Source organism: Cryptomeria japonica, chromosome 10 (assembly GCF_030272615.1).
Source record: "Cryptomeria japonica chromosome 10, Sugi_1.0, whole genome shotgun sequence".
Lineage (NCBI taxonomy): Eukaryota > Viridiplantae > Streptophyta > Pinopsida > Cupressales > Cupressaceae > Cryptomeria > Cryptomeria japonica.
This window is the reverse complement of record NC_081414.1, coordinates 509,139,091-509,211,179: the sequence shown is the minus strand read 5'-3', so window position 1 is coordinate 509,211,179 and position 72,089 is coordinate 509,139,091. Positions and strand designations below refer to the sequence as shown.

Genomic DNA, 72,089 nt, shown 5'->3' with positions numbered 1-72,089 from the left:
ATAGCATGCACCTCAAACGGTTTTATATATAAGCTATACAGAGCATCAGGCTCCCATGCATCCAAATAGTGAACAACCACTCCGGTGGCACCTTGGGTAAGTGTGATGGTGAAAACCTGGCAAACAGGTGCCACTCGTAACAGCTATGGCTCCATTGTCTTTCAGACTTGTTGCAATCACATTCATTGCATCCACTCATCCATGATTCAAACCATGGCTTGTTATTGATCTTCAATCAAGGATAGTACTTCATGCGTCTTGCATCCCGCTTTTTCATAGTCATGTCTAAACTGGGGGCAATGCCCTTAACCTATTGATGGACGTGGATTTCTGCATTACTTGTGGTTCATTGAGTTCTTCATTTCAAAATTGTCGCACAAAATCCAAAAACATCATAAAACATCAAAAATCAATCAAAACATGACAACGCATTAAAAACACATTGTACATTTTTGAGTTACTCAAACGACGACCACTTATCAAATCAACCAAACGATCAACAACAGGTATGCACAACTGTCTTAAGAAGGATGCATCCTTCCTTACCTAAAACAAAGACATGATAACATTTTCTTTGACAAGAAAATTTTGTTTAAGCTATCAAGTACTTGGTCAGTTTGATACATTCTTTATTCATTTATATCAGGTTCCTACGCTACTCTTGGATATCCACAAGTGATTAGAGTAGCTAGGATGGTTCCTAAGCATTGTTTGTGTATCTTCTGTGAATTATTCCAATGAAGTTGTGGGGCATGTACTAATGGTGTCTACGTGGGAAGTTCACTAAGCTACGTGATCTTATGCAAAATACAGTCATGGATCACTATGGATTGCTGACTACAACATATACCTTGACCATATGAGCATGAACCATTATGGAGGGTCCATATTCTTTATTTATGATGTTTGCTTGTAGGTACAATGCTCCAAACTTGGTTCCTACTGCCTCGTCCAAGATTGATACTACCATGCTCAATGATGAAAAATAAAGCACTATGGATCGTCATTTCATCTCATCTGTTTATATTGCATTGTGTTGCATATCAACCATCCAATTGATCATTCATTACTCATATTTATGGTTTTTTATGCAAGTATGAACAAGTTTAAATATGAGAAATTATTTAAAAATGAATTGGTCTTGGATACAATCACGGCGGAGTTCTCTGATACATCATCAGTGCATCATGCACATTCTCACCAACCTTGCATTCATCTATCATGAACACATGGCATCATCATTTCATTACATTAGTTGCATTTTACCTATATCTAGTGCATTATCATTTTGCTTACATATAGGTTCATTACGTTTATTTTTCATTTTTCATTAAAGTGCATTTCATATCATTTAGGTGCATTCATTATCATGTACTTCGATTCGCATCATTAAAATCATTCATCATCATTTATCATCATTTAAAGTTTGCTTGCAATACATTCATATATAAATTCCTTTAAGTCACATGCATTTATTTTATCCATTAGTTAAGTGCATTCATTTATCCATCTAGTATATTCTTATACTCATTCATTTTATCTTAACAAAAGCTTTCATTTAGGATTCATTAAGATGCATTCATTATTCTTTTCATTGCATTATCATTATATTATCATTTCACTTTCGAATCATAACATAAAACATTTGTCTCCACATTTGTTCATGCATTTTACCCATGCATTCATTTAGAAATCATCTCATAAACATTTGTACTTTACATCTGTTTATCCATCTTACATTTAACCATATAAGTACATTTACATATACCATTAGATTCATTGCATTTCATCATATTAAACACAACTACATATCATCATTGCATCAACATAAACACCAAGTGCTATCTATTTCATAATTAGCATCATTTCATTTTGCATACATCGTCATCATGGTATTACATACATAAAGCATTGCAACTAGCAAATCATACATATATTAACCTGCATCCAAATGTTAGCATCATATTCATAAAAGCATGCATATAGACATCATAAAATCATCATCATCAAATACATATAGAAATCATATCATCAACATATACATCTAAGCAAGTAAAACATCTATGTAAGCTAAATCATAGATCATCATCCTGCATAAATCCATACATATCATCAACATGCATATCATCACAAAATATGGGATCTCCTCATATATCACATCATGTATATCATCTCGCAAAAACATACATGTATCAGAGTACAATGATGTCCAAAAATATTGGCTACCAAGAGCCATCCAAGTCACAGTCCAAAATGACAATGTAATAAAATACATACAACTCTCTCAAATGGCACTCTGACCAGATGCTACACCACCATCACAACCTGCTCCCCCACTACCACCTGCACTACCTCACCGTGGAGGACCCATCACACCACCACTGCTGTGTATCCTCTGAGACCGCTCTAATCTCTCCCGACGCATCTATGAATAGCTCAGTGCCCGCTGATTGGCTGACACCGCCTGCTCATATAACCCCTGCCAATACTCCATCTCTGCTTGAGCTCGCCATATCTCCTTCATCACCTCCCCAGTAGGACCCTATGCTCCTACCCCAACTCGTACTCTCTCCTACAGCTCTGTCAATCTCTCCACCGCATCATCTCTCTCCTGCAGTACTACAGTCAACTCTGACTCTTGAGCAAACAGCTAAACATCTCTAGTTGCAACCTCTGCCTCCATATCCTCCAACCAAGTTTGCAAAAATAATATCATCTGATCTGAAGATCTCCTCCTCCTCCAGTGGCTCCCTCTCCCTATCCATAGGTACCTCTCCCTCCCCCATATCCCTGCCACCTAATCTGACTTCTCCCTGCATCAACGACCCCTATGATAGTCGCAATGACTACTCGCTTGTCCCTCTCTTCTTTAATCATCCACCTCCACCTCTAAATCCACCACCACCTCCAATTCCCCCACCCCCACCTCCTCCATCCCCTCCTCTGTCACCTCTCCCTCATCCGCCTACTACAAGTCCTCGCCCTCCTCTCCTCCTCCATCTCTATCTCCTATCCTCCTCAAAAGCTGGAATTGGCTCTGTCGGATCTGATATGCGTGGAATAGGATGTGCTGTAATATACTGTGTATACTCATCTGACACCCCTGCATCTACAATCCCTGACCTCATATGCCATGGTATCGTCTATAAAGTCCGAAACTCTGCTAAAGCCTGATCATATGGTAGCACTAGCCCCCACTAGAACCTCTCTCGTACCACCTGTGCATACTCTCCTGACCCACTCAGCAATCCCTGCCTCTGTTTGAACTACCTTAGCACTCTGCTAGGTACCTGTCTCTCCACATTGTAGGTTGTCCTACCAATCAAGTACTGTGTCATAAATACATAAGGCAAGGCCTTAACATCATCATCCCAGGGCTCACACTCAATATAGGACCTTTAGATCACTGCATCCAAATCATCTAATGCCCGCTGCCACCACTCTAACTTCCCCAGGTGGGGCCGACTCATCATACCGCCATACATGTATACATAGGGTTGATCCACTGCCCTAAATCTCAGACTAACTGGTTGTGTCACAGGTAGGTGCTCCCATGCCCAGATATGCAGTAGAGTGATCCCCACTCCTAGAGAACTCGTCTCTCGGTACACCACCTCATGCAGCTCCCGATATAGGTGCGACAGAACGCACGGTCCCCTTGCTAAGTGCATCCCCTCAGTCGTTATCTGCTCTATAACCTGGCTCCAACCCACGACTAGGCCATGTGATCATCGATCCGGGCATAGCAAGCCCCCAACAATCCCTGATAGTACAACTGGTAGTGTCTCATATAATGCGGCTATATCCTCCCACGCTACTGAGCCATCGTGAATGAACACATCCTCATCAAAAAGTCGTTGCACAACTGCTATACCCCAGGCTCGGTCATAGGTCATCAGATCCCCTCGAATAGGGATGTGTAAGATCCGCCACACATCCTCTAGTGTCACAGTCATCTCTCCCATAGCCAAGTGGAACATGTAGGTCTCGCTGTGCCACCACTTTGCTAATGCTGCCATCAGGCCGCGATTCGTCCAAATCACTAGCATATACATCACATCATACAGGCCTGTCACTGCAATGCAATCAATCTCGGCCTTTGTCAGTTGATCTCTCAACTGCTGTGTGGCTGGATGCCTCTCCCGCATCTATAAGATGGGAAGATCCTCCTACACATGCACATCAACCATCATCATTAGTTGTTTTGTTTCAAACTTTCTTAAATTTAAATCTAGACTATCAACAAATGCTTTGATCAAGTATCTTTGGGTCTCAAACAGGTAAGCAATCATGACACACCTAGACTACAACAGACATTTATCCTAATGGCCTAGTCTCATCGGGGCTGCTATGATTCAAAACAACTAAAACCCATCCATCCACCCAACATCGACATCAAGAGATTCTTTTTCTAAAAACACTGGGGCATCTATTTTTCAAACAATAGCGCTACTCTGCTAACAATCGCGCTACAACAACTACACACTAGTGCTAAAAAACCAATAGCGCTAGAACAACTACACAATAACACCATTTAAAAGCAACAGCGCTACAAGAAGGACTCGATCATGCTAAAACAACTACTCAATTGCGCTACAACTTACAAAAGCGCTAAAACCACTATGCAATAGCTCTATAGCAGCACAATAGCGCTAATTAAACTAACAACAATGCCAAAACACAGTTTTTAGCGCTATTGTCCTGACTCAACTTGGACGCTTGAAAAAAGACATCAAAAATGCGTGAAAAACAAAATTTCAAATTTGCGTACCGCTGGTCCGTAGTCATCTAACTGCTGGAATCAACGAACCCGCTCTAGCTGATGATCTGCTATTGGTACTGGCATCCTGACTGCTGCTCGCTCTTTCAAAAAAGTCACTATTAGAGCTCTGGATCACTGTGGAGATGAATGCAAATGACCATGTGTTTACCCCTTCACCCCCATATGTACCCTTTGCCCTAACCCTAATTTTACCCCGCTCACCGTCGTGGTCCCTGTGAACTTCCAGCGCCTCCCATTTCTCCGTTTTATCTCCAATTTCTTCTATTCTTTCACTGTTATTGCTACATTCTTCTCTTCTATCTCCCTGCTAATTCTCGTTCTTTTTCGAGAGATCGCCCGATTTTTTGAAATTTTTTGGCCCATCTCTCGAGCGGGCATACCACCCATTATATTAATATTTATGGGGCATTTTTCTTCACACCTATTTTTCTTTCTTTGAAACGACGTAATAAACTGCACCGTCTCAAAGAGGGGCAAATGTAGTCACATAAATCTGTCTATTTAATTAAATGAATATTTGCTATTTATTTGATTAAAAACCCACTAGTCATCAGTTAATTAAATTAACATTTAATTAATTCATCTTCAAACATTCTCCTATTAATTAAATAAATTATTCAATTTATTTTAATTAATTCATTAAACCAAATCCACAATCAATTAAATAAATAAATCCTATTTATTTAATTAATCCCATTTCCTCTTTTAAATAAATAAATAAAATATTTATTTAAAATCATTAAATCTCCCCCCACTTGCATTCTCCTACAAATGCAAGTTGCAACCACAAATTGAAATAAATTTATTTTATTTTAAATTTAAAATCCTATTTTCCCTCACCCACCAAATCCACTTGCAATCCTAAATCCCCTTCTAGACCCTCCTAACCACTTTCTAATCATTCCTAATTAGCCTATTCCATCCCCTAAATATTGTCACATTTCTAAGCAACTTGGAGTCACTTCTCAAAGTCTTCAAAGTCTTTGAAAAGCATTTAATGCTTTATGTGTCCAACAAACTAACCTCTAAAGTCTTCCAAATCACTAATGGCTCTTACATGACCATTAATAGCTCTTACATAACCATTTATGGTTAAATCCACTTGCACCCATGGTTAGGGACTTTGACCTCTAACTCAACCCTCATGTATCCCATGTGTCTTCTCAAGCATTTATTGCTTTGACCATGGTTATCCTCACTAACTCTTGCACAAGAGTTTATCCATTGGATAAAGACATTATTTATTGGATAATAACTTTATTCTTTCAAACTCAACATTAACCTTACCTCCCAAGTTAACCTTCCAGTCATGTCAAACATTTAATGCTTATTCCCTCTCCTCTCAACCCATCTCTTGTTGACATTTGTCATTCTAGGATTGGGTTGAAAGCCCTCACATGGATCTTAAGCCCTTGAATCCTGACCCTTGTTGAGATTACTCAATCGCAACCATCCATTGCTCTATTTTACCTATAAATAGAGCTCACATTTCTCATTTTCAAATCCTCAAGTATCCTCAAGCACATCTATAATCCTGAAAACTTGTATGCATTTAACTTATAGCCAATTTTAGAGAAGAGCATTTAGCATAAATCACTAATATATTGTCATTTTGGACTAAAATAAACATTAGTTCATTCCATAGTATATCATAATTAGTTTGTTTTACACTTGCATAAGCATAGTTTAAAGCATTTCAATCTTAAATCTCCATAAGACATCCATAGTGCAAAAAGCTGTTGAGAGCTACACTCATTTGGAAACTTGGAGAGGAGAGGAACAAGGGAGGAAGAGCTACAAGCATGGTGGAAGGCATTTGGAGATGCCTTGTTGCATTTTCTTTTATTGTTAAATGTTTTATTGTGCTTATAATGTCTCTCTTGATATGCATGTTTAGAATAATCTTTGGTTGATTAACACTAACTTCTTGTTTCTTGTGTGTGTGTGTTTGTTGGCATTATGTGAACCGGTATGAGGACATAATGACATTGTATGTTGTCATTGATGTCAATATGCTGAAGAGGTGAGAACCGACATAACACTGTGAACCGACATTCGTGCCAAAGTGAAGCGGTGTGCTTGTTCAAGGTGAACCGACATATGGTTGGGAACTAGCACATGGAAGCGTTGTATGACTACCGGTTGGTAGTCTCAACTTCAGGGTTTCTGGTTTAAGTGCTTCAAGCCTGTGTGGCTCAACCGGTGATATTGTGTGATGAGTTAGCATTGTAATGAAGAACAAATCATGTTGCCACGTCAACCTTGTGTGTGTGAAGGATCTTGCATGAAGGAGATTGTTCCTATCTACCTTGAGAATGTGTGAAGTCTGTAAAACGGTGATAACGTGTGATGGGTTATCAGCCGCCATGAAATCGGTGAAAATGGATGATGGAGAATGTCTTGAGATTGGATCAAGACTGTTGCAATTAATGGAGTGTTCTCAACAGTCAGGATTGAACCATTTGAATTCCTTAACCTAACAAGTTTAGGGTTTAGGGTTTATGCTACCGACCTATCTGTTTTCCTATAAGGTCGATGTTGTGTCTCTTTCTGAGGTTGTTGGCAGAAGTTGTGTGTGTGTGTCCAAGAGAAGGGATACGTGATTCTTGCCAGACCAAAAAGGAAAGAAGTGATACCTGCAGAGTGTAAGTGCAGAAGGTGAAGAGGAGCTTAAGCGGATCTGCATTGGCATTGAGTGCTGTTACCAGATCGTTGTAATACCTATTGATCTCTAACCACCTCAACAGTTGGAAAATCCCTTAACAGGGTAGCCTTAACCGATTTGCTGTAAATTCTTTAACAGGGTAATTCAAAGCTATTGAGTTCGAAATCCTTTAGCTATTGAGTTCTTGAAATCCTCTAACAAGGTAACCTTTAACAGGGTTTAACCCTTAACCGGGTATTGTAGCCATCCCTTAACCGAGTGATCTTTAACAAGATCGGTTCCTAGCAAAACCTTTTGTAATGTCTCTAACCAAACAAGGCTCCTAACAGAGTGAACTTCTAAAGAGTTCAAAAACATCTTGTGGGTATTCATCCCCACCACGTGAAAAATATGCATGTCATGTGTGATGCTTTGCTATTGTCTGTCAAGCATATAATGGTTCTGTGTTTTATGCCTGCCAATAAAACATGTTGAACTAGTTGTTATTATGATCTGATGGTAGATTACCTGTTTATGCATAAGGGAGAAAAGGTAAGGTAGTTTTGAGTTGAGTGAAAAGCTAAGTGAGTAACCGGTTAATGCTTGTCTCAGACAGTCTTAGCTTTACTGGTTGCACTCTATTTCAAACCGGTGTCACTGTTTGCCAATCATTTGAAGTGTCTGCTGTCAAACCGGTTTAGGACTGTATTTTTGTCTGTATTGATTCACCCCCCCCTCTCAGCACTGGGTTAGTACTATTAGTTCATCATTGAAGTTATCAGTGTTGTCATACCATAGGTTTTTCTAACATCCTTCATTAGCAGAGCATCACACACAAATCAATGCAATCTCTCATAAAGTCGAGAAAGAGAGAAAAACCCAATGGGAAAAAGGCCTCCCCCAAAAGAGAGATGAAAACTATACAAGAGAACTCTCAAGGAAGTATGTGAAGGACAAAACCCCATGTGAGGAAAAATCCCCCCCCCCCCTAAGAGAGAAGAAGAGAGACCAAGTAGCCACCCCTCAATGTAAATTGGAACCAATGGTAGGAGCTCGAAGCTGAATGTAGAATCTCCTCCACGATCATCGAACAACGTTCTCCCCTTGGGAAGAAACAAAACCAAAGGTGTATCCATGAAGTCTCCCTAATCATGAAGGGAAGATTTAGGAAAAAAACTCATGATGTATGGAATCTCTGAAAACTGCTCAAGTGTCCTCATGTCAATGCTGGAAGTTACCCCCTCCAAAGGTGGTGTACTGATCCACATTGCTGAAAAAGGCACTCCAAGATCTAGTGGAGATGAATGTAGAAAAATATCCAAAGACTCACATGTCTCCTCTAAGGATAAAGATGCCTCCTCCAAGTGTTGTACATAAGAATCCACAATCATATCAACCTCAAAAGAATGATCATGTAGAGAATGATGAAGAGGGTCAGAGTGTTCCCTCACAACAATCGAAGAAGGATCATCTTCATCATAGAGAAGATGAATATCATCAATAATGTCTCCAAATTGACAATGTAGGATTCCATAGACAAACCTGCATTGTCTGTCAAGTAGTCATCCCAATGAATTGAAGCTAGAAGACATGGAATATCTTGATGCACTGAATCACAAGAAGGCAAAATTGTCGCATCATCTGCATCATTAGGTGCAATAGGTGATGTGATATCAAGAGGAGGAGATGAAATGCAAGGCTCAAGAACGGAGTCACATATGAGAATCCCCAAGTTCAAGTACCCAAAGTTCTCCTCAAAATCTGAAACATCATAAGAAGTGTGATCATCTTGTGAAGAATCATCATCATCATCATCAAAAGGACCAAAATGTAAAAAAGAATACAACCAAGATGCATGATCCACCACCCCAGTTGTAAGGATAGCTCTACTCTCCAAGTCTCTAATGATAACTAAATTAGGTGTGAACTCCATAATTCTCCTTGTTGCCCCATTAGTGATCTAATAGATGGAAAGGAGATTATTTGTCAAATGAGGTACACACAACACATCATTGAAGGAGTTATCCCCAATGACAATAGATCCTTTCCCAATAACATTCATGTAAGTATGATTGCCCATCAAAATCAGTGGTATATGGCAGTGCTCAAATGAAGAGAACATAGATTGCGAAGATGCCATATGATGAGAAGCCCCTGAATATAGAAGCCATCTCCCTGAATCATGACTTGTAGTAACACAAAAAGCTTGTCCTTTAGTGTGTTTATTTCCCTTATCAATTTCCTTTTCTTTGGAGGATGAAGGAGAAGCTGAAGTAGACATTCTAGAAGGTAAACTGATTTTGTTCTTCTCAAGAAGATGTTTCAACTCATCAATATCCTTCTTGTAACAATAGTGTTCTTCATGTCCCGACTTCTTGCAATATGCACAAAAATACTTCTCCTTAGATGATTTCCCCTTAGATGAGGATGAGGATGTAGAATCACTTTGTTGTGGAGAGGGTGGTTGTGTTTTCTCTTGTTGTGGCTTTGGCTTAGAGTGCTTTTGCTTCTTGTTGGATCCCTTTCCTTGATTCTCTTGATTAGCCACCAAAGCCATGGACTTTGAAGACTTGAGAATCCCCATTTGTCACAACAAGTATCCTTCTCAAGAATCAACAATTCTATCAATGTAGCAAAAAATGGTGGCTGGTATGTACTACTTATCAATCTTTGAGTATGGAAGCTTGAGACAAAGGCTGCATATTCGGATGGAAGCTTGTGCACCAAATTGAAAACCAATCACTAGTAGAAATATGGCCAATAAATGACCAGGTGACTAAAATGTTTATCACGATAAGTAAAAATGACCAAATTTTAGTCATTTTTTGCAACACAATTATAAATGACTAATTTGGTCATTGGGTAAGAAAACACAACTATAAATGACTAAATAAATGACTAATCTGGTCATCGGGTAAGAAAACACAACTATAAATGACTAATCTGGTCATCGGGTAAGAAAACACAACTATAAATGACTAATTTGGTCATTAGGTAAGAAACACAACTAAATGATTAGTCACATAAATAAACATGACTAAATAAATGACTACTACTCCTCTGTACTATTAGTCATCAGGTATCCCTCATTTGATAACACGTTATACAAAAGTTGGACATTAAATCAACAAGTGTGGGGCATTAAATCAACAATTTCTATCACAATAATTGGAACGCACTCAACTACTAGGTACTTTCCCCTATTTAGCTTTTAATTGAAAATGAAACAACATTGCTTTCAAACTAGGTACTTTATATTCTATGTGCATATATACATACATACATACATACATACATACATACATACATGCATACCTACCTACATACACATACATGTATGTATGTATGTTATATTTATGCGCGCGCGCACACACACACACACATATATGCCTTAGTTGCATTTAATTTCATTCAAGTGTCATTAAAAAAACTTTGTTTTCTTATTTGAATTCTCAAATAGTTTTTAATATGTCAAAGGGGAGGGTTTTTCAAATTAAAAAATCTTTTCTCCAATTAAAGAGTAACAGGAAAACGACGCAGTCCTAGAGAGTCAAACGAGGGAATTTTTTAATTTCATTATTCAAAAGCTTTTGATTCATACCTTAACCCATGGATGAAGGAGAAGGTAAGATCTGAAGCTTAGTTTCACATTTTGTTCCTTATGGCCACGAAGAATGAAGACTTTCAGCAAATGATTGAAGAGGAAACAATGAGATTGAGGGAAGATATCTCATGAGAACAACAGTTAGAGGAACGTGGAGGCATCAAATCTATCAATGGGGTAGTTTTTTTGGAGTCTACAAGCAGTTATCAAGGAGTGAGTAGAGGTAGAACTCCAAGTACCTCATGACCTCGTTGTTATGTTTTATTCCTCTACTCATTGTTTGATTTATTGTCCATGAGTTTTTTTACCATGGTTTAGAAAGATCTAAGTGCTATTACAAAAGACTTGGTTATTTCGTGTATTTGGATTCATTGAATACTAGTAAATGTTTTGAGAGTTTAATGAAATTCTTAGTAGTTCATCCAGATCTTGAGGAGTTTATTTCATTTTTGAAGTGGCTTGTTTCGAAGGATACATTCACAAGTCATAGTGGATTGTGGGTCTTTGTGATTTGTAGTCATTTTGTACATAGTTCACAGACCATAAAGCCGAACAAAGCATTCAAGGAGGTATTTGGTCATAGAAGGGACAAATATTATAGCACCGCCAAAGGGTTCTAGGGTTCTACTAGCAATCACAACAAGCACAGTCTCCATAAAAAATAAAATTAGAATGCAGTCTACATGTCTTAAAAGATAGTCCTCAGACATAGAAAGTATTAAAATAATCATGAAGGGAATAAGAAAATACTTAAAAGGTCTGAATAAATAGAGCCCAATCAGCCTTTAATAACCAACATGACAGTCATGATCATCTCAAAATGTAGCAAAATAGTGAAGCATCAAAGGTAATGCACTCATTTTAATTAGTAAAAGAGACCAGTCTTCATTTGCAAAGAGAAACTCATTGTGAGCAACATTCACATCATGAAGAAAGCAATGATTATTTCAGTCCAAAAAGAGGGACTGTCAATATGAGTTGAAGGTCTAAGGTACAAAAGAGTATCACTGTCAAAGTAAAGGAAACATAGTGAAGATATTTGTCTTTGTCATTAACAAGATTCAGTGATTTCATAGTGAGCAGATACAAGGGTTAAGAAGCCTATGGTATAAATTCCCAATATGACATAGTCAAGACTAAGCAAATGCATCAGAAGACAGTTATAGCCACAAGACACTAGTAGAAATATGGAAAATAAATGCCCAGGTGACTAAAAATTTTAGTCACGACAAGTAAAATGACCAAATTCTAGTCATTTTTTGCAACACAACTATAAATGACTAATTTGGTCACCAAGTAAGAAAACACAACTAGATAGTTAGTCACACAAATAAAAATGACTAAATAAATGACTAATTTGATCATCGGATAAAATACACAACTAAACATCAGATTTATGCTTGAACAACAATTATGTATGTGTGTGTGTGAATATATATATATTATATGTATATATACACATATATGTATATGTATATATGTATACATATATGTATGTGTGTATATATATATATATGTGTACATGTATATATATATATGTATGTACATGTATATATATATATATATATGTATGTACATGTATATATATATATATATATATATATATATATATATATATATATATATATATATATATATGTACATGTATATATATATATGTATGTACATGTATATATATATATATACATGTATACATGTATATATACATGTATACATGTATATATACATGTATACATGTATATATACATGTATACATGTATATATACATGTATATATATATGTATATATATATATGTATACGTATATGTGTATGTATATATGTATACATATATGTATATATGTATATGTATATATGTATATATATATATATACATATATACATATATACATATACATATATACATATATGTATATATGTATATGTATATATGTATATATATATATGTATATATGTATATATGTATATGTATATATGTATATATGTATATATATATATATACATATATACATATACATATATACATATATGTATATATGTATATGTATATATGTATATATGTATATATATATATATACATATATACATATACATATATACATATATGTATACATATATACATACACATATACGTATACATATATATGTATACGTATATGTGTATGTATATATGTATATGTATATATATATATATATACACATATACATATACATATATATATCTATACATATATACATATATACATACATATATACATATATACATATACATATATACATATATATGTATCTATATATGTATACACATACACGCATATATGTATATGTATACATAAATATATATTTATATATTTAAATATAAAAATACACACACACACACACACACACACATATATATATATGTCTGTATGTATGTATGTATATATATGTATGTATGTATGTATATATATATATATACATACATATACATACATACATACATACATACATATATATACATACATATATATATGTATATGTACATATATATATATATACATACATATATATATGTATATGTACATACATACATAGATATATATATGTATGTATGTATATATACATACATACATATATATATGTATGTATGTATGTATGTATGTATATATGTACACATACATACATATATATATATATGTATGTATGTATGTATGTATGTATGTATGTATGTATGTATGTATGTGTATGTATGTATGTATATATACATACATACATACATACATACACATATGTATGTATGTATGTATGTATGTATGTATATATACATACATACATACACATACATACATACATACATACATACATACATACATACATACATACATATGTATGTACGTATATATACATACATACATACATACATATATATATGTGTGTGTGTGTGTGTGTGTGAGAGAGAGAGAGAGAGAGAGAGAGAGAGAGAGAGAGAGAGATGGATGTATTTTATCTCTTTCATGTTAAAATAGCCTAAATAGCCTTGGTCTAGCATAAAGGGTTTAGGAAGTGTTTAAAATTATAGTGGTAGATTGCCAAAATAAAAAGATTTTTTTTTCAAAATACCTTTTTCATTATTAGTTAAGGTAAGCAATCAGGGCAATCATTTTACTTTTATTTAAAATAAATCCTTTCAATAATTAGTTTCAACGTTGAAATAGGGATTAAGTCTTTTAGTTTGATATTTTGGAGGGAGTCGAATTCTTTAAAATTAAGTCTAAGTTGGCCTTCCTATGCATGATGCTATATTATGAATCCTTCTTCATGTAGCATTGAGTTTATTTAGGGTCTTTGGGTGAAAACTTAGGGTTGCTATGCCAAGTATCACTGCTAATTGTCTCCTCGCCCATTTATGCAGATCTGAAATGGTGACCATGACAGCAAGAGGAATTAACAAAAAACTCAAGATCTCTGTAAAAGAGTGAAGGTATGTTGTATGAAAAATCTTCTAAACTAGAAGCTTGACACTTTCTCAAGGATATTTAGTCCAATATGTTTCTCCTTGATGATAGAGATCTTATCAAATCTGATCATGAATGGCATTTATGTTGTTTCGTTTTCATGTTATTTTGATAATAATCTCATGATACACGAGTCATTACTTGAAAAGCATAACTTTGACTGTAAATGTCTCTAAATATTGTATTTGTGGCTCCTTCTTTTGTAAATGATCAAGGGTATCATGAGTCATAAGGTAAAAGCTTTAAGCAACAATAATAGAACCCTTTAACCAGTCAATATAGGAGCAATACAATGTTCTTGAAAAGGACTCAAGAGAAACTATTGAAGCAGAGTGCAGTTAGTTTATTCACATCAAAACTAATAGCCAAAGACAAATATGCAAATGTAATCTTTCAAAGATTGAAAATAGTGATTGGTCCTTTGTCAGAAGCAGGAGGCAATGATCTTCAAGGACTAGAAGAGCTAGATTTTAATCACTGAGCATATAGTAGTCAAGCGTCTCAGGCCACTCAAGAGATCAAACATTTGAGAGAAAGTGTAGTCATCCAAAGTTTTAATCTAAGAACAATTCTCAGCCATGAAGACAGGTTCATCAAAGACACAAATGTAGTCCACCATAACAAGCTATCAGAGGTTTCAATAGCAGATCCAAAGATTTCTTGATGACTAAAACTTTTAGTCACGACAACTAAAAATGACTAAATTCTACTATTTTTTTGCAACATAGCTTTAAATGACTAATTTGGTGATCGAGTAAAAAACACAACTAAATAATTAGTCACATAAATACAAATGACTAAATAAATGACCATTACTCCTCTATACTATTAGTCACAAACATAAAAATGAATAAATAAATGACTATTACTCCTATTGTTATTTTCTAGTTACACTTATATATTTTAATATACACATATGAGTAAATGAATATCTCTAACAAATCAGAATATGCAAGAATATGAAAAAATAATAAGATATAAACAATAACATTAAGTGTTCAATAATAATAGATAATAACAATTAATATCATCTAAAATATTCTCAAGCATCAACTAATCTTATTGAACTTACATTCTATTTATTCTATTGATAATCCTTGCATTTATAGCAAATATAGATATTACAGAATTTAACACGGGTAATGAATTTTTTTTTCGGACTTACTAAAACAACAAATAATATAATTCTACATATTAAATGAAATTCTAAATATTTATTTTTGTATTTTTATGTTTTATTCAAGTTTAATAATATACTTATTTCTACATTTTACTTTTATCGTATTTAATAAATTATTCCTATCACGAATAAATTTACTACCAATCACTACTACATAGAGGAGGTTTTAAGATATATTTTTTATGCATAATTAATATTTTATCTTAAAGACTAAAATTATTATTCTAATTAGCTTAAATTAAAAATCAAGCCAAAGAAAAAAGATACATGCATTTTACAATTCACGTGTGGGAAGTAAATTTGGCATCTTTTAATGGTTATTTAATTTTTTATTAGCGATCAACTGAAAGCTAGGGTTTTTGTTCTCCAAGCTCTGCCATTATTTCTTATTAGCAACACTGAAGCATGGCCAAACGATTTGAGTAAGTCTTTGTTCTAGCATTTCTCTTTTTGTTCTGGTCCTTAATAAATTTATTTATAAATATATTCATGTGTTCCCAAATCTATACAGAACCATGCGCAGGCTCCACCAAGTATTCTGCCAATCCTAAACTTTCACCAGTCTTGTTTATCACGACCTTTCCTCTAGTGTGAATACAAAAATGCTCACAAGCCCGACAAAAAGAAGAAATAGTTGGAATTGAGGGGGTCCGAAAGGGAGGATTTGACAAAGAAAGACATAAAGGACTTTTTTTGGGGAACCATAAGCAGGGGGATGAGAAGTAGTTGATCCCTCCCCTCTATTCGTTTTTGGAGCCGATACAAGCCCACTGGAAATGTGTCTGGAGATGTAAGTGTTTGGGCCTCATTCTTGTTATAAATTTTTCTTTGCTGCAATAAATGAAAAATTCCTCATTCTTTGTTATTGTTTAGAATCATTCTTTTTTCAACATTGAATTGTAGTGAAGATAGATATATCACCTGAATGCTCTATTGAGATTCTAGTGACTTGTAAATTTTAGTCTTTTTAATTTTCCTAAATGATTGAATTAAAAGTTACAGACACTACAATGAAAGAATGGAGTGACCAAGTTATATTTGCTGCAAATTTAAAGCCTTTAGACATGATGCATGACAGAACATAGATCCAGGTCTCCCTGCCCTTGATATACATTGTACTTGTCATCTTGCCAGTGCAGTTTCTTCTGGGAGCATCCTTTCTCAAAGAGAGGTGAATTACTTGACCATCTTTGAAAACATAATAGTTGTTTCTGACCTTTTGTCTTACACATCTTTTGTCTAGTCTATAGGCTATGATTTGTGATAACCTATTAAATGAAAATGGTAAAGACAATATCAGGTATATAAAATTGAACATTGAATAGTATGACGGTTACAACTATGATATATTGTTTATTGATATTTCACAACCATTCGAATACCAAATTTAATTTTTTTATTGATTAAGAATCATAAGTTGCATAATTTTTCTGGTTCAGGTATGTGTCAGATTGCTTAATAATTTTGGGGGCTCTAGGAGTCAGTCAGTTTGCCAGGAATCTTTTCTGTATTTGTGGACTTATTGATGTCAAAAGGCTTGAAAATATTGGGGCTAGTAAACTTCCCCTTCAATTCTGTGCTATGTAGTCATCCTGTCATTGATGATGCATTGTGCATCGACTGTTAATGTCTTTCCTTTTCAAGCTCCTATCACCATTTTAGGCAGGGATCGTTTGAATTTATGATTGTTTGGTGTTGATTCCCATCACCTCAATCCATTCACAACTTGGTTTCACTCCCCCATCTGCTGTATAGTGGTAGTCATGCTTTTTGTGTTGCACTAGAAATTTGTCGATACGCATATAATACAGTGTTCACCCCTATGAGCAATGGGTGACCCCAAAAATAGTAATAATTGGGGGTTTGTTGTTTGCATGAAAGCACTCTCCACAAAAAGGCATGCGATGCTCACATTGGTACCTTCGGGGCCCTAGACCCGCCTTCTAATGGTGAGTAACACACCCAACCCACCAACTCCTCATTGTAGATTCCTTGGCAGCCCAAATCTTATGAAAGCCTTACTATTACTTAAGGAGATGAGAAAGTCGGTGTGGTTAATCTACTTGGCTCAACAACATCAATTCATGTTGAAAGACAATTTTATTGAATGGCTTATGTTCCATAGAAAAATATGCAACAATGTTTCAATGAGACTAGCAAGTTTTACTAAACTAAGCTATTGCCCACCTTCAACTTTTGTATCTGTTCAAGCAACAAGAAAAGTTTAGAATGCTTCAGGATCCTTTATAACCTTTCACAAAGAATTTGAACAAAGGAGAAATCATGAAATAAAGATAAATTCAAGAAACAATCACCTAAATTTCTGCATAGATGTACAACTACAAGGCTATACTCAAATTCTTGAGATTGAACATAACATAAAAAGTCAAAACAAAAAAAATTGTTTGAAATCTAAAAGGAGTTGATGTCTCCAATTTAAATGTGAACGATAATAGAATTCAATTGTTGAAAAATGAAGACATGTTAGGCACTTTTCATATCGAGGGAATGAGTATACCTTTCTTAATTGAAAGGAAAATAGTGCTTCTAAACACAACCAACACTATCATTATAAAAATAAATATTATAATATACAAAATTGGCTGAAAGTCTATTATCCCTGGTGAATTATGGACTAATAGATAATTTCTTAATTCCTCCTACTTGTTAAACTTAAGATGTACTTGATATCACTTAGCAAGGGTTCCAACAAAATCAAAATCAATAATACTTGGAGTCCATTTGGCTCACCTCTTTTTGATAACATTGTATAGTCTACCAAAACTATGATTTTGTAGTCAACTTATTGAGTCTCATTATGATTCTCAATACTTCATCTTGTTTTACTACATCTTAATATCACTTAGCAAGGGTTCCAGCAAGATCAAAATCAACAATACTTGGAGTCCATTTGGCTCACCTCTTTTTGATAGCATTGTATAGTCTACCAAAACTATGATTTTGTAGTCAACTTATTGAGTCTCATTATGATTCACAATACTTCAGCTAGTTTTACTAAACTCTCTTACTTTTAAAGTTTGTGATCATGAGTTCACCATGTGAATTGACCAAAACTATGACACTTAAACAAAAGAACCTTATGCTCATTATTTGATGGTTTTATTTTCTTTTAATTCTCCTATGCTATTCGAAGTTGCCAACAAGGTTCCAACTATGATCTAGCCAAGTTCCAAGCCTATTAGAATAAGTGGGTTAAAAAATTATGGATTTTCAACTTCAAAATTATGGGTCTTGATGTTGTAGTGGACGTAGCATGTTATATTTTAACAATATTGCCTTAATCATAATCATTTGTATCGTCCTAGTTTGAATCTACATTTCTGAAGAAGATTTAAGTGGTTTTCAAGTGTTTTTATTTGCAAAAGAAAGGGTCTTTCTACTGATCAGATTTTTAGGTTACCTTACACAATCAACTTAAAAAGAGCGCCAAGAAATTTATTTGAATTGTTTTCTTCTCTACTTCATTTTGGAGAAAGTGCCAAAAAACAACGGAGCAAATTTGGTTTGGGAAAATCTCAATGATTGGTCCCATTGCAAAAATTGAAAAATGTCAAACCAGCACAAATGTCTCATTGTATATTCAATCCCTAAAATTGGTGAAAGAAGCTTTGTTCGGACACATTCCAAAAATTATGAACAAATCCCTCACAAATATGTCAAAACATGCATAAATGTCATAGACTCTTCATGTTGGTCACGTTCCAAAGATTGGGCACAAATCATTGGCAAAGATGTCAAAATATGCATAAATATAAAATTTATGTGTGTACCCCGAAGGCCAAGTCAATACAAACTTAGTATGCATTGACTGCAGATGCTAAATAAGAAAAGCTAAGAACTGAGGTTGGACAGTAATTTATGGTTCTAATTATTGAAAACTATGAAGGCTCTACTAGAGTTTTCCCTCCCAAAGTCTCCACCCGTACCACTCATACCTAGCCCAATTCTCAAGATTAGCTAGCCATGGAAAGTAGTAGATAAATAAAAAAGTCAACTTACAAACAATCCAACCAAACAACTAAGTAGATAAGTGGAAGGGGTAACTCAAGATCCAAGATAATTAATTGGGAAAGTCAATAGATTTTTTTAACTCATCCTAATGATGCATCATGAAGTCCTATCTGAAATGTCAATGATGAAAATTGTGTATCCTGTTTTCTAAAAATTGTTGAACTTGTCCCCATCCCATTTTTCCTGGTAACTATGGTATTTGAAGAGAAATCTTGAATGTGCCTCAAGTCTTTGAAGAAAATGACAATTTTGAATTTTCAACAGTTTTTAAAATTGGTGTACTCATCCCAATCCCATTTTCTTGTGAAACTATGGTATTTGGAGAGTAGTCTTGAGCATGCCTCATGTCTTTGGAAAAAAACAAACAAAGAAACACTTCACTTAAAGACATGAAATTTCCACAAGTATAATGTTAGCTTACAGACTTCTGTAGACTATATGATCATTATCTTCATCAATGTTTTGGATCCCACTCCATGATCCATCATTAGGATGAGTAAGCAAGATAAGAGAATTGAGAGATGAGAAGCAAATCAGATGGCTAAATAGATAGGGGGAAGGGGTGACTCAAGAATCAAGACTATTAATTGGGAAGGTCAACTATATTTTAAGAACAATTTTATTTTATTGACCTTCCCAATAAATTGTCTTAGTTCTTGAGTCACCCCTTCCAGCTATCTATTTAACTATCCGGTCAGCTATTCATTCTATTGATCGATTATGGAGTGTGATCCAAAATGGCAATGAAGAAAAATGATCACATAGTCTAATCTAAAAATCTACAAGCTATAATACTGCACTTCTAATTATTGGAAAGTTGGAAATCTTAACAAAAACTAATGATCCTTTGATATGAGCAGGCTAGAAAGTGATTACTGGACTTACGAAAACAAAATAAGGGAAAATAGCATCTATATTTGTGATATTAGGAGAATTATCTTATATAGAAAAAAAAATCACGTGCCAAGAAAACCTCATAAACCCATTTCTGTAAAGTTCTTCCAGCCTTTGAACTTGCAAGAATTCAGATATGAGATTAGAATATATCTTTTGCCTACAAAATTTTCTCAAAGTCTCTCTTATGTAGAAAATCAACCCTTTACAAAGATATAGAATTGTGACCACTTTTGAGATATTAGCCCTTCAACATGCACCCTTGTAGTAATAAATTGATCAAAACATGGGGAGCTTAAGTCCATATGCTCTTATACTATGTGAGATTTAGAAACAACCACATAATCTAATAATTAAGTAACTCCATAAGTATAAGAACACTAAAATGTGGCAATGTCAAGATACACAAAAGAGGAATATCAATATTTAATAAAATGATACAAAATAAATCAAGTGATGTGATTGAAAAGGGTAGGCATTGTCTTTATTTAAATGCTTCTCAACAAGTTACAACAGGGCAGGCCGGTCCATTAAAGCACAAATCTAAAGTCGATAATAAGTGCAATTTGTACATGCTTGGCATACTTACATATGCAAGTTACACCTAAAGCTACACACAACCTAATGATAAATTACAAGCATTGGTTAGTCAAAGGGAACCAACAAGATAGGCTTTCCACACTACTGACAAACCATATTGTTATAGGTTATTTTCTCTCTTGGCTTCATAATTATTGAATATTATTTGGATCTTGACTCTATCTACTTGTTGTTGGGGTAATTTATGTGTCTGATTACTTGATAACTTTTGAGGGCTTTATCTTTCATGTTAAGATGCTTCTTCCCTCAGTGTGTTAATGTCTCTTTCTCATTAAAAACTTTAATAGTAGTAAAGTGTCCTTTTTGTGTAAATTTTTACATATTCAAGCTTCAAATAGTGATGGATGAAATATGTGATGCATGCAAGTTTCAATGTCATTAAGTGTATGATGTGCGAGATGTTGCACTATGAGATCAATTGAGACATAAAAGTAACTTTACAGATAGAGAAGTGTTTCACTATAAGACTGTGATTTTATTTGCATACAGATGCAAAAAATGATACTTCCTTTAAATTAATGAAAGGTTCTTGGTACGTGGGTTGTAAGCAACAATTTTACATCTCATCATTAGCATCCAGATCACATTAGTGCCCTTTGACAATAAATCTTCTAGATGTACATTTGTAATACTATTGTGAAGAGTCAAGATGATGTAAGCCTCTTTGATTACCAATACAAACTTGTTACCACCACATCATCCATTGTGCTTTGGGCTGCATTGTGGGATAATAATTGTTCTGTGTTAGTTGTTTAGACTCGTAAAATTCCCATGGATATTCTGATAATTTAGGTGAAGAAGGTATGTCATCGAGTTGTAGCAGATCAAAATTCTTCATCTTTGGAGAATCACTCATTTGGTGAATATTGAACATTCATGAACATATTTCTCCCATCGATAAATTATTGTGAAGCTTATGGTGTATCTCACGACTTGTGATGTGACTTTCAAAGGATATTGTTGTGGGTAATTTTTTTTGCTTGTTGAACACTTACATGGTCTAAAAAAATATGGATTTACCACTAGATTTGAAAGCATAAAAAATAGATAGCTAAACAAGAAAACAAGTTTAATGTTTTAGTTAGTTGGTAACTTGGTATTATCTGCTGAAAACTAGTTGCCAACAAAAAATGAATTTTGAGTTGAAATTTCAAACTTAGTTATTCTCTACGTGTAGCAGTTATTTGGTGCAGATTTCTACTTATTTATTTTATTACTTTCCTTAACCCATTCCCTATAATTATCTTATTCTCAACTGTTTTGTCCTTTAATTTTGTAGCTTCGAGAATCTTAATGATTGTTATCTTAAATGTTTGATTGGTCAAACACTTGCATATTTTCATTTATTAATAATTAAAACAACATATATCAATAATATAATCCATGGTTGGCCCGTGCAGAAGTAGCCATGTGCTGCAATTTAGATATGTTATATAAACAATAACAAAGGTGTTCTTTTTTCTAGCACTGTTACTGTCATTTGGTGGAGATGTGTTGGGGACACATGTATTTCAGAGAGTGTTGGCATCTATGCAGAGCATGATGACATGATGATATTGTATGTTGTCATTGATGTCAATATGTTGAAGTATGAACCGATATGTTGTAGTAAGAGAACTGGCAAGAGAATCGGTATAATGATGTAAACCGGTATTTGTGAAAAAGTGAAGTGGTATGTTTGTTCAAGGTGAACCGATATGTTGGAATAAGAACCGGTAAATGGAAGGTTAGTAGTAGGGTTTCATTTGGCATGACTACCGGTTGGTAGTCTCAGCTTCAAGGTTTCCGGTTGATGCATTCCAAGCTTGTGTGATTCAACCGATGACATCTTGTGATGAGTTAGCATTGTATGAAGACGAGATAAGTGTTGCCACTTTAGCCTTTTGCGCGTGAAGGATTTCCTTGAGGATCTTGCATGGAGTTTGATCCTATCTACCTCGAGAATGTGCGAAGTCTCTGTAAACGGTGGAGAGTGCGTGATGAGTTATCAGCTTCTTGAAGCGGCAAAGAATGAACGTTGGAGAACGTCTTGAGATCTGTTCAAGACTATTGTATTCAATGCAGTGTGATTAACGGTCAGGATTGAACCGACTGGATTGTAAAACCTAAATGTTTAGGGTTTAGGGTTTATGCTACTAACCTATCTGTTCCTATAAGGTCGATGATGTTTTCCATGTTGAATTTGTTGGCAAATGGTATGTGTGTATCCCAGTAAGTGATACTTGATTCTTGCCAGACCGGAGAAGTGTGTTGATACTTGCAGAGTGTGATTGCAGAAGAAAAGGAGCTAAATTGGATCTGCCTTGGCATTGAGTGTTGTTATCAGATCAGTGTAGTACCTGTTGACTTCTAACCATTTCAGCAGTTGGAAAATCCCTTAACCGGGTAGCTTTAATAGGATTTTGTGTAAATCCTTTAACAAGGTGACTCAATTCAATGAATTCTTCAAATCCTCTTGTGAGGTAACCTTTAATAGGGTTCCAACCTTTAACTGGGTATTTAGCCATCCCTTAACCGGGTGATCCCTAGCAAGATCAGTTCCAAGCAGAACCTATTGTAAAAGTCTCTAACCAGACTAGGCTCCTAACAGAGCGGACTTCAAAAGAGTTCAAGAACAACTTGTGGGTATTCATCCCCACCGTGGTTTTTCCCAGTTGGATTTCCACGTGAAAAATCAGTGTGTCATGTGTGATGCCTTTCATGTGATGGTTTAGTGTTTTATGTCAAACTGGTAAAATATGTTGAACTAGCAGTCATTATATTTCTGATGATAGATTACTTGTTTATGCATAAGGGTGAAGTGGAAATCAGGTATTAGATTGTATGGAAAGCTAAGGGTTACCGGTTTATGTCTTTGACATTCTTGCTGTGTTTTACCGGTAGTAATCTGGTATAGACTGGTGTTAGTGCTTGTCAGTCAAAGTGCAGTGTTTGCAGTCAAACTTGTTCAAGAAAAGTGTTTTTGCCTGTACTGATTCACCCCCCCCTCTCAGTACCGGTTTGGTACTAACTGTTCATCATTTATTCATCAATTGGTATCAAAGCATCCTCCAGGTCCTCTGTGTTGTATGCTTAACCGCTTGAGGAAAAGATCCTACTCTAATGATGAAGAGGGAAGGTCCAAAGTTAAAGACAACTTTAAAATATGGATCACCGATGATCAAAAGAGAGAGATTCAAGAGAACCGGCAAGTCATGGAAGCCCTAATCAGTAGTCTATCCGACATTGAGTTTATTGATGTTCAGGATAAAGACAATCCCAAAGAAGTATGGGATGCTCTTGAGAATATCTATGGCGGTGATGAGCATGTGAGACAAGCTAAGGAAGAGAGCCTTAGGGGAAAGTTTGAAGACATGCAGATGGTTGAAGGAGAAACCATTCAACAATATGGAACAAGAATCAAAATTGTTGTTGGAGACATCAAGAGTGCAGGCGGTATAATAGATGATTCCACTGTTGTTAGCAAAGTCTTGAGATCCTTATTATCAGTCTATGCAATAAGGGTTGCTGCTATTCAGGAGCTGAGGTCTATAAACAAGACAAAGGTATCCCTAGACTCCATCATTGCTAAGTTGACAACTTATGAGCTAAATAATTATGATGGCAGTATTTAGAAGACTGAATCAACCTTTAGAGCATTTGTTGCACCATCTAGAAAGGGCAAAGAAGCTAGTACCAGTTGTGAACCAAGACAAAGCAGAGAAATGGATGATGAGGAGATCCTGATGGAATTTGAAGCTCTTCTTGCCAAGAGACTTCATAAGGGAACCGGTAAATACAAAGGTAAACTCCCTTTGAAATGCTTTTCTTGCAATAGGATAGGACACATTGCTGTAAACTGTCCTAATGGTGATAACAAGGACAAACCAAAGAGGTTCAAGAAGTTCAAAGGAGGAAACAAGAGAAACTGTTTTGTAGCAGTTGATGAAGGTGTCACTGATGAGGAATCAGAAGATGAAGATAGTGAAGACATTGTGTTTGTAGCAGTTAAGGAAGATGTGTCAGACAAGAAGGCTCTTGTCTCCCACTTTGATAATTCCAATGAGTGGATTATTGACAGTGGCTGCTCTCACCATATGACTGGTGACCAGAGTAAGTTTCTATCTCTGGAAGAGTATGATGGTGGTGTGGTTCATTTTGGTAATGATGCACCATGTATGGTAAAAGGCAGAGGGTCCATCTCTCTGAATGGAAAAAGCAGTGCTGACAATGTGTATTGGGTAGAAGGTCTCAGACACAACCTTTTGAGTGTTGCCCAACTGAATGATAATGGACTCACTCTAAAATTCAGAGATGGAGTGTGTAAAATAAAAGTTAAGAGTGGTGAACTAATGGCCACCGGTATCCAGACCAAAGGTAACCTATTTCAACTGAATGCAAATATCAGTACATGTCTAATGGCTAAGTTTGATGATAGCTGGATATGGCATAGGAGACTCTGTCATGTAAACTTTGATAATATTGTGAAGGCCAGTAAGATCAAGGCAGTTAGAAGATTGCCTTTGCTGAGAAAACCAGAAAATCTTTTGTGCAGAGAGTGTCAAATGGGGAAAATGTCTTCCTCAACCTTCAAAGGTAAATCTTTCACTGCAGACAATTTACTTGATCTTGTGCATACTGATTTGTGTGGTCCTATGAAAACTAGGAGTGTGCAGGGAGATAGGTATTTTATGATTCTTACTGATGATTGCTCAAGAATGATGTGGGTCACATTCTTGAAGGACAAGTTTGAAGCCTTTGGAAAGTTCAAAGCCTTCAGAGCACTGGTTGAAAAAGAAAGCGGTAAGAGGATCAAGTGCCTAAGAACTGATCAAGGAGGAGAATTCACTTCCGGTGAATTCAACAAGTACTGTGAAGAGAACAACATCAAGAGGTGCCTGTCTGCCCCCCGGACTCCACAACAGAATGGCCTAGCAGAGAGAAATAACCGAACTATAGTTGAAGTAGCCAGAACTATGCTAATCCAAGGAAAAGTTGCTCACACTTTTTGGAGAGAAGCGGTGAGCACTGCAGTCTACACAATGAACCGGGTACTCATCAAGAAAGGTAAGGATAAAACACCTTATGAGTAGTGGACTGGTAAGACACCAGTGGTAAGCTACTTTAGAGTGTTTGGTAGCAAATGTTATATCAAGAGGAGTGAACATCAGAGCAAGTTTGATGCTAAATGTGATGAGGGAATATTCCTAGGGTATTCCACAAAGAGCAAAGCTGTCAAATGTTTCAACAATAGGACTCAGAGAATTGTTGAAAGCATCAATGTTAGAGTTGATGAAACCTTTGAGAAACCTGAGGAAACCGACAGTGAGCAAGTAGGAGAATTCACTTCCGGTGAATTCAACAAGTACTGTGAAGAGAACAACATCAAGAGGTGCTTGTTTGCCCCCCGGACTCCACAACAGAATGGCCTAGCAGGATCAAGTGCCTAAGAACTGATCAAGGAGGAAAATTCACTTCCGGTGAATTCAACAAGTACTGTGAAGAGAACAACATCAAGAGGTGCCTGTCTGCCCCCCGGACTCCACAACAGAATGGCCTAGCAGAGAGAAATAACCGAACTATAGTTGAAGTAGCCAGAACTATGCTAATCCAAAGAAAAGTTGCTCACACTTTTTGGAAAGAAGCGGTGAGCACTGCAGTCTACACAATGAACCGGGTACTCATCAAGAAAGGTAAGGATAAAACACCTTATGAGTATTGGACCGGTAAGACACCAGTGGTAAGCTACTTTAGAGTGTTTGGTAGCAAATGTTATATCAAGAGGAGTGAACATCAGAGCAAGTTTGATGCTAAATGTGATGAGGGAATATTCCTAGGGTATTCCACAAAGAGCAAAGCTGTCAAATGTTTCAACAATAGGACTCAGAGAATTGTTGAAAGCATCAATGTTAGAGTTGATGAAACTTTTGAGAAACCTGAGGAAACCGACAGTGAGCAAGTAGGAGATGAACCGGTAGTAACCTTCTAGGAACCGGTTGCAAAATAGCCTAGCACTAGTAACAGTGCTCCTACATTGGTAGATGCTGATGCTGATAAAGAAGAAAAGCAAGAGGAAACAACTAAGATAATTCCTAGGTATGTAAAGCTGAATCATGATCCAAAGCAGATCATAGGAGACAAGGATGCAAGAATTCTTACAAGAAGAAAGGTCAGAGAAAACTCTTGCATGATCTCTGAATTTGAGCCTAAAACATTCAAAGAGGCACATAAAGATGACTGGATCAAGGCAATGGAAGAGGAACTTGACCAGATATAAAAGAATGGTACATGGTCTTTGGTACCCAGACCTGAGCATAAAAATGTCATAGGCACCAAATGGGTTTTCAGAAATAAGCTGAATGAAGATGGCACAGTGGTAAGAAACAAAGCCAGACTGGTGTTCAAAGGATATGCTCAAGAAGAAGGAGAAGAGTATGGAGAAACCTTTGCTCCAGTAGCCAGATTGGAAGGAGTTTGTATGCTTCTTGCATATGCAGCCTTCAAGGGATTTAAAGTATATCAAATGGATGTAAAATCTACATTCGTGAATGGAATACTAGAAGAGGAGGTGTATATAGAGCAATCAGATGGGTTTGCCCTATCAGAAGATAGTGACATGGTGTGTAGGCTACATAAAGCCTTGTATGGACTAAAGCAGACACCTAGAGCATTGTATGAACGCTTGCACTCCCATCTTGTGAAGATTGGATTTGAGAGAACAAGTGAAGATAGCAATATCTATCTGAAGTCAGAAGGAGATCATATTCTAATCTGTGAGGTATTTGTTGATGACATAATTTTTGGAGGAGATGACAAGATGAATCATGATTTTGCAGATGAGATGAAAAAGGAATTTGAGATGTCACTTATAGGGGAGATTAAGTTTTTCATTAGACTACAGATTCAACAAATGAAAGATATAATCTTTATCACTCAGTCCACGTATGTCAAAGAGGTGTTGAAGACCTTTGGCATGGAAGACAGTAAACCGGTTGGTACACCGATGGTGACCGGTTGTAAATTATCAAAAGAGGATGACTCAGTGTTGGTAAATGAGAAAGAATACCGATCAATGATTGGTAAATTACACTATGTAGTACAAGCAGACCAGACATTGCACATGCAGTGGGCATTACTGCACGGTTCCAGAAAGCCCAAGAGAATCCCACTTGGTAGCAGTCAAGCATATTCTTAGATATTTGAAGGGAACTATTGACTATGGATTATGGTATCCATACAGTAATGATTTCAACCTGAAAGTGTTTACAGATGTCGATTGGGCTGGTAATGTGGACGATCGGAAGAGCACAACTAGTGGTGCATTCTTTCTTGGTGGTAGACTAGTCTCATGGATGAGTAAGAAGCAGAGTTGTATCTCTCAGTCTACAGCAGAAGCAGAGTATGTTGCAGCATTTATGAACTGCACCCAGACAATTTGGATAAAGCATGTATTAAATGGCTTCAAAGTTCCTGTATCTGAACCGGTAAGTATATTTTGTGACAACACAAGTGCAATTAACATCTCCAAGAATCTGGTTTTACATGCTAGAACCAAGCACTTCGAGCTCAAGTATCATTTCTTGAGGGAGAAGGTTCAGAACAAAGAGGTTTTTCTGGAACATGTTTCCAGTAAGGAGTAGTTAGTAGACATATTCACCAAGCCTCTACCGAAGGCTACCTTTACCTATTTGAGAGGTGAATTAGGGGTGCTGCCCCTTCAAGAGGTGAACTAAAGGTGTGTGCTCCACATTAGTCAGGTCTTACATTGATATATCTTTTTCAGGATTGGTGTGTTGAAGGATGCTACTCCTTAGGGGGAGCAACATAGTGGAACATAGATGTGTATGCCTCCACTTTGGCATTGTTGTCAAAGGGGGAGAAGATGTGAAGCAGAGAAGATATCTGCAGTATTGGGGAGAAGATGTGAAGCAGAACCATAAAGATATCTTTGTATATTGCCATCAATGCCAAAGGGGTGGATTGTTGGCATATGTCCATAGCATGATGACATGATGATATTGTATGTTGTCATTGATGTCAATATGCTGAAGTATGAACCGATATGTTGTAGTAAGCGAATTGGCAAGAGAACCGGTATAATGATGTAAACCGGTATTTGTGAAAAAGTGAAGCAGTATGTTTGTTCAAGGTGAACCGGTATGTTGGAATAAGAACCGGTAAATGAAAGTTTAGTATTGGGGTTTCATTAGGCATGACTACCGGTTGGTAGTCTCAGCTTCAGGGTTTTCGATTGATGCATTCCAAGCTTGTGCGATTCAATCGATGACATCTTGTGATAAGTTAGCATTATATGAAGACCAGATAAGTGTTGCCACGTCAGCCTTGTGCTCGTGAAGGATTTCATTGAGGATCTTGCATGGAGTTTGATCCTATCTACCTCGGGAATGTGCGAAGTCTCTGTAAACGGTGGAGAGCGCGTGATGAGTTATCAGCTTCCTGAAGCGGCAAAGAATGAATATTGGAGAACGTCTTGAGATCTGTTCAAGACTGTTGTATTCGATGCAGTGTGATTAACGGTCAGGATTGAAATGACTGGATTGTAAAACCTAAATGTTTAGGGTTTAGGGTTTATGCTACTGACCTATCTGTTCCTATAAGGTCGATGATGTTTTTCATGTTGAATTTGTTGGCAAATGGTATGTATGTATCCCAGTGAGTGATACTTGATTCTTGCCAGACCAGAGAAGTGTGTTGATACCTGCAAAGTGTGATTGCAGAAGAAAAGGAGCTAAATTGGATCTGCCTTGGCATTGAGTGTTGTTATCAGATCAGTGTATTACCTGTTGACTTCTAACCATTTCAGCAGATGGAAAATCCCTTAATCGGGTAGCTTTAACAGGCTTTTGTGTAAATCCTTTAACAGGGTGACTCAATTCAATGAGTTCTTTAAATCCTCTTGCGAGGTAACCTTTAACAGGGTTCTAGCCTTTAACCGGGTATTTAACCATCCCTTAACCGGGTGATCCCTAGCAGAACCTATTGTAAAAGTCTCTAACCGGACTAGGCTCCTAACAGAGCGGACTTCAAAAGAGTTCAAGAACAACTTGTGGGTATTCATCCCACCGTGGTTTTTCCCAGTTGGGTTTCCATATGAAAAATCAATGTGTCATGTGTGATGCCTTTCATGTGATGGTTTAGTGTTTTATGTCAAACTGGTAAAATATGTTGAACTAGCAGTCATTATATTTCTGATGATAGATTACTTGTTTATGCATAAGGGTGAAGTGGAAATGAGGTATTAGATTGTATGAAAAGCTAAGGGTTACCGGTTTATGTCTTTGACATTCTTGCTGTGTTTTACCGGTAGTAATTTGGTATAGACCGGTGTTAGTTCTTGCCAGTCAAAGTGCAGTGTTTACAGTCAAACTAGTTCAGGAAAAGTGTTTTTCCTTGTACTGATTCACCCCCCCCTCTCAGTACTAGTTTGGTACTAACTGTTCATCATTTATTCATTAGAGAGGACTATGCTCAATGATGATAAAAGGTTTTACCCTCCAGGATGTTTGTACCATATAACTTACAAATTACCGTGTCGCTAGTTTGTCTTTTGTTCCCATGTCCCAAACCACATAAACAAATTGTTTAATTACTAGTATTGTTTGGTGTTTGTAAATGTAATTCTGTGGAAGCAATATGGTTAAAGTCTAGAATTTCCTTTAAGCAAACAGAGAAGCTATAGTTAACTACAAAACTGGGAGTGTATATGGTTTCATATATGTTTGGTTCTCAAGTTGATATAATCATAGTAAGGCTATGCAAGACATATTATCCTATAAACAAAATGATGATACTAGATTGAATTTAGCATACTCAAAACATACCATGTTGGGATCTCTGATTGCAGATTAAAATGACAATCTAATGCCTTTTTAATTTGATATCTTATTGGTGTAACTAACCATAATATCTTAAGTTGCCTTTTTTACCCATTAAAGAGATTTACTTGATTCTTCAAAACCAAACCAAAATAATTTCAATTATAAATAGTAAATACAACACGAGCAATTAGTAGAATATGGGTTTCAAAGATGTCATATTAAGTTTATCTTAAACTTTATTATAGAGTTATAAGATTAGATAGTTATCTAAACCCATTTAACTATTGTAAGTACAAAGCATTAGTTTGTTGACGAACATATGCAAACATGAAAAATGATTGTTTATTATGCATCAGCACAAACAATGACCAATGTCAACATGAGGAGGACCCATTAGCCTGAACTTTGAAGAAAAATAAATGTATCAATGTCCTTCTCACTGATGCGGGATCATAAGAAACTTATGCCACAAGCTTGTGAATGATTTGTGTTCATGAGCTACGTGCTTCTCTATTTTTGCTCCTAGTTTTTTATAGTGAAGGGTAGGAGCAATATAAATATTACTAGTGATGTTTAGAAGTTAACCATCAAATTGAGGAATAATTCAAGAGGAATATTTGTTGTTATCCCCTCAAAATTGTTGTTCTTCATATGTATACTTGAAATTATTCATTGCAATAATGTTGGATGGCCCTCCTTTATAAGTTATAACTAATTAGAACTTTGAACTTTCACATCCATATAGTTGATCTGTCATTCTCAACTTTATCATACCATTCCTACATAAGCTACTGACATGACTTAGAACTTTGAGTCATCCAATGTAAGTAGTTGGCCAAGATCCTCTCACCGGGCTCTAATAGTCTTATATTTCAGTTAGGCTGCGACAGGTCTGTACCTGGCCCATTTCTCTAATAAATGCTCTGATAATTTTATCAATTGTTAAATATATATGCTCTAGCCCATTTCTCTCATATATATGCTCTGGTATCTTCTATATCTACCATACAGTCAGTCTCGAATGGCAAATCTCTACAAGTGACAAAGAAGATGACTCAACATGTAAACAACGAGAAACTGAGGATGTTCTAATCACCACTTGTGCCATTAAAAGATCTCAAGATTTAAATTTATAAAGAATTTTTTGGAATATATTACAGGTGCGAGTGCCTTCAAGAAGTACTTGAGAAACTCAGAAGCTCCAGATCAGTGACTGACAATTGTAACCAATTATAATTTGTGTATCATTTTGCTATAAAATCAGTTTGACACATTTTCATAATGGTTTCTCTTTTTGGTTGGGCAGATGGTACCTTTTGTATCCATCATACAGACAACCTTGACTGGCAAATCTCTTCAAATGACAAAGAAAATGGCTCAACATGTAAACTCCATCATATACTTGTAGAAAAAATCTATTTCAAATGAGAATATTGTCTTGAGCCTAGAAATCACCAATTGTAATTTGTGAATCATTTTGCTCTAAAATCAATTTGACACATTTTCATATTAGTTTCTTTTCTTATTATTTGGGCAGATGGTATCTTTTCTGTCATACAGTCAGCCTTGATTGGCAAATCTCTTCAAGTGACAAATAGTGAATATCTTCAAGTGAAGAATTTTAGATTTATGAGCACTTTAGAATATAATGAGTTATTAGCATATTAGAATCAACCAAGAGAGCTTCATCATATAGCATATTAGAATCAACCAAGAGAGCTTCATCATATACTTATATTGTTGGAATCCAATAACACTAAGGGGGGGGGGGGGTGGGGGGGCGCGGTGAATCGGTGTTATACGAGAGAGTTCAATTTTAGCTTTATTAAAACATGCATACACCAACCGGTATACCGATACATATAGAATTGAAAGAAGTAAAGAAATCAATAAGCCAAACACAAAAATGAGAACCATAACACACAGAATTATACGTGGAAAACCTCAAAGAGGAAAAACCACGATGGGATTTGTGACCCATAATTTCAATCCACTGGCCATATGAAGAGATATTACAAAATATAAGGGGCTTGCACTTGCAGGAAGGCTTACAGCCTAGAGCACACTGCTCAATCACAAAAGGAGCCTCACTGACTACATATAAATCCAAACTACAATTCGGAGAAGTGTGTGAATTGCTAAGATAGCATCTTCTATGCCAGAATATAGTTTCAGTTAAGCTTTGTCTGTTCTGGTCTGAAACCCTAAACCCTTAGCTAGAATAACCCTTACAAAAATATCCTCACATACATAATCTCTTTGATATATTTTGCATCACATCCACATATCCGTCACCATGTTGATTACCATGATTATATCAAAATGATCTAATCCAACTGACCTATATACCCTATACAACTTATCATGCCTTATGTCGGCTTACAAAGATAATTACAATATCAATATACATGTCGGCTAGATAACATAAATATGTAAATATCAAAAACAATTGTCGATGCCTAATCAAAGAGATGTCGACCTCCAATACCAATAACCATATTCTAAACCATGTCGGCCTGCATTGTCGGTAACCAAAGAAATCCTTCTATCCTATCGGTGTCGGTGCCGATGTAGTATCTGTGAAGTGTTTGTCGGTACACAACTAAACCAAAACATGAAGTCAGAACAAGATACCATGTTGCCATCATTGACAACATAGTGAAACCAACCAATTGAGCGTCAAATGCCAACAATATCCCCCTTTGGCATTGATGACAACACTCATGTGAAAAATGGTCAAGGTTTCATCTGTCGGTTTCATCCTCCCTGCTCCCCCTGAGCTGAATATTCAAAAATACTCCATACTCCCATATCTCCATATCTCCCCCTAATGTATACAACTCCTCTTTTTATTTTTCAAATCTATATCACTCCCCCTTTGACATCAATGCCATCAAAAATTCTAAAAAGAATGTCAAAGATCAAAAAAATTGTATAATGAATATCCCAAAAATATCTTATCGGAGCTTAACAAATTTGAAAATTTCCGGATAAACCTTCTCCAATAGCTCAAGATAAGTATCCCAACCAGATTTGAAAGTGCCATAATTAGACACAAGTCCATTTAGTATATGTGCAAATGACTCTTTCTCACTTATCTCTGTCGGTGTGGGCTTTCCAACCATATCCATACATTCCTTCTTATGTACACTGAGTAAATCCAAACGGGGACTCACCAAGCCTCTCAGACTTTTGGCTCTTCTTATGATTTTGTCTTTTTCCTTCTCAAGAACAGAAATTTGGGCTTCCAAAATCAAAATCTGACCATCAAAGGATGTAGTCAATGAAGTCAATCCATCAAAAGAATTAGCTATACTTGCAATTTTCTCCTGAAATTCCTTTATCTTCTTATCCACATTAACTGTAAGTATATTTGTGTTACAACATACCCTGTATATATTTGTACATTGTTTTAAAGAATTATCTATCAGTTTCAGCTTTTCATCAATCTTCTTCTTCTCAAATTCAATCACCTGATCAAATGCAGCTCGTTTAGCTTGTGTGAACCTCTCTAGTGCTTTCCTATTTGAAATCTGTTGCGAGGATTGAAAATCCTTTGAAATGTGCTCAGTAATTGTCTTAAGCTTCCTGGATGGGCTCTCTTCCCTGTCAATCTTGCACTCTAGGACTAGTCTGTGTAAAACAATGATAGACTGATCATTAATCCCTTTATCCGTAGATCCCTCCTTTATTAATTTCTGTGCAACCATCATCATGAGTTCAGTAGGACTCATCTCAGTTATTTTTCTTTACAACCTGCGAGGTGTCAATTGACAACAATGATGGACCTACTACCGGCTCCCTGCCAGATTCCCCTTTCTTCTCCTCTGATGATTTATCCTTTATAGCTTCCTCACTTGCACTGATGGCTTCACCACTTGGTGCAGTCTTTGTAACTGTCGGTTCCCCTGTAGGAATTGTAACCTCAACCTGTACATTTGTATCTGGAGGTCTGTTATCCTCAACATTAGTATCATGTGCATTATCAACCTTTTCACTCTCGGTATTTGCCGGTATCTCAACATTTGTCTGTACACTTGTATCTACCGGGGGCTTAATTTCCACTATCTTAATGTTTTTTGAAAATTGAGGGTGAAGTACCCATAATACCCTTTCCTTTTCCTTCAACCAGAGCATCTGCAGTGTCTATCTTTGATTCCGGTGAAGTAAATAAACCTCGGTTCTCTCCTAAGAACTTAACCCATGCCTGGTGGGTCTCCTTTATTATCTCATTTACCCTTCCTAGCATCAGACTGGTTATTCTATGTTTGTTGTTAAAGACTTTTCTATCTGCCACCTCAAGTGTCCTATCCATTTCTTCTGGAGTAATAGAAATACAAATAGATAACAATTCTTGAATTTTTATGTGTTTGTCTTCTTGCATTGCTGACAGTCTCCTAACATCTAACATATCATACAATTCTGCCTGTATTCGATCTTCAATTTCTATGAAGGTTTTCTTATAAATATCCAAATATAATAATACTACTTCCTCTACCTCTCTTTGTTCATCATCCTCTAAATGTTCATAGTAAAACTGTAAATTCCTTTAACATGCCATCCTTAGTTATTTCATCAACTAATTCTACACAAGTTTTTGGTGGAATGATAGTTACATTACCAGATTGAATAGCCGCATCAATGTCATTCTTCTTCTTCCTTCTTGCAGTACCGGATGGAGCTGAAGGTGTTGCTTTTGGTGCTTGCTTTTGTGTCAGTATCTTGAATGTAACTTTCCTAACCGGTTTCTTTTTAGCCTCTACTTTTGTTTCCTTTTTCTTCTTCCTTACAACCCATTTGAATGCCAGGGGTGTGTCATCCTCAGATTCAGACTCAACTGTGATAGTCTCAACGAACACTTCTGGTTATTTCCTCTTCCTGCCTTTCTCCGGGACAACATCAATTAATGCTTTAATGTCTTGTGAAACCTTCTCAACAAACTTACTTGCCTTTCCTTCCTGCTTCTCTCTCTTCTTCTGGTTGAACTATATTTCAACCTCTTGTGTTTTCTATTTTGCAGTTGCATAGGGCTTCTCTACCTCATCAACAGGTGCACCAATCAACATTTTTGCATAAGCATAAAGGATCTGTGCATCAAATTCATAGCCCATTTCCTCAATCCAAATCTTCTGGGGCTTAATCGCTTCCATAAGTGTTTCATCTTTCTTCACCATGAAGCGTATGTTAGTTGAATATTTCTCAACAATATGCTTAGGAACCCTTTCCCTAGATTTCATAGACTTCTGGAATCCCTTAAAATATCCCCATACTTTATCATCTCTTTGACTGCCTAAAGTAGCAATTGAATGTTTTAATTGTCTCCCTACGAGGATATCAAATGCCCATTGCCTCTTCCCAAAACCGGGAGTGTCGTTCATGAAAAATAACATCAAGCAGACAATTAAGTTTCCATACCGGAAAGTCTCTTTCTTTTCACCTTTAATCTTTCCTAGGTTTATTATTATGTCATCTAACATCCAACCGCATAGATCCAATTTCTCATTTTCTCTCATCATTTTGTAAGCTACGAAAATGTAGGAGCTAGAAACAAAATTCATCCGGTTTGACTGAGTTACCTTATAACCGATGATCATGCTACCGAATCTAATGTCTGTGTCGGTAATAGTGCTGATTCTCATAGATATTCTGTCAGATGTCGCGCCGGTGATTTTGTTGACATAATCATTCAAAACCTTCTTGTCTGGACATTGCCCAACCAGTGGTAAACCAGTGATTGACCTAATGGCTTCCTTGATGATCTCGTAAGGTCTATGCAACTAGATAAACTCCCCATGTACTCTGCTCAAAACATACCTAATGATTTCATCTTTAAATTCCAGAATGTCCAGAATGTCGGTAAACCCTAAGTCTTCAATGTACTTGTATGCCGGTTTGACCTTTCCAGAATCTCCCATAAGCTCGCTCATGTACATGCTCTTTATATCAAATGTCCCCAAATCCTCAATGTGATAATGTATGTATGCCCTAACATCTTCAACATAAACAACTCCCTTCAGAACCCGGTAAAATGCTCCAACCAAATCTTCCAGGGTAGCCACATGCGGATACCGCTTAAAAATTGGCCCGGGGTTGTCCTTGACCTCTACTACTGTTGGATTTGCAACAAAGATAGGAATATATGATGATCTTGCTTCCATGATTAAATAAAAATACCTCATGATCACTTTTGGTGAAACCCTTAATAAATTCTTCCAGTCGTCGATGAAATCGCTCAAGAAGATATCTAATCGCACTGAATAGCCTTTCATCTCTCAAAATTGCTCTTAATCACTCTGAATTGCTCTAGATGCAAGGTGATAAAAAATGAAGTGAATTTAACCTTTTATCCTTCAAGAAAAACCCTAATCTTTCATTGACATCAATGACTGTCGGTGAAAGATACCAGATCTCGAATAGAACATATCCATGCTGGATAAGCATCTCCAATGTCTGGAACATCTTCCAGAACCTCTTCCCGGGGCATATGAAGTATCTTCATGAATGTTTCCTACCCCTAAGGCATCTTCCTTAGTTACCGGATGAGCTACTTGCCGGTGTAGGAGCAACCTCCTCTGTCAGATAAGTAACCGGTGCATTTCCATCTGTTGATTATTCTTCGGTCTTCCTGACCCATCTCAGAGTATGATCTTGTCGTATTTCATTTACCTTCTCTTTCCCTTTCTCATTTGATCCTCCATTACTAATTGGTGGATTTTTGCTTCTACAAAATTTAGCAATATGTCCAGCCTCATTACATGCATAACATGTAACATTGTTCCTTTGAATTGCTTTGCTAAAACCGGTATAATTGCTTGACCTACACTAATTAGCCATATGTCCAAATTTTCCACATGCATAGCATTTAACATTAATTCTGCAATCTTCTATCTTATGACCATACATATTACATTTAGAACATTGACCAGGAGTAGAAACAGGGTTCTAATTTGCTCTGTTTCTACATTGCCTAGACATGTGACCAAATCTATTGCAAACAAAACATCTACCATTAAATTTATAAGCATTAAATTGCCTTACCGGTGCCTTATGGTTTTGATCTTCAATAGCAGTACCAGAACTCCGTCCTTGCTCAAATCCAAGTCCACTCGAATCTCCAATCTACCTTTGTCTCTTCAATAACTCATCTAGTTGTGCTGAACTAATCTTGAATTTTTCTTTGTACTCACTTGCAATAGATAGATCTTCTCTCAGAATTATCATTTGTCTCTCAAGCTCTTGTTCATTACTCTGGGATTGTACTAAATCAGTTCTCAACATATCATTCTCAAGAACCAACCTACCACATTCTTCAAATTTGTTCTTCAGAGATACAACAAGATTTTCTTCCTTTTTCTTTTGGTCCTCAATCTCTTTAGACATTCTCATAGTTATATCTTGCATTTCATTTCTCATAACCATGTTCTCCTGACTCAATTTCTGACATTGTTCCTTAAGTGCATCTTTCTCTTCATCATCCTGATTTTGCAAAAGTTCCTTCCTCCTAGCTTGAACAGATGATAGCCTCTCCTGTAGGACAAGAATGAATTCTTTAGTAAAATTCAATTCATCTTGTAGCTTTAAGTTCTTCAATCTTTCAACATCATAGTCTTCAAGTGCCATCTCAAGTTGCTTCTCCAAGCCCATGTCCATGGATTCCGGATTCAGGATCCTCCTCTAGCTGTTAAACTTCCTCTGAGGTACAAATATCTAATACCAATTGTTGGAATCTAATAACACTGAGAGGAGGGGGGGGGGGGGGGGGGAATCAGTGTTATACCAGAGAGTTCAATTTTAGCCTTATTAAAACATGCATAAACCAACTGGTATACCGATACACATAGAATTGAAAGTAGAGCAATCAATAAGCCAATCACAAAAATGAGAACCATAACACACAAAATTATACGTGAAAAACCTCAAAGAGGAAAAACCACATTGGGATTTGTGACCCACAATATCAATCCACTGGCCATGTGAAGAGATATTACAAAATATAAGGGGCCAACACTTGCAGGAAGGTTTACAACCTAGAGCACATTGCTCAATCACAAAAGGAGCCTCACTGAATACATATAAATCCAGACTACAATCCGGAGAAGTTTGTGAACTACTAAGATAGCATCTTTTATGCCAGAATATAGTTCCGGTTAAGCTCTGTCTGTTTCGGTCTGAAACCCTAAACCCTTTGTCGAAATATCCTCACATGTATAATCTCTTTGATATATTTTGCATCACATCCACATATCCATCACCATGTCGATTACGATGATTATATCAAAATGATCTAATCCAACCGACCTATATACCCTATACAACTTATCATGCCTTATGTTGGCTTACAAAGATAATTACAATATCAATATACATATCGGCTAGATAACATAAATGTATGAATATAAAAAACAATTGCCGATTGCGGATCAAAGAGATGTCGGCCTCCAATACCGATAACCATATTCTAAACCATGTCGGACTGCATTGTCGGTAACCAAAGAAATCCGTCTACCTTGTCGATGTTGGTGCCAGTACCGGTGTAGTGTCTGTGAAGTGCCTGTCGGTACACAAATGAATTAAATATGAATCTGGAACAAGATACCATGTTGCCATCAATGACAACATAATGAAACCAATTGAGTGTCAAATGCCAACATATATAAAAAGCAATTGTCAAATGTCTAAAGATTTTTGTTGAGAAGATTTGAGAAAATTGTAATTTGTGAATCATTTTGCTATAAAATCAATTGGACACATTTTTATATTGGTTTTTTTTCTTGTTGTCTCAGCAATTTTTTGGAATGTCTTAACCAGTGCAAAAATTTTCATTGATTTCAAATTGGTATTCTCTATGTATATTGGGGAAACATCATTTACACAATAAGCATGTAGGAGCATTATCTCATTTTGCAGCTCTTCAATCACATTTGTTGCATCTGACTGCAAAATATCCTACAAGTCTTAAGTGTCATTGCCCTAGCCTTTGTAAACAACATGTCTTATTTACTTTTGTGATTATGTATTCTCACCATCCATATCATCCATGTGAGGGTTAATGGTATGCACAACTCTAATAATTTCATGAAGCTCATGGAAAATAACATTTACTATCTATTATTAATCTTGCAAAATTTAGGTTGATTTTTTTAAAAATTGTTGCAGTTGACACCAAAATATGTACGTGTTAATTTCTAAGATTACACGTTTATTTTTCAGGTAAAAGGTGAATCTGTTGTGAGTCGTGTCATCAAAGAGTGGGTAAGCTATAATTCTCTCTTTTCTAAAACTTAAAATGTCTTATAATATCTCATCATTTAGTAAGCTTATGAAAAAATGACAAGCTTGTGTTTGATTTTCATACCTTTTTCACCAGCACCCCTATATAAAAAGAGTCTCAAAATCAATGTCATTTTAATGATGGGTTCCATATGCTTATCTGATACATATAGGTCCAATAGTTTTTGATTTATAGGCGTGTCACATATATACAACCAGAATATTTGGCAGCATGCCTTTATCTTATGTAAGATTTTTTGAAGTGGTTTATTGTAATCCATTGTCCTTATACAAAACATACATTTTATAGTCAACATATTGGATTTAACATTGCAAACTATTCTAGAATCAACCTGTACACCACATATACAATAGTAAAACATAGAAAAGAACATGTCTCCTTGTTCCCCTAGTGACATCTATATGGTCATATTAGTCATTATATTTATATACTCCTGTCAGATAACATTGCATAAATATTCGTTTAAAATCTATACAGTATGATGATGGCCTTGTTGGGTGCAAATGACAAGTCATCTTTGATTCTCAATGCTCTATTCAATGTTGTATCTTGCAAAGATGTCCCAAATATAATCCAAATCCTCTGCCCATTTTGCATTCAGAGAGGTCAAATCATATTCAAACGTTGTATCAGTCAAGATGTAATTTTTAATTTGTGTTGTTTTGTTTAAATGACTACCCTGTAGCTTGTATTGGCAGGCCTTTTCAGTAGATATAAGAAGCTAATCGGTAGTCTCTTATGGCATCATTCCTATTTGGACCTTGAGGACTTGAAAGTAGTCATAAACTAGGATGGCTTGAAACTATATTGAAGTATCTTAGTTAGCCAACTCTAGCTGATAACAGATATGTTTTTCTATACAAAGCCAAACTGAACAAGGCTCATACATCTAAATTAGTACAAATATAACTGTTGTTGAAAAACATTGGAATAGGCAGAAGGATACTTGGTACTCTATGGTTGTGTTGTAATTGATTAAGTGTTAATATTAATTTAGATTGACAAGTTCTTTCTGAACTCCTTACAACACTTCTTATTTTTAAAGTTCTGATTATTTTCCATAAACCACCTTATGACACAACATACCTAAATGAATCCAATAATGGACAATTGTATTAGAATTGCTATTTAAGATTTTGAGCACTCATATTCAAGTGTTGGAGTTGTACAGGTTGCCAAACATACTAGGAAGATTATTTAAGCTTATACTCTCTTCCATGTTCAAGTGTTACAGCTATAAAAATTGTCATTAGTGTTCAGAAGGTTATCAAAGTTTTAGACCACATGATAGTGGCAAAAAATGACTCTTTTCATTGTCCCTTTTAGTAACAACGCATGATTACATTTTCTTGTAACTATGAATGGTTGAGAAATGGATTTTTCATGTTGTCTAGAATTGGGGCATTTCTTCCATTTTTGTGGCCCTTGGTTGTTGTTGGTGTAGTGCAAACTCATGCTCTCTCATGCAGTCTCATGGTGCATATTAGTCTCTTTGCAGGTTGCAACACTCAAAGGATGTCTTTAATCTTTTTCTCTGGATAGTATTTCAATTGTTTCTTCAGCCCTTGGCCATTAGGTCCAAATTGCTTCATCTGGAAGTTGATTAGGTATAATTTGATGTAGGTGGATATATCAGTTGCATTGCAATGTAATTTTGATATATGTCTGTAGTCTTGTTATGTGCACTTGTATCTATGACCGATCGTACTCATTGAAATGATTTTGGCAATCTATTATCAATTCAAAAGGGACATGCATGAACTACCCAAGGAAGCAGAACATATTGATGAGATCAGAGTCAATTTTTTAAAGATTATTGGGTTACATAGCAGAAGGGTTTTACAATACATACTGAAGAGAAGATGATAACAACATACTGGTATTATGGTTAGTGAAAGAATTTGTAAGAAAGAGAATGGGCCGAGAGAAGTGAAATTGCACCACATTATTATCCATTCAAGATCAAAAGTGGAATAATTTCCAATCTATATCAGCATTACGATGAAAATTGAGATCCAACACAATAGAATGATAGCTATTGTGTTCATAGAAGTATAATGGTTAATGCATAAGAAAGATTGGAAATTATTCAAGTAGCTAAAGGGGCATAGCTATATTAGAATGATTATGCTAGAGCTGAGTTGTAGAGCTTCTTATTTGTTAGGAACTTTTATGTGTATTGTTTCTTCCCAAAAAGTGATAGAATGTGGAAATTTTTTACATGCAATCCTATCTTTTCAAAACCAGCTGTTTGCAACTACCTTATTGGCGGACATTCTAACATGACTATCATGACTAAATAAATGACAAGATTACAACAATCAATGACTAAATTAATGATTAAACATATAACTAAATCAGTGACTAAATATATTACTAAATTAGTGACTAAATATATGACTAAATTAGTGACTAGATATATGACTAAATCAATGACCAAATCGATGACCAATTCAATGACCAAATCAATGATCAAATTGATCAATCAAAACAACTAGTGGTCACGTGACCAAATTGATTTATGACTGGCAATAAACTGCCAGTGGTCATGTGATCAAATTTAGTCGTTTATCTACAATTTTTGGTAGTTTTTTTAGTCATATATTGGTGTTTTTGTACTAGTGAGACTTTATAATAGTTCTCAAGAAATATTAATGACAAATATAGTCAATAAATACCCATGATGCATTTAGGGAAGAGAATGTAGTCTTAAGAGTGTAAGAAGGGCCTAGCACAGAGTTAATACCTAAGGACATCCATGAAGTATTGGTAGAGATACAACCCTAGATCACAATGCAGTCTCGTTGATAGAGAAATAGTCACAAAGTTGCAGTCATGTGAAGTATTCGCTGTCAAAAAGGCAGAAATAGTAAAGTTGCAGATCTCATAATCATATTAAATATTTGAAAATCATGATATGCGACAGTTAAGAGCCTAGGAAAGACAAATCTTGTAGTCCCTTCAAGGTATGACAGTAAGGGCAAAGTTTGAAACCTAAGTTGAGAGCATGGAAAAAGATCAAGAATGTAGTCATTAGAAATGCATACAATACAATCCATAGCCATAAAGGAAAGGCAAAGATGTATTCATGACAGAGAGATCAAAGGCAAAAGAATATAACAATGTTACAATAATACAAGACCAATGGGCTTATTCTTTAAAAAATACCATGATAGAAGAGTAAAAATAGGGTTGAAGGATGTAGTCAATACCACTAAGGTTCATATTGAAGAATTTAAAGTCAACTACAAATAGGGAGTCTTCAATCCTCATAAAAGAGTAGTCATTGGTAAGAGTTTGCAGGGATGGGTGAAAGGGGTTTTTGAAGTCAAAAAGGTTGCCTAGTCACACAATGAGAAGAGACTGTCCAAAATGTAGTCAATAAGATAGTTACAGTCTTATGAAAGATAAAATAAAGTCATGTGTATCAGATCACCGTGAGAGTGAAATTCCAAAGCTCCATATAGCAGTGAATCAAGATAGTGAGTAAGGGGCTTTGGCAAATAAAGATACAAAACTCATTATCCTTGAAAGATAGTTCTACCTAATATACAGGTAGCAACATTGTGAGTTCCCAATCAAAGCATTATTAACAACAAGGAAGACGGTACTCTTTCAGGGATACCATGTAAGAGGGAAGGTCAAAGGCATGATCAGAGTTGGGGGTAGGGCTTCTACATGAGATATCACCATTAAGGATGTTATTCTTTTATTATTCCCATGAATAAAACTGTAACTATCGATAGTGATTTATTCCTTTCTTACTTTCACTATCTCAATTCATTTACTTTATGTTCTATTATAAACCCTCCCTCTAGATTGAGACCTTTCATGTGATTTTCCATATGTCATGTATATACTAAGGGACTGTCACAAAGCTCTCTGAACAATTGAGATAGGAGCAACTTTGACTTTACAGTCTTTTATACTTGACTTGAGTTCAAGACTCCCCTTTACCTTTATATTATGCTTAATATCTTAGATCTGCTCGTGCTGCTCTTTCTTATGCCCAACACTGTGTATCCTGCCCATGAGGCTCTGCCTTTATATTCACTGTGCTTTCATGTGAAGATCACTGCCCTTTATTATTGAATATGCATGTTGCCCTTGTTTTGACTTACCATTGAAAGTATTTGAAACAAACCCTACCTTAAGGTTTGATGGTGATTGTTAATGGTGCATATTGTCCTTATGGTCTTTTATGGGACGATATATAAGATTTTATCTTTATGACCCACCCATTGCAAGGCATATAGCTTGAAGTTCTGCAACCACCTTACTGCCTTTTGATTTTGAGACTATTTGACACATATTTTGTATCTATGAGAGGCTCCATATTTGCATACATTGAGTGTGATATTCTTTCTCTCGAGTTCTCAGTCTAATATTTTGTAGTGATCAATGTGCTTTTATTAGTTCATTGTTCTTGTCATGGGATTTTGACTACACAATTGAATCTTTTACTGCCCTAGACTGTGCTTCTTAGTTCTGAGACAATATATTTTTATCACTCTAATAGATCATAACTATTCTTTCTATATGGGTTTATTTGTTGAGATAAGGAGTTTTATTGTCTTCAATTCTTAGAAAAGGAATCCACCATTGAGTGCTTTGTCTTTATACAATATTCTTCTTTCATTTATAAGGAAGTCAAAACTAATGATAACTGGATGTAAACTACTCAAAAGTTGCCTTAAGTCATAACCAACAGATATGGGGTTACTAACTGAATCTTGATAATTGTAGATGCTCACAAAATCTCCACTTTTTAGGCCTCAACTTGATGTATGCATTGTAGACTGATAATGAACTCAAAGATTCACCTTTTGACATCCTTAACTTACTCTTGAATTGGTTAGCATGATTTCTTTTTGGAAGTTGTATTGTTTTCTCCAATAGGTGACTAGAGTTTCAAATGATTAGGTGACATGTAGAATTGTATTAGCACTTGAAACCTAACCTAGTCCTTCCTAGGCTTAGAATGCTAAGAAGCTTTTCTTAACATTATTTAAGTCTCCATTGATTATCTTCAAAGTTCCTCTTATATCTATCACCATTGTATACTTTGATTCTTTCACTCACCTTTGCTTCATAAATTATATATTCAATGACATAGACTTCTATTTTAGGTGGACCTTGTCTGGGACTGAAGATTGAATTTTGAGTTGTCCTACTGCTGCTATGAGGTTTTGGGTGACTGCAAACTCACTGTTGTCACTGCCTTGAGACCTTATTTGATGCATTTGCAGCTATTGACCAATATTTTGGTCTTGAAGTCTGTGGCTTGGTCATGCTCTGTACTTTGTATTGATGCTTTTGGTGATGATAACTGTCTACTGTCCTTTTGGTAGTGAATATTCATTTCCAGCTCACTGTTTTTGACTGATTGTATGTTGTCCTCTATGCTTGATGTTACTCTAACTATGACTTTGGCGTAGTTTGTGATTTTCTCAAACTTGGGACTGCTCAAGCTCACTGTTTGGTCTTCCTATCAAGGTTTCTCAGTGACTGAGACCTTAATCATGTCATTATGATTAACTATTAATACATTATGTATATTTTTACTATATTCTTTAAAGAACTTGAATACAACCTTTGCCTTCATCCTACTGCTCCAAAAGATCATGGGGTGACACTGTCTTGCTGATAGAAGGGCTATGGAGTTCTCATATAGCTTCTGTATATAGATTTTGAGATCTTATTCATGACTCTGTCTTTATAATAGTGATTTGTCTCTGTGATTGTAAAACAAGGTTGTCTTTGTAGCCAAATACTATCTTGAATGTCTTTGCTCACATATAAGGTTGTCAATGTGCACATTGTCCTTGCCCTAGAGTTATGACCTTATGACTATATTGGATAATGTTGTAGCTTCCTTTATATGGTGTGCTTTGAAATAGCCCTTGTAACCCTTTTCTTTGCTTGACACTTGACTATGACTCTAATGGCTAAGACAGTTCTTATTCACTGCTCTAACCTTGGATATTGTTTCTTCATGGAGCTGCTCTAACCTTCTTTGGAGATGTATGAACTTGAAAATTCCATATGACTGTAACTAATATCTCAATGATATTATAGTGTTCCATTCATAATGAGTTCCCTGTGACTGGTTTCTACATCCTATGTTATTTACTATCATAAGCATCCCTATTATGTTTTGCTAGGCTGCAACTTGTTCTATGTTTTGTGCCCTTATCAAGGTCATGAAGCATTTTTTATTGTCATTTGCACGATTATATTCAAAAGATCATCACAGTACTTTATATTTGTCTAACAAAATAATTGTTTTGACAGTCTTATTTGTTCTCAGCGCCCATTATTTTTCAGAATATGACTAATCCTTTGCAGGTTTGGTCCTTGGCACTGCTCACACTACTAAAACCCTCTTTCATCTATGGTATTTTCTTTGTACTTAGGGCTTATATAGTAGGGACTGTCCTTTTGTTCTACATGGACTGCTAAATACCGTTGGTGCATCTCCATTCATTATGACTGATTTTCTTTAAACCATTATTTATGCTCCGGTTTGTATCTTTGCCAAACCTGTGATACTCTGTCTCTCATAAACTACCCATCTAACCTTGGTATTCATCCATGGTGTGGACTGTGACTGCAATCGGGTTTATGATGAGATAATATTGCAAAACATTTTAATAGCCATTTGGAGAAGATTACTTTTAAAAAGGAGATTTATAACAACAATTGCTTGACCATATCAAAAGCTTGTTACCAGAATGCAATACCACCACATAAGTTGTTTTCATCTTAATTCTTAGGATTGCAATGGAGTTTTGTAAAGTAAATAACAGAAGTCGGTTTAATAAACATTGATCATTCTACAAGTAGGTGCAGGTATCTTAAGAAATTAAAAAGTTGAGTGTATAACCAAAGTTGAATAGACATCACAAATACATTCCTTATACTAGCCATTAACAACTTCAAATATCATCCTCGTAGACATCACAGATGCCACCCACTCTACAAGTAGTTATAAGTCAAAACTTTTATCTTCACCATCATCGCAAATGCTAGTGATTCTACAAGTAACTTCCAAAATTGTCTTCATAGATAAAACAAATGATACCCATTCTACAAATCATTCAAACTCACAATTTTTATCTTAAAAATGAGTGCAGATGCTACCCATTCTAGAGTTAATTAGAAGACACAACTTGCTAGATATGTCTTAATAGATATTGACAATAAATATTGGATGAAGAACCCACCATAACCTGACATTCTGACTGCAATTGAAACCTAAGGACAAAGACAAACAAAAGAAATGTAAGAAGTGTCGTGTTAGGGATAGGGCATTTAGAATGTACTTGAAGAGAAATTTGGGCAATCTTTTGCATATTTATTATTCTGGGATCCTACCAAGAGAATCAACATTAAAGCTTATGATGATGAAGAATGCGCATCCAAGGGTGTAGTGACCCTACTTGTGCAAGTAGGACTTGTTACCACAGATATCACATTTCAAGTTCTGGATCGAGAGATAGGATATAATATGCTATTAGGTCGCACGTGGATACATGCAATGCAAGCGGTGTCATCAAATTTTCACCAATGTGTTAAGTTCCCTTATAATGACATTCAGATCATGATACATGGTGATCCAAATCCTTTCCAGCATTGCAACTACTTGAGAGCAAGCACAAACAATCAAGTCCCTATTAATCAAGTGGCTCCACTCACCATGTAGATTGAATCTCTAAAAGTCTCAGACACACTGACATCATCATCTTGCACACCTACAACACCACCTCTCCAAATCAAGGATGAAGATTTTGGCGAGTATTCCTATTCTGGAGCATTATCAGTAGGACAATTGTCTCCTAGATCTTTTAAGAGAACATTACCGAATTTGGAAAACAAAAATAAAGGAAAATAAATTGTCCAATTCTCAGAATCTTGTTCCTTCATAAAATGGGGGGAGCTCGATGAAGAATCCTTAGAAGAAGATGTCAACAACTGGCTATACCAAGAAGAAGGTGACAATCCAAATGTCAGACACTAATTAGATCAATATGGGAATGGCTTCAAGATATAATAGCGACATGGTTATGATGGAACAATAGGATTGGGGGCACATGCTCAAGGCATTATAGAGCCCATATTGCCATTAGAAAATCCTAAAAATTGGGGTTTAGGATATACGGGCGTGACAAGAAAAACAAGAACATCTAGACCCGATACTCCAGTCATCCAAAATTTTCCAACAACAACACCACTCAAATATGAAGATGAGGATCCCAAGTCCCCAAGTCAGAACAACATGTCAATGATTGCCTTCACACCTGCATCTCATGTCAATGTAGTGACAGAAACAATAATTGCATTGGCAGATGAATCAAGCAATGCTTCTACACCATCATTATCAACCAGCACATCAAGGGAAACAAACATAGTTCCAGTAAAAAATGTTAACTTCATATTTCCTCTATCTCTCATTCAAGTCCTAAATGAGGCTTCTATCACAGAAGAAGGATCTACAAGTCATGAGACTCTCCCCTTTATCATCAACACTTTTGAAACTCCTCTCTCTCCCATTCAAGAAGTTGACGAGATTAATGAAGATGGATCAGACAAAGAAACATATATTGAGAGTATAACTAATTCCTATGACTATGAATTCTTATCTATCCACAGTTGTAGCACATATTCAACATTTAGAGCCTATGACAATCAATCACCTGTGGATGATGGCATTGAATATGAGGACAAACAAGTTGATCAAAAATCAATCAAGTATGTTTTTTACAATAGGATTTGGATGATATTAGCAGTATCACCTCCTAATGAAGACAAAGACCTTTGTCTTATGTATCCTCACCTGATAGATTGGGGCAAGAAGAACCACCAGATTTGGATTGGTTCCAAAATGATGAGGCCATAGTTGAATTTTTGGGTGCTAGGGATGGACTTCCCTATGATGATCACAAAGCCGGTTTTGCTATAGATTTGGATAGAACTACCTACTTTGGGGAAGCAAACTCCTTCTAATCTAGAAGACTTGGATGTAGTAACAAATACAAATACAAACCGACTAAATAATGTACCTATAGATAAAGAACAATCAACATTGTTGGCAGAAGAAACTAAAGAAATCAACATCGGAGATGTTGAGACTGTACATAAGATACACCTGGCTAAGTCTTTAAACCCCATGGAAAAAGAAAAATTTGTTCAATTCTTCATGCAATGACCAATCAACTTTGCATGGTCATATGCTGATATACCAGGATTGGACCCCGAATTGGTCTTGCATCATTTTCCATTTCTACCAGGAGTGAAACCATACAAGCAGAAACTTAGGAAGATGCATCCTCAAATAGCCTTGTTAGTCAAAGTTGAACTACAAAAATTTTTAGATGTGGATTTCATCAAAACCATAGACTATGCAGAATTGATTTCAAACTTAGTACCAGTTGTTGTATGCTTAAAACCATCATTGCTTAAATAGAAATAATAAGGAAAATCACGAATCCCTATTCTAGCTAAAGAATTCAAACAACATCAATAGAATAACACAATCAAAGCAATAAGGATGTAAAATATCGATTAAGACTCCCTATCCCATGATCGCATATGGCTTCCATTGTTCTTCTCTTCTTTGAGGTATGATGGCTCTCAAATATTATGCTGGCAACCTGCAATTGACACAAAGATTCAAAGTTTGTGATTCCTCATGATTGTTGACAATGGAGAATTAATACTGAATTTATAGAATTTTAGGTGAGATTGATTCAAAGGTGGAAGATAATGATCAAGAGGTGGAACTCAGGTAAGCTCACATGCTAATTGATAGTTGAACAGTTTGATTTGGAGGTGGAACTCAATAGATTGAATAGATAAATGAGTTAATTGACTGAGAAAAAAAGGTGATTGAAAGATGAAAAAGAATGATTGGAGGATAATTAAAGAATGATGTAATTAATCAATTAAAATAAATTGAATAGTTAACTGATTGAAATGTTTTTGGAAAAAAGCAAAGTGGAAGATATAAATAGAGATTGGAGAGAAAATTGATTTGATTAATTAATTAATTTGGCATGTGCTTGCACTTTGGTTTTGATTTTCAATTTAATCTTTGCATGAGAATTAATTCAAATATTGAATTTATTTTAAATTCAATTTGTTATTTGAATATATTTAGAACTTGACTTTGATTTTCAATTTGATTTTTGAAATCATGCACGTGTATTCAAATTAGATGAATTTAGAAGAATTTGAATTTGAATTTGAATTTGGAGAATTAATTAGCTAATTAAATGAAATTAGAATTTGGGGATTTGGAAATGGAATTTGAAGAATTAATTAGCTAATTAAATAATTTAAAGAAGCTATTTAATTATTTAGAAATTGAATTTAATTAAATAATAAAGATTACTTAAATTAAAAGATTAAATCATAATTAATTAAATAATTAATATTTAGAAAAGGGTTAAATGATTAATTGATTAGAAGATAGAAATTGGAATAATTAGTAAGATGATGATGGAGAAATATGAATTTAGAAGAATAAGATTAATTAACTTAATTAAATAATTAAACAAATATTTAATCAATTAGAGGAATAATTAGTACATGATCAATGAGACATTTTTAGGTGTCTACATTTGCTCCTCTTTGAGACAATGTCGAAACGACGTCGTTTCAAAGAAAATGAAAATTTTTGCCCCAGTATGCCCCAGTGATGTTTAGGGTGTAAATATGCCCCCTCGAAAAAAGTGATCGATTTTTTTTTAAAATGAGAGCATTTTTTCGATACCATGTTAGTGAGTAATTGTGTGAAGTTTCCTGCGATTTCGAGTCCGTTTGACTAGCCTACAAGTGCATTGAAGTTCAGGGGGGCCACGACCGTCGAAGTGGTAACACCCCTAATTTTGAGCTATAAATAGTGATTTTGACCTTTCATTTGCTCATTTGCATTGTTTTGAGTTTTTGGAGTTCATTGTGACTTTAGTGCTTTCCCACAAGTGTTTGATAATCATGGTTGGCATTAGGGCATGATAACACTTGTTCGAGCGAGTACGTTCATATCAGAGACCACCTGGGATGGGCGGTATGGTATGTATCCAAAATTTTGCTCAATTTTTTTAATGTTTTTTTCATTTTTTCCAAAAAATTTCAATCCTCAACTTTTAAGTGTTACACATACGTATTTCATTTTTTACGCATTTGCCTCAAGTGTAATGCATCAGTCATAACTACCACATAATAGTACAAGTGTACCACATAAGTCTTAAATGTTACACAAAAGACAATGTTTTTACGCATTGGTTTATATTGGCACGCATGCATGATAGCTATTATGCATTCACTTTAAATGTAACGCTTTAGTACTAAATGTAACACATGCATTGTAAATGTTACACATTTGTTGCAAAGAGGTATTTTCTTGTCATGCGTATTGTGATTTTTTCTCGCGTTGTATGGTATTTGACATTTTTATCATTTTTTATTGTTCAGGAGAATATTGGAGTGCTATATTGTCGACAGAGTAGACCCAGTGGCCTCGATCTTCGGGATCACTTACTTGATGAGGATGTTGCTCATATCCGTCATCTAGGTTTATATCATGTGTTACATCTACGAGAGATTACGACCAACAGGGCCTTGATTACCGCGTTAGTTGAGCGGTGGCATTTTGAGACATGTACATTCCATCTTCCTACTAGTGAGGCGTCCATTACATTAGAGGATGTCTGGCGGATTCTCCATATTCCCATTCATGGAGACAGAGTCGTATATGATCATGATGATGGCATCGCAGGACTGTGTGCCCTTTTTGAGTGTGACGAGCAGGACTTATAGATAAGTGGCCATTATGATATACCATGGGCCCGTTTGGACTACGATGATCTCACTATAGTATTATGTAATATTGTAGGTGGTATACTCATCCCTAACAGGAGAGGTCATGGATTCCCAGTCGGATGGGGTAGAGTCCTTCATGATATGATTGTTCATCGACGTGTGTACGCTTGGGGTCCTTGTCTCTTAGCGATGGTTTATTATCAGATGCACAACATTGTTTACTTGAGGTACAAATGTGTCAGTTGTGGCATTACATTTCTCCAAACTTGGGCTTGGGAGCACATTTCTATATCTAGGCCAGTTTTTCATGTTGACTTGCAGCCTGAGGAGCCATATGTGTATAGATATACACCCAGGATTAGACACAGGGGCTCGGGTAAGACATTCTACTGGCAACATCAGTTTGATATTTTATAACACTTCAGTTGGAGACCGTACTTGGATTGCTCCGGTTGGGCAAACGATGACCAACATTTACCATTTTGCAGACAACAAAGATACCTCATTGGTAGGACTATGGATACACAGAGGATCATTGAGATGTATCTACCAGGATGAGTACTTAGGCAGTTTGGGGAGGTACAACGAGTACCTCCTATGACAACTTATTTTTCTTGAGTATCATGTGAGGTTTCAGATTGGGGTGCATGTATACAACCACATGTGGTTGCTGCAGAGTTTGATGCACTTCAGGCAGTACAATAGGGTTGGAGAGAAGGTGTTGCAGATCTAGGGACAACACCTCAGTATGATACATGGTGGGCTAGACAGGCTTATTCCACTTACTGATCTGACGGTTCCTATCACACCTTAGCAGATACGTCATCTGAGATAGCAGAGGAGGGATAGGGAGGAGAGGGAAGGAGATGGGGGATATGACAGAGGAGACGAGGGTGGAGGAGGAGATGAGGAGGGATACGAGGATATAGACATTGATGGAAACACCGAGTCTATCAACAACAAAGATGATGATGATTCGAATTCAGGAACATTGAGCAGTGAGGTTGCAGATGATACTTATATGCCCGAGTTATAGGATGCACTAGTTGCAAAGGGGGGTGGGGATGGAGGATAGGGTGGTGATGGGGATGATGATGATTCGCAGATTCTCATAGCATGGATTTGGAGCCTTGAGGATGAGATGGGGAGACTGAGGGAGTGACGGGGTGCTGAGCGAGATCTATGCGCAGGGATTATGGTGCCTTAGAGAGGGAGAGAGATCAGATAGCCAGTGAGTGAGATCATCTCGAGAGGGAGAGACATGATGCAGTGAGTCAGATGCAATTGGTCTAGGCCACATATGATCAACATTTTGCTTCGGGTATAGATATACGGACATAGTCTGATATGCTTTATTACGTTGCACGAGCCCTTGTATTATAGACAGGTCTATCATGGTGTTGTACCTGAGGTACATAGAGATCCTAGCTTTAGTGAGTTTAGAGGTCATTTGGGTTCTCATAGGTCTACTTCGTAGAGGACTAGCAACAATGGTGTTATGCATCCACCTCAGACATCTTTGGGACATCACGGGGTAGGATCTACCAGGCAGGATCCACCTGGAGATAGAGGTAGTGCAGTCTGAGACACTTTAGATCATGTTATTTGAGCTTTTGGGAATTTTATGATGATTGTATTTGACACATTACTATTTTTGAGTTATATATATGATATGTAGTTTTTTGGCGGCGATTTATTATGTCTTGTGTTCTTTACATGATGTATTATTCTCTATGTTATGTGATGCATGTCTATATGATTGTTGAATGAATTCTATGATGTTTAATGCAATGATTTATATGATTAATGAACTATATGAATGCAACTTAAATTATTTAAGGCAATCTATATGTTTTGATTAATTAAAAACAAGTTTTTGAAAGGAAACCAAAACCTTGTTACATGGCAGGAGAAAGATAAAGCATAAAAGAGGCATAAAACAACAGTGCCTGATCATCCACTCATAGAACAGTTCCCAGTCAAAACAAAAAGGGAACACAAGACAAAGGAAGCAACACTAGATAGCCAAAGGAAAGCACAAAGACAACACAGAGATAACACAAGGAAAACTAAATGTTTCTCATGAGTTCTTCAGCATGAACCACCATTTGCTTCATATTGATCGCATAATTTTTCATTTCTTCCAGCTCTTTTTCCTTGATATCAACCTGTTTCTGAGTGTTGGCCCTTGTTATTTTTTCATGACCCTTCTTCTCTATTCGATCCTTATCACCCTCCTTGCCTTTAATCTGTTCATATTTAATAATCAGGATGTTAACATGGTCAACAGTGGCCTTAAGGATTTGGAAGTTTTTCTCAGCAATCCTTTTCACAGTAAGCTCCATCCTATCCACTCCGTTGACCAGATTGTTCAGGTTAGTATTCAGACCCTTATCATCTCTGATCCCTTCCTGCTCTTTCACCTTCTTTTCCGTTTCCATAATTTTACTAACCATAGCCTGAATTGCTTCAGCCTTGTTAATAGCAACCATTACTTCTTTAACATTTTCAAAGAGAGGCTTCTCACCCATAGTAGCCTTTTTTATCATATTGAGGTCAGTCTTCAAGTCACTGATCTCTTTCGCCATTTTGCTAATGACCTCACAAAAACCCTTGATGTTGTCATTACGAATGGCACCATGACTGCTAAGGAATTTAGATCAGAGATAGAGAATACAATAGTCTGGTAATATGTAGTGAGGATAGACTTTAATAAGATCACTGCAATGAGTATGTTTTACCTCCAATGTGTGTGTGTGTGTGTGTGTGTGTGTGTGTGTGTGTATCTCTAACTATTAATCTTCTATGATAATATCGATAGCTTGCTGGTTCGTGAAACTGCCACAGTTATTGGTTTCGGTTCACAGCAAGTGTCGATGCTTATAAATAAAAGGATGAAGAGTCATGTCCACGTAAGGGCATGACTTCTACATGGCTTATGCCACATAGAGTCATGACCCTACAGGGACATGACCCTTCGTTCAATGTCGTTATATATATTACTTGCTTCAATCTGAATGAAGCTATATCCTTAACACTCCCTCTTAGCAAAAGAGGATTGAATTTCATAATTAATTTTTAAGGAACAACATTCTAGATACACACATTCATTTGACATGATCATTCACTTAGTAACACTTACTAGTGAAATACTTCATATCTTAGAGAGATATGGATTATCTGATATCCAACACTCTGAGACAACAACTACTTGAAGTCTTATCAGATTACGACCTTGATTCTAGTGACAATTGTAACATTGTCATTATCACAGGTGAAATAATTTTAGTATCATGATATCCAGCACATTCCGGGACAACAAATTAATGTAATCAATCATGATATGATTGTTATCATAATTTCCAACATATTTCAGAACAATCATTTAATGATAACAATTCAATAACTCATCATAGCAAATTTAGTATCAAGATTTCCGGCACATTTCAGGACAACAACTTAATGTAGTCAATCTTGATAACAGATCAGGCTATTGTGAAAGTCGTCACCTTACAATAGCTATCTTACACTTAGATCACATGAAAGATCATCACCTTCCATGAGATAACACATACATGCAATATTGCATTCAAGATATTCATGAATATATCAATTACATATGATTAAGATTAATATGAGAAATTTCTATTATAATTTAGTCATACCAAGTTTACCTCTAAAGTACTCCACTTTCAACTTTGCAAGAGGTTTGGTGAATATGTCAGCACTTTGCTCTTCACTGCTGATGTAGGTCAATTTGATGACATCTCTGTCTACCATATCTCTTATGTAATGGTATGAGATTTTTATATGCTTGGATTGATTATGAAAAACTGGATTTACAAAAAGTTTGATGCAGCTTTGATTATCACAGTGAATCATAGTGGGGTTTAGGGTTTCCCAAATAGTCCAACTAGCAATTTCCTTAACCATACTGCCTCACATTCTCCCATGGAGGCAGCCATATATTCGGCTTCAGTGGAACTCTGAGCAACTGCTGATTGTTTTTTGCTAAACTAGGATATCATAGCTGATCCAAGACTAAAGCAACATCCCGTTGTATTTTTACGATCAATGGAACTTCCTGCCTAGTCGGAATCAGAATACCCTTGGAGTTGTATCTCAACATTTTTATACTTTATGCCAAGTCCAATAGTGCCACACAAGTATCTCAGAATATGCTTAGCAGCCATTAGGTCAATCTTCTTAGGTTCGCACATGAAATGAATTAACACATTGGTAGCATAACAAATATCAGGGTGAGTGTTTACCGGGTACATAAGAGATCCAATAATTTGTCTATAGTATGTAGGATCTATAGGTTCTGAATCTACTCCTTCACTTTTGAGCTTATGAAGATTTGTTTCCATTGGAATGGATAGAGGCTTACAATCTATCATACCAAATCTGGTTAGGATATTAGTGGTGTATTTACCTTGATTTAGGAAAATATAATTCTCTTTTTACCATACTTCTAGGCCAAAAATAGTGTAGTAGACCTAGATCCTTCATATCGAATTCAACCACAAGATCTTGTTTGCATTTTGCAATGAGGTGATCTTCTCTTATTATCAACAAGTCATCAACATAGAGAACAAGTATTAACATGTCACCATTCGATATTTTGAAGTATATGTTAGAGTCTGCTTCATTTTTGGAATATCCTAGTTTGGAGAGATAATTATCTATCCTTCCGAACCATGCCCTGGGAGCTTGCTTAAGGCCGTAGAGAGATTTTTTTAGTCTACACACATAAAGATTTCTATCATGTGTAGCAAATCCTTCAGGTTGTTCTATATATACTTCTTCCTCAATGACACCATTCAAAAATGTGGTCTTCACGTCCATTTGGTGTATCTTCCACCCTTTGGAAGCCGCAATGGCAATGATGTTTCTTACATAAGTATATCGGGTAACTGGAGCAAATGTCTCTTCGTAATCAATTCCAGCCTTTTGAGAGAACCCCCTGACAACGAATCTGGCTTTGTGTTTCTCAATACTACCATCTGGTGCATATTTGATTTTGAATAACCACTTTGATGAGACAACTAATTTGTCTTTTGGTCTAGGTACAATGTCTTAGACATCATTTTTTAAGATAGATTGGTATTCCTCAATCATTGCATCTTTGCAAGCTTTACATGTTAAAGCCTCTTCAACATTTGATGGTTCAGATTTTGTAAGTTCGGTCATGAGGGAAACATAGCATGATTGACTTCTTGTTTTCTTATTCTCTTTGAAGATTTCATCAGGTTGCACATTATTTTCTTCAATCATCTTTCTTGCCCATAGTGATATTTTCTTATTGTTAGGATTTTCAGCATTCTCAAAATTAGGTGATTGAAGTTCATGATTTTCTATGCTATTCTCCCTCTGATTTTCAATTGTAGGATTTTCATCTGATTTTGTGGTTAGATCATCTTCTACACTTAGAGATAGTTTATAAGCAGCATCTTCTTCAAATTTGACATCTCTACTAATTTCAATAGATTTTCGTCCTGGAATATAGACTTTGTATCCTTTAGTGGTTTCATTGTAGCCAACAAATATGACTTTCTTCCCGGAGGGTTCTAGTTTGGTTCTCTTTTCTTTAGGAACGTGAATATACACGTGGCAACCAAAGATTCTTAGATGGCTTAAATCTGATTTATTTCCTGTAAAGGCTTCTTCGGGTGTTATATTCTCTAGGATTGAATGAGGGCATCTATTTTGAATGTACACAGCTGTATTTGAGGCTTCAGCCCAAAATGAGATATGTAGATTTTGATCATGCATCATGGCTTTAGCAGCTTCGATGATGGTTCTGTTTTTTCTTTCTGCAACTCCATTTTGTTGAGGATTATAAGGTACAATACACTCTCTCTTAATCCCAACAGAAATGCAGAATTCTTTAAAATTTTCAGAGATATATTCACCCCCATTATCTGATCTTAGAGTCTTTATTTTCTTCCCAGTTTGATTTTCCACTAGGGCCTTAAATTCTTTAAATTTCAATAACACTTCATTTGATTCTTTGAGTTTTATGAAATAGATCCAAGTTTTCCTAGAGTAATCATCAACAAATATCATGTAATACAAGAATCCCCCTAGTGATGGTAATGACATTGGACCACACAAATCAGTGTGGACAAGTTCTAGTACAAATTTTTATTTGTGTTCACTTGAGGGAAAGGACCCTTTTGAGTTCTTCCCTAGAGCACACCCCAACATGATCAGATTTTAGATTGGGTAATCCTATGGTAATTTTTCCTATAGAAGGTAGGGCACTAAATCGAAGATGTCCTAATCTTGTATGCCAAATTTCATTAGAGTTTGATACTTCATGATTTAGTGCTTGTTTTTGAGTATTATATAATTTGTATAAACTACCATCTCTAGATCCTATAGGAATAGCATTCTTTATGTTAGAGTTTTTAGGCCAGAGTAGAACTTTATCTTCATGGAAGGTGACACGATATCCTTGATCAGTTAGTCCTGAAATAGAGACCAAATTCCTTTTGATACCTGGCACAAAGAGAACATCTTTCAATTGTAATGTAACTTTTGTTCTTAATTGAATTGACCAGGTCCCAATTCCTTTCACTAGATAGGTCTCCTATTGTAACTTCTTCAGTTGAGTGGCCTTCAAAGGTTTCAAATTGATCTCTAAAACCGGTTATGTGTCGAGATGCTCCACTGTCGATTATCCACATATGTTTGTTTGAGTTTAGTTCGCTTGATAAGGCTAAGAAAAATAGAGGATTCTCTACTTCTTTAACTTCAGCTATGGTTGCTTGAGCTTTCATTCTATCTGGGCAGAGCCCGTGAGTGTGTCCAAATTTATCACACTTGTAGCATTGAATCTTGGAGAAGTCTTTTCTTTTGTGATTATTTCCTCTCTTCCGTTTGAACTTCCTTTTCTTCCCTTTGTTGCTTGTGTTAGCATGTAGTGCTTGAATTTTTCCCCCTTTGTTTGGACCCAATCCTCTTGTGATTAGTCGAGATTCTTCTCGAGTACAATCATTCTTGAGTTGATCAAATTTTGGTAGTGTCGGACGAGCACTAATGCCTTGAATAAAGGATTCCCAACTGGGGGGTAATCCCTTAAGTGCTATTAGAGATAGCTCCATATCATCTATATTATTCCCAATAGTTGACAATTGGTCTTTTAATTCTGAAATCCTCATGAAATGGGATGTGATTGTTTCTCCTTTGTTCATGTAGATATGCATTGATTGTTGTTTTAAAGTGAGCAATCTGCTTGCATTATTTATTTCATATGAGTTTTGAATGGTCTTGAACATATCATAAGCTATAGTTAGTTTTGAGATGGTTGGGAGAATGTGATCTTTAACAACATCAATTATGATTTTCTTAGCCTTGTTGTGGTGTCTTTTCCAGGTTGTTTTCTCTGGCTCGTATTCGGGCATCTTAGTATCTTCTTCTATGTATGCATCTAGTTCAAGTTCTTGAAAAATTGTTGTTATTTGAATTGTCTATGAGACGAAGTTGGATGCACCTTCGAGTCTATCCTCCACTCTAACACTGTTCACCATGATTGATTTTCCTTTGATTTTGAGTGCAAGTCTGAATTTTTTTTAGAAAAGAGGTGTCACTATTTTATTATTTCTCTACCAACGTGGCTCTGATACCATGTTAAGGAATTTAGATCAAAGATAGAGAATACAATAGTCTAGTAATATGTAGTGAGGATAGACTTTAATAAGATCACTGCAATGAGTATGTTTTACCTCCGATGTTTATATATATATATATAACTCTAACTATTAATCTTCTATGATAATATCGACAGCTTGCTGGTTCGTGAAACTGCCACAGTTATTGGTTTCGATTAACAGCAAGTGTCAATGCCTACAAATAAAAGGATGAAGAGTCATGTCCATGTCGGAGCATGACTTCTATGTGGCTAATGCCACATAGAGTCATGACCCTACGGGGATATGACCTTTCGTTCAATGTCGTTATATATATTACTTGCTTCAATCCGAATGAAGCTATATCCTTAACAATGACAGTCATTTTGATTTCCCATGTTGTTCTCCTAACCCTCATTCTGCATTCTCTGTGTGCTCAGGTTCTCTCCATGATCACCATCCAGCATTTCATCTTCCTCCTTACCCTTATTATTGTCTGTTTTTTCAACCTTAGTATCCTCATCAAAAGAAATAATAATCTTCCTTTTCACATTGTTTATCCCCTTACTGGTCTTCTTGGTCCTTTGGGTTTGCTTACCCGTACCCTTTCTCTTCTTGCTTTTTATGAATTTATCATCAAAAGACTCTTCCTCAGAGTCTGAAAGGTTAGAATCCACAACATTCCCCTTGCTCTTTCCCTTGGGCTTCCCCTTGTTGATGAAATCCTCAGACTCACCTTCAGTTTCAGAATAGAGATTGAACCCACTATTCTCACTTTCAATATCATCATCCCTAATTTGTTTGCCTTTACTAATGGGTTTCTCAATAGTTTTCCCCTTCAACATCTTATAAACTAAAACCATTAAACCTTGGTGGAGGGCATGGTCTCTTTGAGAGTCTTTCTGCACGTCATGAATAGTATGATCTATAGAGCAAGGAAGATAGTAAGGTAGACTAACCCTGCCACCATGACGAAAGTGATTGAGCAACACAAAATGATGCCCATAAGCCCTTGTGAATCTCCCATGCAGAGTAATGTAGCTGATGGTGGCAAACAACACAAAACCTCCACGGCCTACAAATACGCTTAGGGGAATGGTAGGGATTATCTACCTTCACCAATTTCCTTTTTTCTCCATTAGTGATAGGAAACCTATCCGCAGCCTTGTCAGACACACTTCGATCTCTATAAAATTTAATACCTTCTTTAACCATACCCGTAGCTTAAACAATGACATCTTCGTCCACCTTCATCATCTGGGTACCAACAAGAACCTTACCATTCTTCCAGTTTTTTATGAAATGCTTACTAACAGTAGGGTCTTTGTTGCAGAGCCTTTCCATAAAAACACTCAAAACTCCCTCTTGAAGAATCTCCCAGACTTCATTGTTTTTCTTCCAGTCCGAGCAAGAAGCCAGTTCAAACCTCTTTTTATTACCTCCCATATTACCCTTAATTTCATAATTCCTCCTTATCTCAGCTCTGTTATTTTCTCTGTGATCTTTGTGAAGAAACCTAACAATTTTTTTGTTGTTATGAAGAACCACCCAGAATCCATGCCAAGTAAATATGATATGACAAACAATAAAACAAGCCTCATCGCCGTAGTGATCAATCATAGAAAAATGAGGAAAAGGCATTAGAAATTATGATTAGAAAAGACACGTTGCTTCATCTGGATACCGTCTAGTTCAATCAAATATTTTGCCTCACACTTGAGGTTACTCTCACCATAAAGGGCAATGATTTTGTCAGAGCGGCAAGTCACGTTGGCAGCCCAATCAGAACACATGTTGGCTTCTCTATATGTATGTGTCAAAATACACATTTCAAAAGTTTCACTAATTTCCTTCGTAGTTTTGATGGCATTGTGTATAGACCAAGAGGGAGGGAAAACATTATTCAAGCAATTAATAATGTTCAAAGAATCGCCTTCAACCCAAACTTTAGTGCAATTTGAATCTTTAGCAAGAACCAACCCATGATAAGAAGCAATGGCCTCGGCAACATGGTTGGTTTGATTACCTATAGGAATACATTTGATAGCTTTGCATATTCCCCCTTCATCCCTTAAAACCATACCACACCCTGCATTGTTAGGGTTACCCTTGGAAGCACCATCAAAGTTAATTTTCATCTATCCATGAGGGGGGCATTCCCATCTCGCCTCTTCTCTAGGATAAGCATGTATGATGTCACTCCCCTTTATTCTCCAATTCTTGAAAATGATGTTATCACCTTGATCTTTGGGGTTCATTATTCCACCAATGATGTAGAGGTTCTCCACCATATGTCTTTTGATTTTCTCAAAAATAATTTGAGCTTTTGAAACCTTATCTCTAAACACTCTATCATCTCTTTCTTTTAGATTCCCCAACAGATATGGGGTAAAACAAATCTCCATAACAAAGTAACTGGATTGTTCTTCGAAGGGTGGAATTAGGAATTAAAAATATTTTGGACAGCTTCAGGGAAGACCCATCTGACATTGAAGTTGTCCAGACATCTAGCCCAAATATCAGTAGAGAAGGGACAATGGATAAACATGTGATTAATGGTTTCCTTATTCTGCATACAAAGATGACAAATACTAGGCAAACAAAAACCTCTAGTTTTGAGATTATCAATCATCGGAATCTTATTTTGAAGAATAGTCTAGAAAAAAATATTAATTTGGGGAATAAGTCCTTTCACCCAAGCCTTAGCCCAGCAAGGACTTTCCTGACTAGAATATTGCTGAAAATAAAGAGAGGAGACAAAAAATTTACCATCAATAGTAAGTTTCCAGATAAGCTGGTCCTCGTCATCAACCACCACCATAGAATTCATAGTTTTATTCAGATGCTCAAGGGAACGATCAACAAAGGATAAGTCCTTCCACTGACCTAAATTCCAGTAGTCAGCCACAGTAGTACCAAATTTTTCCTTACACTGATCCTAAAACTTGCCCCACTCAGGATTGTCACTAATGGGAGAATCTAACAACCAAATGTCTTCCCAGAATTTAATGAAATTACCCTTCCCCACCTTCCATTCCACTCCTTTGACTATTATATCTCTAGTTCTAGTGACATTTTTCAAGATATTGGAGCCAATTGGAATATCTTCAACCTTGAGGAAACTATGAAGGGTAGGGAGCTGTCTTTTATACTTATTTTCCCATATCAATTTCCATTCTCCCTCAGTATTATAACCTCTCCATATCTGATTAGCCATGAGAAACTCATTCATATCTTTGATTCTTCTAAGACCAAGTCCTCATTTTCTTATAGGTTTGCACACCTTGTCCCATGCAATCAAATTCATTCTCTTCTTTTCCTCAACCCCAGTCCAAAGAAAGGTTCTTTGAATTTTTTCAATAGCCTCCACAAACTTAACAAGGATTCTAAAAAGACTAATGGCATACTCTGAGCAGATTTCAGAAGCTAGACCTTTCCCGCTTGACTGAGCAAAGAGCCTTTCCATCCAGCTAGCTTCTTATGAACTTTATCCACTAGAGCGCCCCAGAAGGTATCAGGAGGCACCTGACATAGAGAGAGCCCAAGATAGGAAGAAGGGAGATTCCCAATTTGGCTACCCAATATATTACTAATCTTTGTTTGTCTTCTCTCCGAAGTGTTTATGAAATAAACAAAACTTTTAGACCAGTTAATCAGTTGACCAGTAGCAATCCCATATATGTCCAAAGCTTTCTTTAAAATTCTAGAATCTTTCATAGAAGAATTCCCCATAGTAATTGAGTTGTCCACAAATTGTTGATGAGAAGACACTTGGTCAACTGATGAAGGTTTAAGCCCTCTAAACTCTCCCTTCTCAACTAGTTTTCCAATAAATTTGCCCAAGCATTCGGCCATAATTATGAAAAGAATAGGGGAGAGAGGGTCCCCCTGTCTGAGACCCCTAGAGGACTTGAAAAGGGGAGAAGGAGACCCATTGACCAACACGGAAAAAGAAGTAGAGGAAACCAGTTGCATGAATAGATTGATGCTTCTTTAACAAAAATCCAAAGGTAGAAAGAACAATTTGCATAAAGCCCCAGTCAACTCTATCATAGGCTTTAGATAAGTCAAGCTTTAGAAAGAAACCTTCTTTTTTAGCCCTAGAAAGAGAATGAATGTTCTCATGGACCGTAATTATCAAGTCCAAAATTTGCCTGCCAGGGACAAAAACCACTTTGCTGGGGAGATATGATAGAGGGGAGCAAAGTCGGAATTCTAGAGGTCAAGACTTTAGAGATAATCTTGTACAAAGAATTGTAGAGGCTGATAGGTCTAAAAAGATCCATGGAGTCAGCTCCCATCTTCTTGGGAATAAGAGCAATGAAAGTACTATTCAATTCTTTCAAAATTATCCTAGCACCAAAGAATTATTTCACAGCACTAGAAACATCCCTTCCAACAATATAACAATACATTTGAAAAAATAACATAGGGAAACCATCCGGGCCCGAGGCCTTATTACCTTCAAAAGAGTTGACAGCTTTCAAAATCTCATCATTAGTTGGGATAGCAGTAAGATAGGAGTAAGATAGGAGTTATGGTCAACATCTAAGATAGAAGGGATGTAGTCCAAAAGGTCCCTTTGAGCTTGAAGGTCCAGGTTCTGATCCTTAGTCAAAAGATTGGAGAAGGACTCCAGGGCAGCTTTCCTCATAGAATCTTCATCATCAATAGTTCTGCCATTGACTTTAAGCTGAGAAATCTCGTTGATAGCCCCGTGTTTCAAAGTGGACATGTGAAAGTATTTGGTGTTTCTATCCCCCTCCTTCAGCCATATATTTCTTGACCTATGTCTCTAGAAAGTTTCTTCTTTGGCTATGATGTCATGATATTTCATAAGAATCTCATCTTCAGCCTCTCTAGAGACATTGTTGTAGCCATTATTCTGAATCTATATGTTACGAATATGGTGGATATGATTAAATGAATGCAACTTAAATGAACGGATGCAACTTATACTATATGAATATAATGAAAATGACTAAATGAATATAACTTAAAAGAAATAATGCAATTTATACGATATGAAATGATGGTTATGACTAAATGAATGCAATATACAACATGAAATTAACCTAAAATGAATGTAATATTTATCATAAAATTGACCTAATGAATGCAATATTTATCATGAAATTGACCTAATGAATGCAATATTTTTTTTCCTTGATAATGTTAGAATATTGCTTTATCTCTTTTGACTCAGATATACCTTTGAAGAAATTATGTTAGTAAGATGAAAGAGAGAATAGATTGATGAAAGAATACTATTAAATGATAGAATACGATTTAGAAAGAGATGATGAGAAAAGAATCAACAAACTAGAAATAAGCATATGAGGTGAAATGAGAATGATAGGTTCACGAACTTGTGTCATTTATTCATAGCACAATATATATTCATCACTGAGCCTTATTGTGGAATAATGGAGCTTAGCACATCAGGGTATAAGGAACCAAGATGTCAAGATATCTCATTGAAGAAACAAACACGTAGTAGACAAGGAGTGAACCCTCCATTCCTGGAATTACGCTAGGGGTCGAGGTATGTGTGGCATTCACAAGATGAATGATCCTATCACAGACACCCACTAGAGCAATTGCCACAGAACTTCATTGGTTCACACCACAAACAGAAAACAAAGAAAAAGATAATGCCCATCATGGCTCCTCTAGTTACTTGTGGACATCCTTGAGTAGCATAGGAACATGATCTATCACCAAATGATAAAAGATAGAGACTGGCCCGGATAAAATTCAGCAGCTATACCGATATGTTCCTTCGTTCTCGATTGCATGATGTGATGGTTGATAATCTCTGATCTCATAAAGTGTGGACCCTATTTAAGACTGACCCGTCTGATTTCGAGTGTATCCATCTCTGTTTAAGACAAGATAATGATCACTTGATATGTATATGTTACAATTGATAAGATAGTTTGATCAGTTGATTGCAGATGTTTGACTGGATATTTGTATCCTTTGTTAACTTCGTATGAAGTGTTTGTTGGATATCTGCTAGGGTGTTTGATTCTTGTGAGAGATTTTATTGCAAGTTTTTTTTATTGTTTTTGGATTTTGTGGATTGATATTTGAATATTTTTTATTGACTTTTCTCGGGACTTTATCTGAATGTTTTTGGTTGATTTTTTCAGGATCGTATATGCTTGTTTTTTTTGGTTGATTTTGTTTTTCAATGTTTTCGGTATTTTGTGTTTTCTCAATATTTTTGGTATTTTTTCAAGACTTTATATGATTTTTAGGATTTTTTTAGGACTTTATATGTTTTTTAGGATTCTTTTAGGAATTTATATGATTTTTTACGATTTTTTCAGCTATGCCCCCAGTATGCAGACCTGTTATGATATGATGATCTAGGTGATGCATATGGAGACAACAAATTTTTGACATGATCTATGTTAATGAAATATGCATGATGAAGATGCATTTCCTAGTTTGACAAGGATGATTGTGTTTGTTTAGCATTTTGTAATACACCAATTGAATTTGAGGTACAACACATTTCATAGATACATGGTCAATCGATCCTCAAGGTCCTTTGGAACATCCAAATTAACACACTTAGTGACTAGGATTTACAAATGGGGACGTGAAAAACTTCCCCATTGAATCTTGAAACTTTGATCTTATTTTGCCCTTGTGTGTGCAAATGAGTTAATTTTTTCTCGTGTTCACTAAAGATCCTTAGCATCCTATATGACTAGCTATGTGGATTATTATAACTTCAAAAGCATCTCGGATAGAGCCTCGCTGCCAGCAAGCCTTTAGAGCTCCAAGCAGGTTATACGTTGTAATATCTCAAATATTGCTCCATTTTCAGCAGGTGTCCATAGCCCTAGTGGATTTATTCGCATGTTCCCATAGTCAAGTTTTTTTGTCGCACTTGTATGTGTGATATTTCAATTATATATCATTGCTCTTTTGCCTTGTGATGGATATTTGGCATAACACTTTTTATTTTTTATTTTCTTGCCTTGACTTGTAAGTAATGAAACCTACATGGGTGTGACAATTACAATGGCGCTAAAGTAGAGTATTGGTTTTTTCACTAGCCATATGATCAACTAGGTGTCTAGAATGAATTAGAGATTTTGTTAATATGTTTGAGATATAACGATTAAATAATTTTGGGTTAACAAGTCTCAAATAGTGAAATCCCTACCCAACCATAAGTAAATCGTCGTCATAGGGCAACATTGAAAATGAATAACTTTAGGGTCTCAAAGACTTCATTTTCGAATATCTAAGAAAGGAGACGACGCTTGTTTCTCTTGAATGCAAACGGATAATAAAATTGGACAATTGCCTTTTTTTATTGATGTCTCTATATGTAAATGCAGAAACTATATGCTATGACAATTGTGAATGTGATGTGCTTGAAAAGAAACTATATGCAATGTAGTAGTTTTTAAGAAAATGATATGCAATGCGGAAAGTAAAATCTAAACTAACCCAGCCCTTAGATGTAGTATCGTTTAAAGTGCATGTTGTTCATAGGGTCAAGGAGTGGATCTCCCTCCATAGTAGCCAAGTTATATGCTCTGTTTCCTATGACCCTTGTTATTATAAAAGGACCTAGCAAGTTAGGTTCAAACTTTCCTGGCTTTTAATGCTCTGCTAGGTTCCTTTGGTTCTCCTTGAGAACTAGATCTCCTACTTCAAAATTCCTTGGTCTTACTTGTTTATTGTAACTCTTTAGTCTATTATGGTAGCCTTGCAAGTGATTTAAATTAGTTTGTCGCTTTTCATTGAGCATTTCAATCTCTTGCAATCTTGCAACTCGATAGTCTTCCTTTGATATGATGTGTTTTAAAGAGACTCTTAAAGATGGTAGTTCTATTTCAATGGGTAATATTGTTTATGTTCCATAGACCAATGAATAGGGTGTTTCTCCCATAGGTGTGTGTACCCCTGTTCTGTAAGCCCAAAGAGTGGGATTTAACCGGAGATGTCAGTCTCGTCCTGTGTCAGTGACCACTTTCTTCAGGATCTTCAATATTGTTTTATTTGTTTCCTTTGCTTGTCCATTACTTTGTGGATAATAGGGCATTGGAAATCTCTGTTGTATCTGGAATTAGTCACACAGTTCTCTCATTTCTTGATTCTTGAATGGATGTCCATTGTCTGTCACTATACACATTTGAATCCCATACCGATAGATGTAGTTAAGCATGAATTTTTCTATATGCTTACCAATGGTGTATGTTAGAGGGATTGCCTCTACCCATTTAGTAAGATACTCGGCAGCCGTTAAGATGAATTTGTGCCCATTGGATGAAGTAGGATTAAATTTACCAACAAGATCTAACGGGCCCATTGTGAAAATGGCCAAGGTAATGTGATAGGTTGGAGATCCTACGTTGGTGCATGAATGAGGTCCCCATGCACTTGACATTGTATACACTTTTGTACATATTTATAGGCATCCTTTTCCATAGTAGGCCAATAGTATTCAATTCTTAGTAACTTCTTTGATAGTGCAGGGCCACTTGGATGTGCACCACAAATTCCATCATGTACCTCTTTTAAGGCAAGTTGTACTTCTTCAAAATTAAGACATCGAAGAAGTGTTCCATCTAGACTCTTTTTGTACAATGTGTTAGCGATAATGGCATGTTTGGACACTTGACGAATAAGAGTCTTATTTTGATTTCTTGATAGATCAGGAGACATATACTGATTATGTAAGTATGCATATATCTTATTATACCATGGGGATCCCGGACCAAAAATGACACATACATATTCTTATGAGGGATCTCATATGTCGATACCATCAACTGTTCTACAATGAACTCAAATTGAGTTTCATTATTGGGCATGTCTAGGAGAGACCCTACTGTAGCCATGACATCTGCTGCCTTGTTCTGCATTCTTGGAATGTGCTCAAAGTGATGTTACTGAAATGTTCTTTGCAATCTTCTACCATTTGTTTATAAGGCATCAGTTTATCATCTTTTGTGTTATAATTAGCATTGACTTGATTGGCAATCAGTTGTGAGTCACCATACACTTGTAGTTCTTTTATCCTCCATTGTATAGTGGTACGAAGTGCTATGATGAGAGCTTCATATTCAATTGTATTGTTTGTGCAGGGAAAATTGATTCTAAATGACTTCAGGATAGAATCACCTTAGGGGGTGATGAAAAGAATCCTGGCTCCTGCTCCATGATTTGTGTAAGAACCATCAAAGTAAAATTTCCAAGTGGTGGATGTTGTCAATGTAAACATAGACTCGTCAGGAAAATCCACTAATAGTGGTTGATTGTCTTGCAAGGGAGATTTTTCTATAATCTGCCCTTTAATCGCCTTTTTGTCCATGTATTCTATATCAAACTCACTTAGAATCATGACCCACTTATCCAGTCTTTCAGTTAACGTTGCTTTGCTCAAGAGATACTTGAGTGGATCAAATCATGCTATGAGTTGAACTTTGTGACTCAGCATATAATGTCTAAGCTTCTGATATGCGAAGATCATTGCTAGACATGCTCGTTATATAGGAGTGTAATTAAGCTCATATCCAATTAGGGTTCTACTTATGTAATAGATTGTTCTTTCCTTTCCCTAATCACTATGGTGTGCCAAAAGGGCTCCCTTGAGTAGGTGGAACTAATACTGGAGTATTCAGAAGATAATCTTTTAAAGCTTGAAAAGCTTCTTAGCACTGTTCAGTCCATTTGAACGTGACTCCTTTTTTGAGTAAATGCTGAAATGGGTCACATTTATCTGCTAACTGTGCTATGAACCTTCGTATAGACTATAATCTTCCTTGTAAACCTCTTAATTGCTTGAGTGTTGATGGAGGTTGCATATCAATGATTGCTTTGAGGGTTAGTGCAAGAAGATGAGTCCACTTTTTGGCCAAAAAGTGGAAGTGTTTTCCCTGATTTTCAGATTTTGTTTCATTTGAGCTTAAATTTTGAAAAACTTAGAGATTGAATCTTGGAAAAAGTCAGTAATATAAAAGATAGCCCTCTGAGTGTACTTTCCAAATATGTAATTTATTTTAATACCCACATAATAAAAAATAACTTTTGAATGGAGTTCTGAAAACTATGTTTTAAAAATGCTTGTTTCAGGACCATACCATGCATGTGTACGACCCATACTTTTTGACACATTTAAAATTATTTTCTCAAACCGTTTTGGGAAATGGTTTGTAACACACTAAAGATTGATGAGCATATTTTTCTGTATTTTTTTTTCTAATATTTTTTTTAATTAATTTTTTAATGGCCGTAATTATCTTTTTAAAAATTTGACGTGTACGACCCACATAATTTGATGTAAACTTAACATTTTTTGATTTTTTTTTTTTAAATACAAAATAATTTTGTGTAGATTGATGACATAATTTTTTTTCCAAAATTCTTTAAAATAAAAAAGTTATTAAATTAACAAAATTAGTTAATATTTCAAATTTATGGACCTGATTTAGTATAAATTAAATGAAAAATAGTTAAAGTAATCAATTTTTAAATAAATTTACATATTTAGAATCTAAACAGTATAATCTGAAATGGGTTTTAATTTCGTATAAAAATTCTCTGATTAGAGGCACGTAAATTATTTCAGAAGTTCATATTTGTGCTTTCATTCATGGAGATTTGAATTTGTAGGTCCATGTCTCAGGTGTGGCCATCCCAAGCCTATCCCGAGCCTAATCCCGAGCCAAGTGGTGGGTTGTGGAATCAACTTCCACAAAACGGGCCCCCGTTTTCAAACAAGGGCGGCTTGTGGAAAAAAAAAAAAAAATGTGATTTAGAAACGGGGGTCCGTTTTTAAAAAATGGGCCCCCATTTTGTTTAAAAGCGAGCCCCCGTTTTTTTTGCTTCGGACCCCCGTTACCTTTCGGCTCGGGAGCCCGAAGCATAAACGGGCCCCTGTTTATAAGAGCGCGTTTTCCAACGCGCGGACCTCCGCGAATTTGTGACTCATTACCTTGCACTTGCCCTTGACCTTTGCTAAATCTACCTTAATTCCTCTATTAGAAACAATAAAGCCTAGAAGTTTTCCAATTGTTACACTGAACACACACTTCTTTGGATTTAATCTGACATTGTATTGTTCTAATCGATAAAATATATTAGAAAGGACTTGAAGGTTCCCTTCTCTTGTTTGTGATTTAGCTAGCAGATCGTCAACATAGTCTTCCATGATATTGTGGATCATGTCATGGAATAATGTTGTCATAGCCCTTTGATATGTTGCTCCAACATTCTTAAGACCAAACGACATGAAGTTCTAGTAGTATGTTCCCCATGGAAAGGTAAATGCAGTCTTGTGTTGATCTTCTGGTGCAATCCTGATCTAGTTGTTGTTGGCATTATGTGAACCAGTATGAGGACATAATGACATTGTATTTTATCATTGATGTCAATATGCTGAAGAGATGAGAACCGACATATGAGAGAACCAACATAACACTGTGAACCAACATTTGTGCCAAAGTGAAGCGGTGTGCTTGTTCAAGGTGAACCGACATATGTTTATGGGAACCGGCACATGGAAGCGTTGTATGACTACCGGTTGGTAGTCTCAACTTCAGGGTTTCTGGTTTAAGTGCTTCAAGCCTGTGTGGCTCAATCGGTGACATTGTGTGATGAGTTAGCATTGTAATGAAGAACAGATCATGTTGCCACGTCAGCCTTGTGCATGTGAAGGATCATGCATGAAGGAGATTGTTCCTATCTACCTTGGGAATGTGCGAAGTCTGTAAAACGGTAATAACGTGTGATGGGTTATCAGCCTCCATGAAATCGGTGAAAATGGACGATGGAGAATGTCTTGAGATTGGATCAAGACTTGCAATTAATGGAGTGTTCTCAACGGTCAGGATTGAACTATTTGAATTCCTTAACCTAACAGGTTTAGGGTTTAGGGTTTATGTTACCGACCTATCTGTTTTCCTATAAGGTCGATGTTGTGTCTCTTTCTAAGGTTGTTGGCAAAAGTTGTGTGTGTGTATCCAAGAGAAGGGATACATGATTCTTGTCAGACCAAAAGGAGAGAAGTGATACCTGCAGAGTGTAAGTGCAGAAGGTGAAGAGGAGCTTAAGCAGATCTGCATTGGGATTGAGTGTTGTTACTAGATCATTGTAATACCTGTTGATTTCTAACCACCTCAACAGTTGGAAAATCCTTTAACAGGGTAGCCTTAACCGGCTTGCTGAAAATCTTTTAACAGGGTAATTCAAAGCTATTGAGTTCGAAATCCTTTAGCTATTGAGTTCTTGAAATCCTCTAACAAGGTAACCTTTAACAGGGT

General features: G+C 36.0%; 1 protein-coding gene and 1 non-coding gene across 7 annotated transcripts; both read left to right on the top strand.

The window, feature by feature from the left end:
- Positions 1 to 15,950: 15,950 nt before the first annotated feature.
- LOC131079880 (uncharacterized) lies at positions 15,951 to 42,565 on the top strand. Of its 6 annotated transcripts, XR_009359165.1 has the most exons (6): positions 15,951 to 16,125; positions 16,215 to 16,493; positions 16,700 to 16,874; positions 40,258 to 40,299; positions 41,838 to 41,946; positions 42,088 to 42,563. It is a non-coding gene; the product is annotated as an uncharacterized LOC131079880 (transcript). The 6 variants fall into 6 exon arrangements; XR_009359164.1 differs by having other exon boundaries at positions 41,838 to 42,565; XR_009114057.2 differs by lacking the exons at positions 41,838 to 41,946; positions 42,088 to 42,563 and adding an exon at positions 41,038 to 41,366.
- Positions 42,566 to 50,750: 8,185 nt separating this feature from the next.
- LOC131855750 (protein MAIN-LIKE 1-like) lies at positions 50,751 to 53,791 on the top strand. The gene is made up of 2 exons (XM_058017922.2): positions 50,751 to 51,412; positions 51,815 to 53,791. The coding sequence occupies exons 1-2, from the start codon at positions 51,401 to 51,403 to the stop codon at positions 52,157 to 52,159; spliced, it is 357 nt and encodes a 118-aa protein (XP_057873905.2). The 5' UTR covers positions 50,751 to 51,400; the 3' UTR covers positions 52,160 to 53,791.
- Positions 53,792 to 72,089: the final 18,298 nt, after the last annotated feature.